Source organism: Ranitomeya imitator, chromosome 2 (assembly GCF_032444005.1).
Source record: "Ranitomeya imitator isolate aRanImi1 chromosome 2, aRanImi1.pri, whole genome shotgun sequence".
Classification (NCBI taxonomy): Eukaryota; Metazoa; Chordata; class Amphibia; order Anura; family Dendrobatidae; genus Ranitomeya; species Ranitomeya imitator.
In genome coordinates, this window is record NC_091283.1 from 234700967 (window position 1) to 234773055 (window position 72089).

Genomic DNA, 72089 nt, shown 5'->3' on the forward strand with positions numbered 1-72089 from the left:
ATCACACAAGCTTTATCCACTATCAGACAGGCTCTTTACATTGCTAGACAGCCTTCTTGCATAACCATACTGGCTTTATCCATTACCGTACAGGCTGCACACACTGCCATACAGCCGTTGTGCATCACCATGCAGGCTTTATCCTTTACTGTACCGGCTCTGCACACTGCCATACAGGCTCTATACATTGCCATAAAGCCATCATGCACGATCATACAGGCTTTATCCACTACCGTACAGGTTCTACACGCTGCCATTAAGGCTCTACACACTGCCATACAGGCTACATGTGTGGAAATCCTTACACTGCCATATAGGCTCCATGCACTGCAGTAATGGCTTTATACATTGCCATATAAGCTCAGTCCACTATACAGATACCCTGAGTTACCATTTAGGTTCTTTTAACTGATGGACAGACTCCACCCACAAGATCCATGCATTGGCATACTGACTCCATGCACTGCAATACAGATTGCACTGCCATGCAGGCTTCATGCACTGTAATTCAGGCTCCTTGTGTTGCCATGCACAGGCTTCTTGCCTACTGCAGAGGCTCCATTTGTGACAGTTCCAGCTTCATACACATGTACAGAATCGCAGCTTTGCCACACAGACTCTGTACACTGCTGTACAGTCTCTGTGCACTACCATGATTCATGGTAGTGCACAGAGACTGTACAGCAGTGTACAGAGTCTGTGTGGCAAAGCTGCGATTCTGTACGTGTTCCATGATACATGCTCCATTGCTCCATGCATTGCCGTATACACTCCCACAAAGGCTCTCTGTGTTGCCATACAGGCTTCATGTACTCCCATGCAATGCTGTGATTGGTGTTCCAGGCTCAGCAGGCTGCATCCCCCCCGCCCTCGCAATGAATTGGGACTGAAGACTCCCTCACTGCTAGACACGGTGCCGTTGCCCCTTTGTGGACACAGGGACAGGGTACACCGACCGTGCAGCTGCTGCTCGTCTTCTGCTTAGCGCTGCCGCTGGACCTGTCCTGGAGGGTGGACGAGGAATCATGGATGATCTTCTCTGAGCTCTTGCCTCTTAGGACGACGAGCTCTCACCCGACCGGAAGTGACAGGACAGATGACGGCTGGCCCGGAAGTGACTCTCTTCGTATCCATGGTGACGGCAGAGGTATGTATTGCCGCTGTGCAGCGCCAGCGAAACCCTCAGAGAGCTCTGTGGATGTGCTCCGCCAGGCTCCGAGTCCTGGCTGGGAGAGGGATTTGAATGACTGAGTGACAGTCACACACAGCAGGGATGTACTCCGGCTGCGGGGCCCCCAGGAGCGCATGTGTGTGTACAGCACTTGTAAAGTTATTACCATAAATGGGCCCCCCTGTCTCGCCAGGGCCCCGGCATTTGCCCGGGTACGCCGGGTGCTGACGCCGGCCCTGGAAGTGGTAACTGTACTGACCGGAGTCCCTAAGCTCAACACAACACTAGAAGTAGCCGTGGAATGCTCCTAACTCTCCCTAGGCATCTCGTCACAGCCTAAGAGCTAACTACCCATAAAGTCAGAAGCAGGAAAGCTATCTTGCCTCAGAGAAAATCCCCAAAGGATAGATTAGCCCCCCGCAAATAATTACTGTGAGTGGAGAGGGAAAAGACATACACAGAATGAAACCAGGATGAGCACAGGAGGCCAGTCTAGCTAAATAGATAGGACAGGATGGAATACTGTGCGGTCAGTATAAAGCACTACAAAAATCCACACAGTGTTTACAAAAAAAATCTCCACACCTGACTAAAGGTGTGGAGGGGAAATCTGCCTCCCAGAGCTTCCAGCAAGACAAAATAAATTCACACTGATAAGCTGGACAAACATAGAAAGCACAAAACTTAGCTTTGCTGAACTGGTCAGGATAACAGGGAACTCCAAAGAGATGTGAATCCAACCAGGAACCATTTACAAGTGGCACTGGCTGAAGAAAGAGCCAGGCCTAAATAGCCGAGCAGAAGAGACGACAAGTGGAGGCAGCTGATGACAGCTAACTCCAAGGAGCAGCCATACCACTAGAAACCACAAGAGGGAGCCCAAGAGCAGAACTCACAAAAGTGCCACTTACAACCACCGGAGGGAGCCCAAGAGCGGAATTCACAACACAACACCATTTTATTTTAGGGACCACATCTCATTTGAAGTCATTTTGAGGGGTCTATATGATAGAAAATACCCAAGTGTGACACCATTCTAAAAACTGCACTCCTCAAGGTGCTCAAAACCACATTCAAGAAGTTTATTAACCCTTCAGGTGTTTCACAGGAATTTTTGGAATGTTTAAATAAAAATTAACATTTAACTTTTTTTCACAAAAAATTTACTTCAGCTCCAATTTGTTTTATTTTACCAAGGGTTACAGGAGAAAATGGACCCCAACAGTTGTTGTACAATTTGTCCTGTGTACGTAGATACCCCATAAGTGGAGGTAAACCACTGTTTGGGCGCATGACAGAGCTTGGAAGCGAAGGAGCGCCATTTGACTTTTTAATGCAAAATTGACTGGAATTGAGATGGGACGCCATGTTGCGTTTGGAGAGCCACTGATGTGCCTAAACATAGAAATCCCCCACAAGTGACACCATTTTGGAAATTAGACCCCCTAAGGAACTTATCTAGATGTGTGGTGAGCACTTTGACCCACCAAGTGCTTCACAGAAGTTTATAATGCAGAACCGTAAAAATAAAAAATCATTTTTTTTTGCACAAAAATTATCTTTTCGCCCCCAATTTTTTATTTTACCAATGGTAAGAGAAGAAATTGGAACCAAAAAGTTGTTTTACAATTTGTCCTGAGTACACTGATACCCCATATGTGGGGGTAAACCACTGTTTGGGCGCATGGGAGAGCTCGGAAGGGAAGGAGCGCCGTTTGACTTTTCAATGCAAAATTGACAGGAATTGAGATGAGACGCCATGTTGCGTTTGGAGAGCCACTGATGTGCCTAAACATTGAAACCACCCACAAGTGACACCATTTTGGAAAGAAGACCCCCTAAGGAACATATCTAGATGTGTGGTGAGCACTTTGACCCACCAAGTGCTTCACAGAAGTTTATAATGCAGAGCCGTAAAAATAAAACAAAAATTTTTTCCCACAAAAATTATTTTTCAGCCCCCAGTTTTGTATTTTCCCGAGGGTAACAGGAGAAATTGGACCCCAAAAGTTGTTGTCCAATTTGTCCTGAGTGCGCTGATGCCCCATATGTGGGGGGTAACCACCGTTTGGGTGCATGGGAGGGATCGGAAGGGAAGGAGCGCCATTTGGAATGCAGACTTAGATGGAATGGCATTTGCAGAGCCCCTAATGTACCTAAACAGTAGAAACCCCCCCACAAGTGACCCCATATTGGAAACTAGACCCCCCACGAACTTATCTAGATGTGTTGTGAGAACTTTGAGCCCCCAAGTGTTTCACTACAGTTTATAACGCAGAGCCGTGAAAATAAAAAATCTTTTTTTTCCCACAAAAATTATTTTTTAGCCCCCAGTTTTGTATTTTCCCAAGGGTAACAGGAGAAATTGGACCCCAAAAGTTGTTGTCCAATTTGTCCTGAGTACGCTGGTACCCCATATGTTGGGGTAAACTTCTGTTTGGGCACACGGGAGAGCTCGGAAGGGAAGGAGCACTGTTTTACTTTTTCAACACAGAATTGGCTGGAATTGAGATCAGACGCCATGTCGCGTTTGGAGAGCCCCTGATGTGTCTAAACAGTGGAAACCCCCCAATTATAACTGAAACCATAATCCAAACACACCTCTAACCCTAATTCCAACGGTAACCCTAACCACACCTCTAACCCAGACACACCCCTAACCCTAATCCCAACCCTATTCCCAACCGCAAATGTAATCCAAACCCTAACTTTAGCCCCAACCCTAACTGTAGCCTTAACCCTAACCGTAGCCCTAACCCTAGCCCTAACCCTAGCCCTAACCCTAGCCCTAACCCTAGCCCTAACCCTAACCCTAACCCTAGCCCTAACCCTAATGGGAAAATGGAAATAAATACATTTTTTTCATTTTTTTATTTTTCCCTTACTAAGGGGTTGATGAAGGGGGGTTTGATTTACTTTTATAGCGGGTTTTTTAGCGGATTTTTATGATTGGCAGCCGTCACACACTGAAAGACGCTTTTTATTGCAAAAAATATTTTTTGCGTTACCACATTTTGAGAGCTATAATTTTTCCATATTTGAGTCCACAGAGTCATGTGAGGTCTTGTATTTTGCGGGACGAGTTGATGTTTTTATTGGTAACATTTTCGGGCACGTGACATTTTTTGATCGCTTTTTATTCCGCTTTTTGTGAGGCAGAATTACCAAAAACCAGCTATTCATGAATTTCTTTTGGGGGAGGCGTTTATACCGTTCCGCGTTTGGTAAAATTGATAAAGCAGTTTTATTCTTCGGGTCAGTACGATTACAGCTACACCTCATTTATATCATTTTTTTATGTTTTGGCGCTTTTATACGATAAAAACTATTTTATAGAAAAAATAATTATTTTTGCATCGCTTTATTCTGAGGACTATAACTTTTTTATTTTTTTGCTGATGTTGCTGTTTGGCGGCTCGTTTTTTGTGGGACAAGATGACGCTTTCAGCGGTACCATGGCTATTTATATCCGTTTTTTTGATTGCGTGTTATTCCACTTTTTGTTCGGCGGTATGATAATAAAGCGTTGTTTTTTGTCTCGTTTTTTTTTTTTTTTCTTACGGTGTTTACTGAAGGAGTTAACTAGTGGGACAGTTTTATAGGACGGGTCTTTACAGACGCGGCGATACTAAATATGTGTACTTTTATTTATTTTATTTTTTTATTTAGATAAAGTGTATTTATGGGAATAATATTTTTTTTTTTTTCATTATTTAGGATTTTTTTTTTTTTTTTTTTTTACACACTTGTAAAATTTTTTTTTTACTTTTTTACTTTGTCCCAGGGGGGAACAATACAGATCGGTGATCTGCCAGTTTGCACAGCACTCTGACAGATCACCGATCTGTCTCAGAGCGCTGCAGCGTTACCAAGTGCCTGCTCTGAGCAGGCACTTGGTAAGGCACCTCCCTCCCTGCAGGACCCGGATCCGTGGCCATCTTGGATCCGGGACTTGCTGCAGGGAGGAAGGCAGGAGACCCCCGGAGCAACGCAATCACATCGCGTTGCTGCGGGGGTCTCAGGGAAGCCCGCAGGGAGCCCCCTCCCTGCGCGATGCTTCCCTGCACCGCCGGCACTTCGCAATCATGTTTGAACGCGGTGTGCCAGGGGTTAATGTGCCGGGGGCGGTCCTTGACCGCTCCTGGCACATAGTGCCGGATGTCAGCTGTGATAAGCAGCTGACACCTGGCCGCGATCGGCCGCGCTCCCCCCGTGAGCGCGGCCGATCGCCTATGACGTACTATTCCGTCCTTAGGAAGTAGGGCCCACCCCACATGGACGGAATAGTACGTCTAATGGCAGAAAGGGGTTAATTACATCTTAACACAGTTGCTTCTGAGCTTCCTATAAAAGCAGGCTTTACCATGTTATTAGCCATAGGTAAGTGTTCACACTAGGCAGTCAGCTCAGGTACCCATCTGTTCTGAGATTACCTTGACGTTTGGTGGATGGGCTCACAACTTTTGGCCAAATCTTGTGCTAAGAATCTCACGTGTTTTTTCATAAATTCCTAAGCCATTAAGCTATTCACATTTCATGTATCACACATTTCCTTGCCTTAGCACAGTAAATTTTGAGTGCAGCCATTGATCTATTTGCTATATGACTTTTTTGGTTATGCACCAGTTCAGACTAGATTGCTGTTCAGTCAGTTTTTCTATATTTACTTTGTTATGACTATGACGTGTTCTGTAGCGGAGATACAAATTTAGGTTAAAGTTAGTTAAACTGAAGAGGTAGGAAGGACGGGGTAAACAAACCCCTTTCTGTGATGTCACAGGCTGCAGCTATAAGTTTGTTGGCCAGACTCCTGGAGTCAGTTTGTCTGTCTGGAAGCCATGTGAGTCTGACCTGAAGAGCTGTACCTAATGCACTGGGACAGATGGAAAACTCCACTAGCCTGGTTGCCTGAGCTGATATGAACTGAGAACATGTGAGTTGTACCTTTTCTTATTTAATCCCTGTTTATTTTATAATTGTCTCATATTGTAACATCTTTATATGACTTATTTTACACTGCCTGAAACTTTTGACGGAGTATAATATTTAATACTAGAGTCGTTCTTCATGCTCTAAAATGTACCCTGTCTCCTGAAGGGAATTACGCTACTGTTTTGGGTTAGCTTCGGACCCGTTTAATCGAAGCTGGTTGCAGGTTACCGTGTGCAGGCCTCTGGGTGTTGTTGTAGCGACTGCGGCGTTGATAATTATTGTTCCTGCCTGAGCGGGAGTAGTTAATTGCGTCGCTGCAGCGTGCCCAATAGCCAGTACATAGCAGGCAGCCTTTCTGGTGACTCATTACCCTAGGTGCAGTACCTAATCTGACCTGAGGAAAAGGGGGGCGCCAGAGAGTTGCAAGTTTTAAGTGGAACTGTAAGCGGGATATACATAAATCCCTGCAGTTCGTGGTATAGTGAAGAGCAGTGGGATACCTAGAATAAGTCCCTGCTGTAAACTAAGAGGTCAATAGCCTTGTGTGTGTTTTTTCATCACATTGTGGAGTGGAGGAATAACTAAGATAAGCCCCCCTGCACATGTGATAGCCGTCTGTTGGCCTAAAGTCACCCCGATCTGTGACGTGGGGGTGACGGTCACGGTGTGAATCGTGACAACATCTATATTTATATATATATATATATATATATATATATATATATATATATATATATATAATGTCCACGGCTCGGGGGAGCAGGCACTGTGGGGGACATCTATATATAATCACGGCTCGGGGGGAGCGGGCACTGTGGGGGACATCTATATATAATCACGGCTTCAGAGGGAGAGCGGGCACTGCGGCCTCCTCCTGCTGTCACCGTCACTCTACAGACAGACGGAATGGACAGCTGGTAGCTGTGCTGATGGAGACTTCTACCATCCTCCATCACAGGGACAGACGCCATTTGCCATTCAGAATCTCAGGAAAGTTGGGGAACAGACATGAAATGGACAATCTCTCTGTAACTACTTCACCTATTTTATGCTTTGTTGCAATGTGGGTTTTCACATTTTTATGAAAATATCACAACATTTCTCTTTAAGAGAATCGCATCGGGTAGAGTCCTGATGGAATATAAGAAAAAAGCCAATATAACACAGCCGGCGTCCCCCGCACACACACAGTGTCCCCCGCACACGCGGCGTCCCCCACCGCACACACCCGGCATCCCCCCCCGCACAGACACAGCGTCTCCCCCCGCACACACACACAGCGTCCCCCCGCACACACACACAGGGTCCCCCGCACACCCGGCGTCCCCCCCGCACACACACAGCATCCCCCACATACCCGGTGTCCCCCCCTCACACACAGCGTCCCCTGCACACACACACACAGCATCCCCCGCACACACACACACAGCGTCCCACGCACACACACACACAGCGTCCCCCACACACACACAGCATCCCCCGCACACACACACAGCATCCCCCGCCCACACACAGCATCCCCCGCACACACAGCGTCCCCCCCGCACACACACAGCTTCCTCCGCACACACACACAGCGTCCCCTGCACACACACACAGCGTTCCCCGCACACACAGCGTCTCCCGCACACACACACACAGCATCCCCCCCCACACACACACACTGCTGGGGCTTGCAGCTTCTCAGACTCGGGGTAGTGACTGTGACTGGGAGGAGTCTGCGGTGTGAGTGACCGCTGGGGCCTGCAGCTTCTCAGACTCGGGGTAGTGACTGTGTCTGGGAGGAGTCTACAATGTGAATAGCCGCTGGGGCCTGCAGCTTCTCAGACTCGAGATAGTGACTGTGACTGGGAGAAGTCTGCAGTGTGAGTGGCCACTGGGGCCTACAGCTTCTCAGACTCGGGGTAGTGACTGGGAGGAGTCTGCAGTGTGCGTGACCACTGGTCCTGCAGCTTCTCAGACTCAGGGTAGTGAATGTGACTGGGAGGAGTCTGCAGTGTGAGTGGCCGCTGGGGCCTGCAGCTTCTCAGACTCAGGGTAGTGACTGGGAGGAGTCTACAGTGTGAGTGGCCGCTGGGGCCTGCAGCTTCTCAGACTCTGGGTAGTGACTGTGACTGAGAGGAGTCTGCGGTGTGAGTGATCGCTGGGGCATGCAGCTTCTCAGTCTCGGGGTAGTGACTGTGACTGGGAGGAGTCTGCAGTGTGAGTGACCGCTGGGGCCTGCAGCTTCTCAGACTCCAGGTAGTGACTGTGACTGGGAGGAGTCTGCAGTGTGAGTGACCGCTGGGGCCTGCAGCTTCTCAGACTCCAGGTAGTGACTGTGACTGGGAGGAGAGTACAGTGTAAGTGGCCGCTGGGGCCTGCGGCTTCTCAGACTCTGGGTAGTGACTGTGACTGAGAGGAGTTTGCGGTGTGAGTGATCGCTGAGGCCTGCAGCTTCTCAGTCTCGGGGTAGTGACTGTGACTGGGAGGAGTCTGCAGTGTGAGTAGCTGCTGGGGCCTGCAGCTTATCAGACTTGGGGTTGTGACTGGGACGAGTCTGCAGTGTGAGTCACCGCTGGGGCCTGCAGCTTCTCAGACTCAGGGTAGTGACTGGGAGGAGTCTGCAGTGTGAGTGGCCGCGGGGACCTGCAGCTTCTCAGACTTGGGGTAGTGACTGGGAGGAGTCTGCAGTGTGAGTGGCCGCTGGGGCCTGCAGCTTCTCAGACTCGGGGTAGTGACTGTGACTGGGAGGAGTCTGCAGTGTGAGTGACCGCTGGGACCTGCAGCTTCTCAGACTCGGGGTAGTGACTGTGACTGGGAGGAGTCTGCAGTGTGAGTGGCCGCTGGGGCCTGCAGCTTCTCAGACTCTGGGTAGTGACTGTGACTAGGAGAGGTCTGCAGTGTGATTGACCGCTGGTGCCTGCAGCTTCTCAGACTCGAGGAAGTGACTGTGACTGGGAGGAGTCTGCAGTGTGAGTGGCCGCTGGGGCCTGCAGCTTATCAGACTCGGGGTAGTGACTGACTGGGAGGAGTCTGCAGTGTGAGTGGCCGCTGGGGCCTGCAGCTTCTCATACTCTGGGTAGTGACTGTGACTGAGAGGAGTCTGCAGTGTGAGTGACTGCTGGGGCCTGCAGCTTCGCAGATTCGGGGTAGTTACTGTGGCAGGGAGGAGTCAGCAGTGTGAGTGACCGCTGGGGCCTGCAGCTTCTCAGACTTCAGGTAGTGACTGTGAGGAGTCTGCAGTGTGAGTGACCGCTGGGGCCTGCAGCTTCTAAGACTTGGTGTTACGATATTCTATGAAATGTAATATGATTTTGTAGCTTTGCTGTGGGCTAAACCCCTCCCCCTTCTCTCTTTGCTTCTATGTGTGAGTGGAGCTTTTCTTCTCAATGCTCTGCCCTGCCCCCAAGCCAGAAAGGTTTATTGTGCTTGTGGCGGCACAAATCTCCCACCAGCTGAAGCTGGTCTGATCTCTCTTTTAAAACATGAGGCTCTTTGTCCTAATCTTGTAAGATTCTGGGCCACCAATTTGGGCTAGAAAAATAATAAGTACACATTGCTAAAGTCCATCGGCGGATCTATCAGCCACTGTAAGCGCTAGCCTCAAATTCCAACAGGTAAAAAACTACGGATTTCTCTGGAACCAACTATCCCGAATTTAGTATTTATAGAGAGCAAATCTTAATACAAGATGGATGAGGGGTGTGTTATGACTGCCAGATTCTCCAGCGAAGATATGACAATCATAAGAATCTTTGGAGAAAACTGTACATCTGAGGAAAGAGGAGGGCGATCTTAACTTAACCCCTTTAGTGATGTCACGAGGCTGGAGTTTAAAAGTCTTTACACTTAACCCAGCCTGGGATTCAGCAGAGTTTTAACTTAAGGAGCTGTTCTATCCAGACCTCCTGATGCACTGGGACATTTGGGGTTTCGCCTACCAGCATGGTTTTGCCTGACATGAACTGAGAACATGTGAGTTTTACCTTTCTTATTTAATCCCTGTTATTTTTATAATTACCTTTGGGCTTTGTACATATTTCAATTGTCTCATATTGTAACATCTTTATATGCCTTTTTATAAACACTGCCTTCTTTCGGAGTAAAATATATAAATTACTAGTTTTCGTTTTTCCTGCTCTAAAACATACCCTAAGTCTTCTGAAGGGAATAATACTACTGTTCTGGGTTAGCTTCGGACCCGTTTAATCAAAGCTGGTGGCAGCATACCTTGTAGGGTGCCTTTGGGAGTCATTGTAGCGATGGCGTCGTTGATAATTATTGTTCCTGCCTGAGTCGGAGTAGTTATATGGCCTGGCTGCAGCATGTCCTATAGCCAGTACATAGCAGGCAGCCTTTCTGGCGACTAATTACCCTAGGTGCAGTACCTAGTCTGACCTGAGGGTGAAGGGGGAGCTGCAAGTTTTCAAGCGGAACTGTAAAGCGGGATATATATAAATCCCTGCAGTTCATGGTATATTGAAGAGCAGTGGGATACCTAAAATAAGCCCCTGCTGTAAACTAAGAGTTCAATATCCTTGTATGTGTTTTTTCATCACATTGTCGTAGTGGAGGGAAAACTAAGATAAGCTCCCTGCACATGTGATAGCAGTCTGTTGGCCTAAAGGCACTCCGATCCGTGACGTAGGGGTGACGGTCACGGTGTGAAACGTGACATATTGGTGGCAAGGCGGTGGGATCTTAGAGCATTAGTGATTTGGTTTGAGCAATCATTCCTCTCACTAAAATCTTGCAAAGTTCTTGCGAGGACCCTGCGCAAATAAGTCTGAGAATGAACTCAGTGTTTATTAGTCCTGAGACAATTGTGTGTACTGGTAATTGTCCCTTCCCTTTCTCTTCGTTTTTCTATCCTTTCATTTGGCAACCATGGCTGTGAAAGGAGAAGCCTGGTACGCCCAGCAGAAGAAGGACACTCTTGTTGGGGTATGCACGTACCATGGCCTGAACTCCCATGGCAAGTCCAAGGCTCAAATGGTCGCTGAACTGGTGCAATTTGAAGCAGACCAAGCCAGGCCACAGAGCCCAGTGGCTGCAGAAGCCAGCACAAGCAAACATGGTGCTGCAGCAGAGGTCTAACCACAGAATGCCGGCCCTATTAGCAATCAGGGCGAATTGGACCCCCATCTGCTGGCGGCCTTGGAAGAACTCCCCACTGACGACCATGATGGACATCTGCAGCTGATTCAGCAATACCGGCAGGAGGCCCGAGCCGAGCGAGAAGCCCAGCGAGCCGAGCGGGAGGCTGAGAGAGCCGAGCGAGAGGCCCAGGCCCAGCGAGCCAAGCGCCAAGCCCAGCGAGAACCTGAACGGGAGAGCTCCGGAGGGGGGATGCCCTCCACCGCCCGGAGCCGTGAGCCCAAAAGCGCTCCGGTACCGAAGCCCTGGCCCAATCACTTTCCTGTTATGGAAAAGGACGGGGACTTGTACACTTTTCTGCGGGCCATGGAGAAAGCCTGCAGACAGTACCAGCTGCCTACAGATGAATGGGCACGGTACCTGACACCAGGGCTGAGAGGCAAAGCTCTGGAGGCATTTGCTGCCCTCCCTCAAGAACAAAATAGTGACTATGAGGCCATCAAGCAGACCCTCATAGTGAAGTAGCAGCTTACATCCGAGGTGTACTGTAGAAAGTTCCGGAACCTCCAACATGGCCCACACGACAGTTACAGCGATGTGGCACATGGACTGAGGACCCACTTTGACCAGTGGACCCAAGGACTGTCAGTGACCACCTTTGCACAGCTGCGAGACCTGATGATCAAAGACCAGTTCTTACATCTTTGCCCAACTGAGGTGCGACAGTTCATGATGGACAGAGAACCCAAAGACGTGACGAAAGCAGCGCAGATTGCCGATGCCTATGAGGCCAACCGTAGATTAGAAGTGCGGAAGCCAGTCACCACCAGCTGGAGAGGGGGTAAGCCTGCAACCAACGCCAATACCCCTGCCAGCCAACACACCAGAGGTCCTGTCCCCGTGGCCAACAGCACCAGACCTACCACCAAACCTCGCCAGTGTTTCTTCTGCAAGCGGACTGACCATAACAGTCCCTACTGCCCAGACAAGCAGAAGAACCCCCCAGCCAAGGTCCCAAGGCCTAACGCATTAGTTCTTTTGGTGGGTGGGGTGGCTGGGAGGGTGTGTGACAACGTACAGCACGTTACTGTGGGAGGCCATGTTGCTACAGGCCTCAAGGACACCGGGCTGAGCGAACCCTCATCCGACCCGAACTGACGGCCCCTGAAGAAATCATTTAGGTGAAAACCCTAACTGTCACTGGGATTGGGGGCATCAGCTGTCCCTTGCCAATGGCCCGGGTTTATATTGATTGGGGTGCCGGGAGCGGGGTGAAGGAAGTGGGGCTGACTGAAAATTTGCCCACTGAGGTTTTGTTGGGGACTGATTTGGAGAAGATGGTTGCATACTACGTTTCTGACACCCCTCCCCAATCTGCTAATAAGGGTAACATTAGCCCCTATGAGGATGATGATGATGAGAAATCGCATGTGTTACCTGACCATGCTTTATTTTGTAATGATGCATCTGATAACCATTTTTTCCCTAGGATTGATGGTGAAAATGTTGTACCTGTGCCAACTGAACCTGATAACCATTTTTCTGCAAAGGTTAATGTGTCCATAGGTACAGGCGTGCTCAGCCACGTCGCTCTGCGGAGTGCGACGGCTGAGGAATCCCTAGCAGGGGCAAGTGTCGGTGCTACAGGAAATGGGGAGAAGCATGGGAACCATGAGAAAGGTGATGCCATGAAATTGACCAGTACCACAGAGGAACAAAACTGGCCCATAAGTAGCACTGCCCCTGGAGTGTTGGGGGTGGATGGGGAGGTAGAGCCCATAGCAGCACCGGCTGATGGGTCTGTTTAAATCCCCGGGGAGGCAGCCTACATAGCTGCTGTCACCCGCAGTCAGAGTGCCCGGAACGCAGATAACTGTCTGCCTTCCGGACCCTCCTCAGTCATCATTGTGACTGAACCAGAGGTGGACCCAGAGCTGGTCCCAGAGGGGTCCTGTGGGGAAGGGACCCTGACAACGCTTCTGGCTTCCCTTAGCCAGGAGTTTCAGGCCACTCTGCGCGCAAATGCGAGCCTAGAGAGTTTGAGACAACTCGCCGAGACGCACACCTCCGTGACTGATAAGGAGAGGGTGTTCTTTCTGGGAACGAGGAAGGTTGTACCGGGAGACAGTACCCGGGGAACCGCAAAAGGAGTGGTTGATGGAAAGACAGCTGGTCATCCCGCAGCAATAACGGGGTGAGTTGTTATGGATTGCCCATGAGATCCCGCTAGCTGGACACTTGGGGATGAGCAAAACTAAGGCCCGGCTGTCTCAAAACTTCTATTGGCCTAAGATGGGGACAGATGTGTCAAACTACTGCCGCTCCGGTATCACCTGTCAAAGAGTGGGGAAGGCAGGGTCTGCTCTTAAGGCTCCCCTGATCCCTTTGCCAGTGATAGAGGAGCCTTTCCAGAGGATCGTGGTAGACATTGTGGGCCCACTGGCCGTCCCCAGCAGCTCTGGAAAGCAATACATCCTTACTGTGGTAGATTATGCTACTCGGTAACCAGAGGCAGTAGCTCTGTCGTCAACTAGGGCAGATAAGGTGGCGGATGCCCTGTTGGCTATCTTTTCATGTGTAGGATTTCCCAGGGAGATGCTTACTGATCAAGGGACCCAATTCATGTCTCACCTAATGGAGGCTCTCTGTAAGGGAATGCAGGTGAAGCACCTGGTATCGAGTGCGTATCACCCACAGACCAATAGCTTGTGTGAACGCTTCAATTGTACCCTCAAACAGATGCTACGCATGCTGGTTGAGACCCAAAGGCGTGACTGGGAGCGGTACCTCCCTCACCTGCTATTCGCTTACCGAGAGGTTCTGCAGGCCTCGACGGGGTTCTCCCCCTTCGAGCTCCTGTATGGCAGGCGAGTCCGGGGACCCCTTGGGTTGGTAAGCGAATCCTGGGAAGAGGAGCCGAACCCTTCTGAAGTGTCCATAGTGGAGTATGTCATGCGCTTCCGTGACAAGATGCAGACCTTGACGCAGTTGGTGCATGACAACATGACGCAGGCTCAGGCTGACCAGAAGCACTGGTATGACCAGAATGCTCGGGAGTGGACCTACCACGTGGGTCAAAAGGTGTGGGTGCTGGTCCCCGTGCCAACGGATAAGCTTCAAGCAGACTGGGAGGGCCCGTATGTCGTCCACCAACAACTCAACCCGGTCACCTATGTGGTCATGCTTGACCACACTTGGGGTAGGCGAAAGGCCTTTCACGTCAACATGATGAAGGCTCATCACGAATGTGAACCTTTCACCCTACTGGTCTGCAGCTTGCCCGAAGACTGGGAGGAAGACACCCTCCTGGACATGCTGGCCCAAGCCGAGGCCGGTGGGTCCATCGAGGATGTGGAGGTAAGCGCCTCACTAACCGAACCCCAGCGGTCGCAGTTGCAGACCAAGCTGGAACCCTTCCGGGCCATGTTCTCCAACCGACCTGGAAGGACAGAGTTAGCAGTCCACGAGGTGGACACCGGGAATCATGCCCCACTATGGCGAACACCTTATCGAATCTCCGACCAGGTACAGCAGGTTATGCGCCAGGAGATCCATGAGATGTTACAGCTGGGGGTGATTCGACGGTCAAAGAGTGCATGGGCCTCACCTGTAGTTCTCGTGCCAAAGAAGGATCGGACCACATGGTTCTGCGTGGACTACAGGGGGCTCAACGCCATCACAGCCTCTGATGCACACCCAATGCCGTGCATCAAGGAGCTGCAGGAGAGGTTACCTAACAATAATGGATCTGAGTCGAGGATACTGGCAGATTCCCCTGAGCCCCGAGGCGCAGGAGAAGTCCGCCTTTATCACAAACTTTGGACTGTATGAGTCCACGGTCAAGCCCTTCGGCATGAAGTATGCCCCAGCCACTTTACAGCGGATGGTCAACCTCCTGCTTTAGGGACTGGAGAAGTATGCAGTGGCATACTTGGATGACATTGCCATCTTCAGTTCCTCCTGGAAGGAGCACCTGCAGCATCTCGAGGAGGTGCTCAGGCGAATTCACTGAGCTGGACTGACTATCAAGCCGGGAAAGTTCCAGATGGGCATGAGTGAGGTCCACTACCTGGGGTACCAGGTAGGCGAAGGCACCCTAAAGCCAGAGCCTGAGAAAGTGGGAGCGATCGTGAACTGGCCCACTCCCAGGACCAAGAAACAGGTGATGTCCTTCCTGGGCACTGCAGGGTACTATAGGCGCTTCGTACAGCACTATAGTAGCCTGGCAAAACCCTTGATGGACCTCACCAGGAAGAAGCTACCCCACATCATCAACTGGACCGATGGCTGTGAGGGGGCCTTCCAGGCATTGAAAACAGCACTGTGCAACGCCCCTGTATTGAAAGCAGTTGACAGCAGTCGACCGTTTTTGGTACAGACCGACGCCAGCGAGTTTGGGTGAACCTACTGAGGTGCGCATGGAGGCATACCGAAGGGTTCTGATATTGTATGAAATGTAATATGATTTCGTAGCTTTGCTGTGGGTTAAACCCCTCCCCCCTTCTCTCTTTGCTTCAATGTGTGAGTGAAGCTTTTCTTCTCAATGCTCTGCCCTGCCCCCAAGCCAGAAAGGTTTATTGCGCTTGTGGCGGCACAAATCTCCCACCAGCTGAAACTGGTCTGATCTCTCTTTTAAAACATGAGGCTCTTTGTCCTAATCTTGTAAGATTCTGGGCCACCGATTTGGGCTAGGAAAATAATAAGTACATATTGCTAAAGTCCATCGGCGGATCTATCAGCCACTGTAAGCGCTAGCATCAAATTTCAACAGGTAAAAAAGTACGGATTTCTCTGGAACTGTGTGTCCCAACTAGCCCGAATTTAGTATCTATGGAGAGCAAATCTTAATACAAGATGGATGAGGGGTGTGTTATGACTCTGCCAGATTCTCCAGCGAAGATATGACAATCATAAGAATGGTTGGAGAAAACTGTACAGCTGAGGAAAGAGGAGGGCGATCTTAACTTAACCCCTTTAGTGATGTCACGAGGCTGGAGTTTAAAAGTCTTTACACTTAACCCAGCTTGGGATTCAGCAGAGTTTTTACTTAAGGAGCTGTTTCTATCCAGACCTCCTTATGCACTGGGACATTTGGGGTTCCGCCTACCAGCATGGTTTTGCCTGACATGAACTGAGAACATGTGAGTTTTACCTTTCTTATTTAATCCCTGTTATTTTTATAATTACCTTTGTACATATTTCAATTGTCTCATATTGTAACATCTATATATGCCTTTTTATAAACACTGCCTTCTTTTGGAGTAAAATATATAAATTACTATTTTTCGTTCTTCCTGCTCTAAAACGTACCCTAAGTCTTCTGAAGGGAATAATGCTACTGTTCTGGGTTAGCTTTGGACCAGTTAAATCGAAGCTGGTGGCAGCATACTTTGTACGGTGCCTTTGGGAGTCGTTGTAGTGACGGTGTCGTTGATAATTATTGTTCCTGCCTGAGTGGGAGTAGTTATATGGCCTCCCTGCAGTGTGCCCTATAGCCAGTACATAGCAGGCAGCCTTTCTGGCGACTAATTACCCTAGGTGCAGTACCTAGTCTGACCTGAGGGTGAAGGGGGCACCAGAGAGCTGCAAGTTTTCAAGCGGAACTGTAAAGGGATATACATAAATCCCTGCAGTTCGTGGTATATTGAAGAGCAGTGGGATACCTAAAATAAACCCCTGCTGTAAACTAAAAGGTCAATAGCCTTGTGTGTTTTTTCATCACCTTGTAGCAGTAGAGGGATAACTAAGATAAGCCCCCTGCACATGTGATAGCCGTCTGCTGGCCTAAAGGCACCCCGATCCGTGACGTAGGGGTGACGGTCACGGTGTGAATCGTGACACTCGGGTTAGTGACTGTGACTGGGAGGAGTCTGCATTGTGACTGGGAGGAGCAATGAGGAGAGAGGCAGATGTGGACTGTCAGTAAATGCAGGTGAGGACTGGAGAGATGGTGCAGACAAGCACAGGACGGGGTTGATGGGAAGAGAGACAAGGTCTTCCTAGTGTTAAAGGTAACCTGTCACCTGAATTTGGCGGGACAGGTTTTCGGTCATATGGGCGGAGTTTTCAGGTGTTTTGTTCACCCTTTCCTTACCCGCTGGCTGCATGCTGGCCGTAAAATTGGATTGAAGTTCATTCTCTGTCCTCCGTAGTACACGCCTGCGCAAGGCAAGATTGCAAGCATTAGTGTTACACCATACTTCAGCTGGAGTCAGGATGTGAGTTACCTTAGTCCCAAATATAGCTACACTGGCCTTATTCATGACCTATACTGTATATAGTGTGTATAGGAGGAGGACTCCGCAGATTGGTAACATAGTGTTAGTCAGGACAGGAACATACAGGGAGGAGGATGGATCGGTTGTTGCTGCTGATGGTAATATAAAGTGATTTTACATAGTATATTACATAGTTATTAAGGTTGAAGGAAGACTTTAAGTCCATCTAGTTCAACCCATAGCCTAACCTAACATGCCCTAACATGTTGATCCAGAGGAAGGCAAAAAAAAACCATGTGGCAAAGAGTAAGGTCCACATTGGGGAAAAAAATTCCTTCCCAACTCCACATACGGCAATCAGACTAGTTCCCTGGATCAACGCCCTATCAAGGAATCTAGTGTATATACCCTGTAACATTATGCTTTTCCAGAAAGGTATCCAGTCCCCTCTTAAATTTAAGTAATGAATCACTCATTACAACATCATACGGCAGAGAGTTCCATAGTCTCACTGCTCTTACAGTAAAGAATCCGCGTCTGTTATTATGCTTAAACCTTCTTTCCTCCAGACGTAGAGGATGCCCCCTTGTCCCTGTCTCAGGTCTATGATTAAAAAGATCATCAGAAAGGTCTTTGTACTGTCCCCTCATATATTTATACATTAAAATAAGATCACCCCTTAGTCTTCCTTTTTCCAAACTGAATAGCCCCAAGTGTAATAACCTATCTTGGTATTGCAGACCCCCAGTCCTCTAATAACCTTAGTCGCTCTTCTCTGCACCCGCTCTAGTTCAGCTCTGTCTTTCTTATACACCGGAGACCAGAACTGTGCACAGTATTCTAAGTGTGGTCGAACAAGTGACTTGTATAGAGGTAAAATTATGTTCTCCTCATGAGCATCTATGCCTCTTTTAATGCATCCCATTATTTTATTTGCCTTTGTAGCAGCTGCCTGACACTGGCCACTGAATATGAGTTTGTCATCCACCCATACACCCAGGTCTTTTTCATTGACGGTTTTGCCCAGAGTTTTAGAATTAAGCACATAATTATACATCTTATTACTTCTACCCAAGTGCATGACCTTACATTTATCCCCATTTAAAGCTCATTTGCCATTTATCAGCCCAAGCTTCTAGTTTACATAAATCATCGTGTAATATAAAATTGTCCTCCCCTGTATTGATTACCCTGCAGAGTTTAGTGTCATCTGCAAATATTGAAATCCTGCTCTGAATGCCCCCTACAAGGTCATTAATAAATATGTTAGAAGAGGGCCCAATACTGACCCCTGTGGTACCCCACTGCTAACCGCGACCCAGTCAGAGTGTGCTCCATTAATAACCTCCCTTTGTTTCCTATCCCTGAGCCAGCTCTCAACCCACTTACACATATTTTCCCCTATCCCCATTATTCTCATTTTATGTATCAACCTTTTGTGTGGCACCGTATCAAAAGCTTTTGAAAAGTCTATATACACTACATCCACTGGGTTCCCTTGGTCCAGTCCGGAACTTACCTCTTCATAGAAGCTAATCAGATTAGTCTGACATGAACGGTCCCTAGTAAACCCGTGCTGATAGTGGGTCATGAGGTTATTCCTCTTCAGATACTCCAGTATAGCATCCCTTAGAATACCCTCCAGGATTATACCCACAGTAGAGGTGAAGCTTACTGGCCTATAATTTCCAAGTTCAGTTTTTGTCCCCTTTTTGAATATTGGCACCACATTTGCTATACGCCAGTCATGTGGTACAGACCCTGTTATTATGGAGTCTTTAAAGATTAAAAATAATGGTCTATCAATGACTGTACTTAATTCCTGCAGTACTCAGGGGTGTATCCCATCCGGGCCCGGAGATTTGTCAATTTTAGTGATTTTTAGACGCCGCCGCACTTCCTGCTGGGTTAAGCAGGTGACATTTAATGGGGAATTTCTATCACTGATCATTTTGTCTGCCATGGGATTTTCTTTTGTAAATACTGATGAAAAAAAGTCATTTAGCATATTGGCTTTTTCCTCATCCTCATCCACCATTTCACCCAGACTATTTTTAAGGGGGCCAACACTATCATTTTTTAGTTTCTTACTATTTATGTAGTTAAAGAATATTTTAGGATTATTTTCACTCTCTCTGGCAATGAGTCTCTGTCTCAATCTTTGATGCCTTTATTTGCTTTTTACAGAATGTATTTAATTTTCTGTATTTATTTAATGCCTCATCACTACCTACTTCCTTTAATTCTCTAAATGCTTTCTTTTTGTCACTTATTGCGCCCCTTACAGCTCTATTTAGCCATATTGGTTTCCTCCTATTTCTGGTATGTTTATTCCCATACGGTATATACTGTGCACAGGTCCTATCCAGGATGCTAATAAACGTCTCCCATTTTCTTTGTGTATTTTTATGTCTCAGGATATCGTCCCAGTTAATTGCACCAAGATCATCTCTCATCCGTTGGAAATTTGCCCTCCTGAAGTTTAGTGTCCTTGTCACCCCTCTACTACTCATCTTATTAAAGGATACATGAAAACTTATTATTTTGTGATCGCTATTTCCTTATATTTGATATGCGGTCTGGCCTGTTGGTTAATATTAGGTCTAGCAGTGCCCCCCTTCTTGTTGGGTCCTGAACCAGTTGTGAAAGGTAATTGTCTCTCATAGTTGTCAGACCCCGATCACCTTTTCTGGAACTGCAGGTTTCCGTTCCCCAATCTATTTCAGGGTAGTTGAAGTCCCCCATAATAATGACTTCTCCTTGAGTCGCAGCTTCATCTATTTGCTTTACGAGGATATTCTCCATTGCTTCCATTATTTTTGGAGATTTATAACAAACCCCTATCAGTAATTTATTATTTTTTCCCCTCCCTTTATCTCTACCCACAGGGATTCTACATTTTCATTAGATTCACCTATATTATCACGCAGGATGGGTTTTAAGGACGATTTTACATATAGACACACCCCTCCCCCTCGCTTATCCATTCGGTCATTTCTGAACAGACTATAGCCCTTTAAGTTAACAGCCCAGTCATGGCTCTCATCCAGCCAAGTCTCAGATATCCCCACCATGTCATAATTATGCTCCAACAACATTAATTCTAATTCCTCCATTTTGTTGGCGAGGCTTCTGGCATTAGTATACATACATTTTATGTATCTCTCTGCACCTCTATTCTTTCTTAAATTATTAATTGTTCTAACCCCACCCCCCATGCCACCGCCACCCCCATCTTCCTTATATGTGCCCAGGTCTCTGTCTGCACTATCTTCCCCTCCTATAAAATGAATACCCTCCCCCCCAATTCCTAGATTAAACACTCCTCCAACCTTCTAGCCATTCTCTCCTCCAGCACAGCTGCACCCTCCCCATTGAGGTGCAGCCCGTCCCTAGCGTAGAACCTGTAGCCAACTGAGAAGTCGGCTCAGTTCTGCAGGAACCCAAACCCCTCCTTCCTACACCAATTCTTGAGCCACTTATTAACCTCCCCAATGTCCCGTTGCCTTTCTGGCATGGCACGTGGTACAGGCAGTATTTCGGAAAATACCACGTTGGAGGTCCTTGCTTTCAGCTTGCAGCCTAATTCCCTGAAATCATCTTTAAGGACCTTCCACCTACCTCTAACTTTGTCATTTGTGCCAATGTGCACCATGACCGCTGGGTCCTCACCAGCCCCTCCCAGTAATCTGTCCACCCGATCAGCGATGTGTCGGACTCGAGCACCAGGTAGGCAGCACACCGTTCGACCATCCCTGTCTTTGTGACAGATTGCCCTATCTGTTCCCCTAATAATGAGTCCCCCACTACCAGCACCTGTCTGGCCTGCCCTGCTCTCCTATTTCCCTCCTTACTGGAGCAGTCACTCCTCCGGCTTTCAGAGGACATGCCTGGCTGCAGCAGTGCTACCCCTGTACTGGCACCCCCCTCATCTGCCAACTTAGCAAACTTATTGGGGTGTGCCAGATCAGGACTAGCTTCCCTGGCACTCTTCCCTCTACCCCGCTTCCTAACTGTCACCCAGCTTGCTACTTCACTGTCCTGCAGCTCCATCCTACCATCCCCCCTCATCTATCCCATTGAGCGTCTGCTCAGTGAGCAGAAGACTCCTCTCCATATTGTCAATGGATCTCAGTGTTGTCAGCTGCACATTTAGATTCAGAATCTGGGCTTCCAAATGCACAACGTGCTCACATTTCGCACAGCAGTATGCACCCTCGACCGGCTGCTCAAGGACTGCATACATGTGGCAAGATGTGCACTGGATGGCATTAACAATAATGGAGCACATTTCCTAATGGGGATTGCACCAGACAGAAAAGTTAAATAAAAAATAAATACAAAGTATTAATAAAATACAGACAGCAATTCAGTAATTCCTCCCTTGGAAACTCCCTGAATCCAAAGTCACTGAATCACAAGTCACACACTTACCGCCGTTCACACTTACGCTCAGGTCACACTCAGCTCGTTCACACTCACTAAGCTGAAGATTTAAAGAGTTTTTTTTTCCCTCAGCAGCAATCCACCTTGCTGTTCAATGCACTTCCAAATGAAAAAAAAAAGAAAAAAAATGACGACCTGTGATCATGTTGCTTTCTGCAAGAAGGGTTTCCTCCATCGCCTTCAGCTCTCTGAAATTGGATGACCTGGCACTTGTCTCCGAACTCCAGATCCCTTGAAAGTGGGTGTGTGGTACTACACCTCCCCACCCCCTCATGCTGGTTTCAGTCTCCCCCTTTTTGGAGATTTCTGGGATTTAGCCACCAAGCCAGAGATGATTTCACTCTGCCCGGTGTGTGGACCTTCCTGTTTAGAGAGCAGGGGAGTCTGTTCCAGTTCCACAGAATATGGGCCTGCAAGGTACGGACTGGATACAGGCAGTCATGGAGCCCAGGACTGACATTGTCGCTCGGAGGGAAGGAGACCTTTGTTTCCTGAACTTGGATATTTTGGATATCAGACTTAGATGATGATCCTCGGGAAGGAAAGACATCTGCTTCCTCGATTCTAGGATCACTCCTAAGAACCTTCTTGTTGTGGAAGGTTGGAGTTTTGAATTTTCTAGGTTTGAGATCCATCCTAGGGACTGCACGATGTCCAGTGACTTCTTTACATGAATTCTGAGTACCTGGGAAGACTGAGCTATGATTAGTAGATTGTCTAAGTATGGTACGATACAGATGCCCTGCCCCCGGTTGTAGGCTACTGTCTCTGACATAATTTTTGAGAATACACTTGGTGCTGAGATGTCGAAAGGGAGCACAATGTACTGGTAGTGCTTCACCTGCTGGTTTTGAAGAATGGCAAACCTTAAATATCTCCTGTGTCATGGGTGAATGGGGACATGAAAGTAAGCATCTTTCAAGTCGATGGTTGCCATCAGAAAATTGGGTCCTATCAGCGGAATTGCTGATTTCACTGACTCCATCTTGAACCTTCTGTAGTACACATGCCGATTTTGACCCTTCAGGTTTATGATGATCCGTGCATCCCCTGAAGGTTTCTTTATGATGAAGAGGCAGGAGTAATGATCTTCTCCCCGCTCTTTTGGTGGCTCAGGGAAGATTACATTTGAACTGAGCAATTTCTGGAGACCCGATATCAAAAGGTCTTGAGCTCCCTTGGACGGTAGGGAGGTGGCTATCAGACCCCGGGGGAGGACTCAAACTCTATAAGGAGGCCCTCTTTGATGATATTGAGGACCCAGTGGCAATTGGAAATCGTCAGCCACTGATGAAAAAAATCTTGAGCCTCCCCCCCACGACATCGGAGTAATTGTTTATCTTGATTCTGCTGCTGGGCAACAAGGGTGTTTCTGCCTGTCCCCTTAGCGTAGCTCCATCTTCCCATCTTTCCCTTGCCTCTGGCTTGAGAGGTCTGAGGCATAGAGGGACGAAAAAACTTTTTCTTAGCAGGTTTCTGCTCCGAATGGTTTTCTTTTTCTAATGGTTTTCGCCTTTTCTAATATATCATCAAGGGGAGGCCCGAAGATGTACTCTCCTTTAAAGGGTATGGAGCATAGCTTAATTTTTTACGTAACTTCTCCGCTCCACATTTTAAGCCACAAGGCTCTCCTAGCAGTTTGACTGGACCATGGATCTGGCAGCTACACAAACTGATTCCACTGAGGCATCAGCTAGAAATCCAGCCGAATTTTTCAGCAACTGAAGGGAATCTAATAATTCCGCTCTTGAGGTCCCTCTTGTTATGTGACTCTCCAATAGGTCCATCTATCTACAGAGGGATCTAGCCACGCATGTAGAGGCTATATTAGAAGAGGAGGAGGTGTCCCAGGATTTTATCAGGAGACTCTCCACTTTTCTATCCATAGGGTCCTTTAGCTGAGAGGAGTCCTCGAAGGGGAGAGCAGTTTTCTTAGCTACTCTCACAACTTGAACGTCTACTTTAGTAACGTCCCAGGATACAGAATCACCCTCTAAAGGGAATCTATGTTTTAACTCCGAAGGGATGCTCAGACATTTTTTCCAGAAACTCCCTTTCTTGGGAGATCATGTTTACGATGTTCTCATGAACCGGGAACCCTATTTGCCTCTCTGCTTAAAAGCCCCCAAACATCTGATCTCGTACTGTTTGGGGAACCTGTTCCTCCTCTTGGCTTATAGTGTTACAGACCGCAGTTATTAATTCCTCCATGTACTCCATAGGGAAGTATTTCCTAGCTTCTGTGCTGTGAGATGAACATTCTTCCCATCTCCCCGAGGCCTGTAAGAGCCCTCAGAATCTGAATCAGAGTCCTCAACCTGCAGCTTCCTTTTCTTAGGGAGACATGCTCCCGGAGAAGGAGTAGGCGGGGGTGCAAAGGTAGCTAAGGAGGACTGGACCTTCTGCTTCACTATGGTATTGATTTCTTCTAGGAGCGAGGGATGTTCGGCCCTAACCACCCTGTCCGTACAATCCTGACATAACTTCTTTTCCCATCAGGATGGAAGTTAATTAGAGCAGAGGGCGCACTTACGAATTTTCCTTGTCGGGTTTTTGTGGGTAGATCTGTCTTCCTATGGAAGAGAGGGGAGAGTAATACAAGAAAACAGGAACCGGATTAGGAACCCCCCCATTTCCAGTACTTACTAGGGCAGCGCTGAGTTCTGCAGAAGCAGTGCTGAGTTCTGCAGAAGCAGTGCCAGAGGCGGAAGCACCCTCCATAGTGTAGGGGATCAGCCTTACCTGAGGGTGTCTACTGGCAGGTTTACATAAGAATATACCCTGCCCACTGCGCATCAATCATTCCCCCTCACCCTCCCTGGGTCCAGAGCAGGCGTCCGCTGACTTTCACGTACTCTGTACGCCGTTCGGAGGTCCAGAGGCCGAAGAGGGCCAAAACCTGGAAGTACATCCGTTCCAGCGGTCAAACGCAAGACCGCAAGCCTTAGCTGAGTGTCTTCTGGCAGGTTTACATAAGAATAAACCCTGCCCACTGCGCAACAATCATTCCCCCTCTCCCTCCCTGGGTCCAGAGCAGGCGTCCGCTGACTTTCACGTACGCCGTTCGGAGGTCCAGAGGCCGAAGAGGGCCAAAACCTGAAAGTACATCCGTTCCAGCGGTGGAACGCAAGACCCAGAAGTGACATGCGCCCTTTGATGTCATCACTTCCGGGTCACAGAACAGTGCGCGCGTGCGAGAGGAAGACCAGAGAGCTCAGGGAGGTCTCTGGCATGGGGGGTCCCTGTCATGTTTTAGCCTCACGGGGGCGCAGGAGGGCCCAGGGAGGGTCCCAGAATCCAGACGAGGGGAGACAGGAGCAGAACGGAGGAGGGAAGCAGAGCCCCGACCACCACTGCCCAGCTATACAAATACCAGGTAACTGCAGTCGCCAGCCACGCAGCATACCAGAACCTCTCCGTGCCCCATGGGGGACAGGACAGACACTGGCAAGTGGATGGAGGGAGGGTCTTTTAAACCTCTCTGTGCTTCCTGTCCCCCATTAGAGCATGGAGACAACATCCTATGCTGTCGTGGAAGGTGACTAGAGAAAAACGCATTACACTCGTCTGACTCTCCTGCATCAAAATCGGACGGATTTTAAAATCGCTAGTGTGACACCAGCCTGAGTGTTTATACGTCACCTCACCCTATATACTAAGATGTGGGGTATATGTGTTTTCTATTAGTCACCTTCTGACTAACCTTCAGGGGGTGAATTCTGGGTTTAGTTTTACATTTGCAATTGATAAAGTTTAGCTTTATCCTTTTGTCAGCAAACATGAGGAATGACAAGAGACAACCATTTTAAGAAGATCCAATTTTGGAATAAAGAAGTGCACACTGGCGCTTACCACTCAGAAATAGATTGTTGATAAGTCTCAGATGCAGCTGGTGAAAGTGACAGGCTCTGTGCCCGTTCCTGTAAAAAATTTGGGGCTAATAAACGAGAAACCAATTCATCGTGCAATCCTGAGATAATAGAGAAAAAAAATACTCACTGTGATTGTGTTAATATGGAGCATTTATCAGGAAACTCATAAGAATGAAATCCTTTTGGTGGTCACTGCCAATAAAAAATAGTATAGATCATATATGGAAATGGATAGAATTACCAGTAGTACTGCTGGCTAAAAACTGTTCAGTACTTACTACTTGGTGCGAATGTCCACGAGAGACTTCTTGAACCTGGTACTGGGTTCTAGCGTCAAGGGGTTCTGCTAGTAGTGAAATACTCGCATAGAGTTAAATGCTAGAGATAGAATCTACTATTTAATTGTCTAAGGGTCACTTCCGTCTTTCTGTCTGTCACGGATATTCATTGGTCGTGGCCTCTGTCTGTCATGGAATCCAAGTCGCTGATTGGTCTCGCCAGCTACCTGTCATGGCTGCCACAACCAATCAGCGACGACCACAGTCCGATTAGTCCCTCCCTTCTCCCCTGCAGTCGGTGCCCGCTCCATACTCCCCGCAGTCACCACTCACACAGGGTTAATGCCAGCGGTAACGGACGGCATTATGCCGCGGGTAACTCACTCCATCACCACCGCTATTAACCCTGTGTGACCAAGTTTTTACTATTGATGCTGCCTATGCAGCGTCAATAGTAAAAACATTTAATGTTAAAAATAATAAAAAAAATAACAAATCATTGTATACTCACCTTTCGCGACGCTCCGGTGACCTCCGGCAGGTTCCGGTGCCAAGGATGGTATGGGAGAAGGGCCTGCCATGACGTCACGGTCATGTGAACGAACTACGAGGGGCCCTCGGAAGGTGAGTATATGTTTATTTTTTAACCTGTGACATACGTGGCTGGGCAATATACTATGTGGCTGGGCTATATACTACGTGGCTGGGCAATATACTACGTGACTGGGCAATATACTACCTGACTGGGCAATATACTACGTGACTGGGCAATACACTACGTGGCTAGGCAATATACTACGTGGCTGGGCAATATACTACGTGGCTGGGCAATATACTACGTGGCTGGGCAATATACTACGTGGCTGGGCAATATACTACGTGGCTGGGCAATATACTACCTGACTGGGCAATATACTACGTGACTGGGCAATATACTACGTGGCTAGGCAATATACTACCTGGCTGGGCAATATACTACGTGACTGGGCAATATACTACGTGGCTGGGCAATATACTACGTGACTGGGCAATATAATACGTGGCTGGGCAATATACTACGTGGCTGGGCAATAAACTACATGGCTGGGCAATATACTACGTGACTGGGCAATATACTACGTGGCTGGGCAATATACTACTTGGCTGGGCAATATACTATGTGACTGGGTAATATACTACGTGGCTGGGCAATATACTACGTGGCTGGGCAATATACTACGTGGCTGGGCAATATACTACCTGACTGGGCAATATACTATGTGACTGGGCAATATACTACGTGGCTAGGCAATATACTACGTGACTGGGCAATATACTACGTGGCTAGGCAATATACTACGTGGCTGGGCAATATACTACGTGGCTGGGCAATATACTACGTGGCTGGGCAATATACTACGTGGCTGGGCAATATACTACGTGGCTGGCCAATATACTACGTGGCTGGGCAATATACTACCTGACTGGGCAATATACTACGTGGCTGGGCAATATACAACGTGACTGGGCAATATACTACCTGGGCAATAAACCACGTGGCTGGGCAATATACTACGTGACTGGGCAATATACTACGTGACTGGGCAATATACTACGTGACTGGGCAATATACTACATGGCTGGGCAATATACTACGTGGCTGGGCAATATACTACGTGGCTGGGCAATATACTACGTGGCTGGGCAATATACTACGTGACTGGGCAATATACTACCTGGGCTGGGCAATATACCACGTGGCTGGGCAATATACTACGTGACTGGGCAATATACTACCTGGGCTGGGCAATATACCACGTGGCTGGGCAATATACTACGTGACTGGGCAATATACTACGTGACTGGGCAATATACTACGTGGCTGGGCAATATGCTACGTGACTGGGTAATATACTACTTGGCTGGCCAATATACTACGTGACTGGGCAATATACTACCTGGGCTGGGCAATATACTACGTGGCTGGGCAATATACTACCTGACTGGGCAATATACTACGTGGCTGGGCAATATACAACGTGACTGGGCAATATACTACCTGGGCAATAAACCACGTGGCTGGGCAATATACTACGTGACTGGGCAATATACTACGTGACTGGGCAATATACTACGTGACTGGGCAATATACTACGTGGCTAGGCAATATACTACGTGGCTGGGCAATATACTACGTGGCTGGCCAATATACTACGTGACTGGGCAATATACTACCTGGGCTGGGCAATATACTACGTGGCTGGCCAATATACTACGTGACTGGGCAATATACTACCTGGGCTGGGCAATATGCTACGTGACTGGGTAATATACTACGTGGCTGGCCAATATACTACGTGGCTAGGCAATATACTACGTGGCTGGGCAATATACTACGTGCTAGGCAATATACTACGTGACTGGGTAATATACTTCGTGGCTGGCCAATATACTACGTGGCTGAGCAATATACTACCTGACTGGGCAATATACTACGTGGCTGGGCAATATACAACGTGACTGGGCAATATACTACCTGGGCAATAAACCACGTGGCTGGGCAATATACTACGTGACTGGGCAATATACTACGTGACTGGGCAATATACTACGTGACTGGGCAATATACTACGTGGCTAGGCAATATACTACGTGGCTGGGCAATATATTACGTGGCTGGGCAATATACTACGTGGCTGGGCAATATACTACGTGACTGGGCAATATACTACCTGGGCTGGGCAATATACCACGTGGCTGGGCAATATACTACGTGACTGGGCAATATACTACGTGACTGGGCAATATACTACATGGCTGGGCAATATGCTACGTGACTGGGTAATATACTACGTGGCTGGCCAATATACTACGTGGCTAGGCAATATACTACGTGGCTGGGCAATATACTACGTGCTACGCAATATACTACGTGACTGGGCAATATACTACGTGGCTGGCCAATATACTACGTGACTGGGCAATATACTACCTGGGCTGGGCAATATACTACGTGGCTGGGCAATATACTACGTGGCTGGGCAATATACTACGTGCTAGGCAATATACTACGTGACTGGGCAATATACTACCTGGGCTGGGCAATATACTACGTGGACATGCATATTCTAGAATACCTGATGCGTTAGAATCGGGCCACAATCTAGTTGCAATTATAATGCGCTTACTTGTAGAGCCTAATTCCTTGCGGGTGCCGGCTGGGTGCTGCTGCTAAGCGTGGTGGTGCTTGCTGGCAGTGACAGTGCGGTCTGAGGACGCACCGACTCCTTGCGTGCTCCGGCCGCAAGCAGCGCTAAGGGTTGCAGCGTGGAAAAAAACTTCTGTGACGTCACGTAGAAGCAGGACGGGTGCGCGATTGATTCAATCCTACGCCTTTAACTCTATGCGAGTATTTCTCTAATCACCGCTGTCTTATAGAATTTATTTAGTGCTTGCTATCAGTGTTTCCACTAGTTGGGCTGTCATCACCTACAATTATTACACGCTGCCTCTTCCCGTATCTTATATCGCAGTAAGGTCTTATGGGCTCATACTAATCTTACACATATAAGCACAGGTTATTCAAGCACTCAGCTGCCCGAGCGATTTCCTCTAATTACCGCTCTCATTTACCTAGTGCTTTCTATCAGTATCTCACTGGTTGGACTGCCTTCACCTTCAAGTGTCAATTGCTGCCTCTGCCTATACCGCAGTAAGCCTCAAATACTCAGAGGCTCGTATTTAGGTATAGGGAACACATCCATTAATCATATAACATATTGTTATTCCCTGAAATACTAAATACACACAATTAAAGCACACTACTAGCAGAACCCCTTGACGCTAGAACCCAGTACCAGGTTCAAGAAATCTCTCATGGACATTCGCACCTAGTAGTAAGTACTGAACATTTTTAGCCAGCAGTAATACTGGTAATTCTATCCATTTCCATATATGATCTATACTATTTTTTATTGTCAGTGACCACCAGAAAGATTTAATTCTTATGAGTTTCCTGATATATGCTCCATATTAACACAATCACAGAGTGAGTATTTTTTTTTCTTTCTTTCTCTATTATCTCAGTGGAGCGCCCCCAGACCCAGGGCCGCGGGTTACTCGGTACCGGTCCTCTCTGTCTCGGTTCTAGGGTTGTCACGGTGGCTGGACCCGGTCCGTGACCCTGCTAAGGGGAGTACAATAAAAGGGTGGTGTAAGTTTGTCAAGGATTCGTGACGCCACCTGTGGTATTCGGTCAGGGTGACCGACGCTGCTGAGGGGGTCCACTGGGGTGATGGAATGGCAGCTAGATGGTATACCTTCCCACAGGTGAAGTATATCCCCAGGGCTTCCCAGTAGTGTAGATGGCGATGGTGTGAAGTGCAGTTAATAACGAGGACACAAGGTTGCAGTCTCTTTACCTTTTTACTGATGACTTCGGGATCCGCAATCCAGAGCACTGTTAACAGGGCTGGCTGAGACCGGCCGGTCCGAGTGCACATCCAGAGTTCCCTTTGCAGGTGGAAATCAGTGCCTACCAACTAGCGCCTGTGTGTTGTAGTTCTTCCCTGCTGAGCATTCGGGATAGTCCTCACAACTTTTGTATTCGTTTGTTCTCTCTCTCCGTCCCCCAAGTTTATCTGGATAGGACGCACCCGTTTGACGGGAAGGCTCGGAGCTATTCTGGGACCCTAGAGACGCCCCTCTCCACGTTTGCCCCCTATGTCTGCTTAGGTGATTTTAGGTAGACAGCCAACCTATAATCAACTATCCTGCCGCTGTTTGAAGTAATGCTTGGAGTCAGTTACTTCCTCGGCGTTCCGGCCACCGGCTACGCCCCTCAGTAGGATGTTGCCGATGTCGGGGCACGACTCCTACTGGCTCTCCTTTGTGCTGTGATCTCGCTTCTCTTACTTCTCCACAATATCCTTCGCTTCGTGTCCTTCCTTAGGATGTCTCCGCAAGGTAGTGCAGGCGCGGCTCCTTTGCGTTCTGTCCTTCTGCTAGGTACCTGCCAGGAACCCACCCCTGACAGGTCCTCCCTGGAGCTCTCCCAGGCTGCGTTCTGACTAACTTCCTATCCAACCCCCAGTTTTACCAGAGTGTGAGGAGTGGCCTAATACATAGTGCCTTTTGCTCCCCCTGGTGGCCGGAGTGTGAAGTGTAATGTGTGACTGTGATACCTGGTCAGGTGAACTCCTTTAGTGCAATCAGACATGACATCACTCCTCTAGTGGCAGAGCGACATTACTGCAAAGACCAGGACTCTGGGGCGCTGCATCAGCATAGCGCAGTGAATTGGTATCTCGTTTATAAGATCCAATTTTGGTTAAAACAATATCAACATTCTGAATATAAAAAAGGCATCTTCCCTATGTGACATCTCTGATGTTTATTAACAGTTGATTTCCAAATAAAATATTTCCCACATTAAGAAAATGAAAAAGCCTTCTCCCCTGTATGGGTTCTCTGGTGGCTATCAAGATTCGATTTCTGGCTAAAACATTTCCCACATTCTGAACAGGAGAAAGGCTTCTCCCCTGTGTGAGCTCTCAGGTGGATATTAAGAGCCGATTTCCAATTAAAACATTTCCCACATTCTGAACAGGAAAAAGGCTTCTCCCCTGTGTGATCTTTCTGGTGGAAATCAAGAACCGATTTCCGATTAAAACATTTTCCACATTCTGAACAGGAAAAAGGCTTCTTCCCTGTGTGAGCTTTCTGGTGGATATCAAGAACCGATTTCCGATTAAAACATTTCCCACATTCTGAACAGGAAAAAGGCTTCTCCCCTGTATGGGTTCTCTGGTGACTAACAAGATTCGATTTCTGGCTAAACCATTTCCCACATTCTGAACAGGAGAAAGGCTTCTTCCCTGTGTGAGCTTTCTGGTGGATATCAAGAACTGATTTCCGATTAAAACATTTCCCACATTCTGAACAGGAAAAAGCCTTCTCCCCTGTGTGGGTTCTCTGGTGGCTATCAAGATTCGATTTCTGGCTAAACCATTTCCCACATTCTGAACAGGAGAAAGGCTTCTCCCCTGTGTGAGCTCTCAGGTGGATATTAAGAGCCGATTTGCAATTAAAACATTTCCCACATTCTGAACAGGAAAAAGGCTTCTCCCCTGTGTGATCTTTCTGGTGGAAATCAAGAACCGATTTCCGATTAAAACATTTCCCACATTCCGAACAGGAAAAAGGCTTCTCCCCTGTGTGATCTTTCTGGTGGATATCAAGAACCGATTTCCGATTAAAACATTTCCCACATTCTGAACAGGAAAAAGGCTTCTCCCCTGTATGGGTTCTCTGGTGACTAACAAGACGACATTTATGGTTAAAACATTTCCCACATTCTGAACATGAAAATGACTTCTTTGCTTTAGGAGCAGTCTGTTTTTTAATGCCTCTTTTGTGACTTTGATTTTCTTTAGTAGTCGGTAATGAATCAGAAGATGGGACCTGTGTCATAGGATCAGATGATGGATCTTTGCTGTGAATGGATGATGATGTATCTGGAGTAACAGCAATCACTTCAGTTGTATCTTGTAGGATCTCAAGATCATCAGATTTAAAAATTGAAGATGTCAACTGTCCCTCTGATCTCCTTGTACAGTCATCTGCTAAGATAAGGATATTTTGTTACAAAAAATTGTTTGAGTTTTATATTATTGAACATTTCTACTTAAACTGTCCATAAAAATGGAAAGTTATGTAAAAAAACAACTAATTATTTACCAAGACAATGACTGTTCATAGTCTAATAGAAAACCTTGTTGGATGAACCAGTAGTGTGTGGTGTTCAACTGTTTGTTCATTCTGCCTCCCAAATATCGAATAAAAAGAAACCAATCAATGTTATGTAGGTGAAAATAAAGTAAATAGGTATGAGCAGGCACCACCTCAAAATAAATTGGGATCACCTAATGCATATCAATAGTAAACATAGCAACAAGCAAGGAAAGTATATGCACACAAAACAGGGATCACTAAAAAATAAACAATTCTTTATTAGAAAACGCATACAATTTAAAAACAATTAAAATAGTCCACAACATGGACTGAAAAAATCAAGATCCAAAATAAGGAGTATAATACTCGAGAACCCTAATAAATGACAGTCCGCGTATCAAGCAATATCCCTGGAATAAATGGCATCAATGTGTAACACTTATCAACCAGAGGAATATGCTCCATTTACCTTATGTAGATGCTGTTAGCACAATAGCTGCACCATGCCACAGTGAGAGCAAAGCAATCTATACAATGTCAGCACCAAAATGTGCATAGACACTTCAGGTGTCGATACGCGTGGGTCCATGGACCCAATTAGTCGAATTATTTGTACACAGGGGAGACTGTAGGACTTGTATCACATTTCTATATACTTGTGTTTTCTTTATTATGTTCCCATGTTTTTTTATTTTACCATGCCACTGTGATTATGCGCATTTTGGTGCTGAGATTGTATAGATTGCTTTGCTCTCGCTGTGGCATTGTGCAGCTATTGTGCTGACAGCATCTATATATGGTAAATGGGGCATATTCCTCTGGTTGATAAGTGTTACACATTGATGCTCTTTATTCCAGGGATATTGCTTGATAGTCTGACTGTCATTTATTAGGCTAACGGGTTCTCGAGTATTATACTCTATTATGGATCTTGATTTTTTTCAGTCCATGTTGTGGACTATTTTAAGTGTTTTTAAATTGTATGTGTTCTATAATAAAGAATTGTTTATTTTTTTTAGCGATCCCTGTTTTGTGTGCATATACTTTCCTTGCTTGTTGCTATGTAGGCGAAAATATCAATTCTCATCTAACAAAAACAAGTCCCCACTCAGGTCCATCATCTGTCAATGGAAAAACAGAGGTTTCCACACTATTAGTGGCTCAAAGGTTGTTAAAAACCAACAGAGTTTCTATAAACCGATTGAGCAAAATCCGCTCTCACTTCTGAGTCTTGCAGTGTGCTCTAACAACATTTAGGATCCCTGTATCTTACAATATTATAGTGAGAAGAATCCACTTAATTTGCGGTGTGTGTCTCCTGGAGCACAATCTGGGCATTATGTGCTGGGTAATAAAATGGCAAATGTGTAATTTTCACTCTCCAACATCCACTGCGTGTTCATTTCCGAAAAGTGGAGTCAAAATAGTCACTCATATACATTATAACCCTGAGTGAATTAATTTATAAAATGGAATCACTTTATGGGGATTTCGACTATTCTGGTTTTCCATCATTTAGTCATATTAGGGCTTCTGCATATGGTGTGTCCAATCTCATCTGGGATCTGTTCCTGCTGTCCAGCTGGAGTAATCTGCTCCCTACTTCAGCCAATTGGAAAGTACCACACCCTACTAAAGCTCAAAGCATGAACCACAACAGGAGGAAAAAAAAGGGAAGAAGAAACCTCCACTATTCTAGAAAAAACACCACAGAAAAACAGACAAAGGTGCTTACCTGTCTAGGCCTCAAATCATGGTGCAGCGGGCCCAAGTAAAGATGGCGACTGCACAAGTGCGGTAATAGAAAATGAGACAGCCAGCCTACAATCAGGGATTGGCCGCTTGGCACACCAGTGCAAATAAATAATCTGCAGCAGTGTTCGCACAGAGTATGCACAGCAACTGGATCCTAGCCTATTAGTAACGCCCTGTGGTTTTGTAAGTTGTGGCCTCTGTTCACACAGGACACATTACAGTTAGCACTGGGCAGCCCGCCACAGGGTGTTACTAATAGGTTATGATCCAGTTACTGTGCATACTCTGTGTGAGCACTGCTGCAGATTATTTATTTGCACTGGTGTGCCACACCTGTGTAGTCACCATCTTTACTTGGGCCAAGTGCACCATCTGTCTGTCTGTTTGTTTCTCGGTCACGGAAATCGCGTGTCACTGATTGATCGTGGCTGGCTGGGCGCGACCAATCAGCGACAGGCACAGTCCGGCCGCAAATTGGCCCCTCCCTAATCCTCTCCAGTCAGTGCCCCCTCCATACTCCCCTCCAGTCAGCTGCCATTACCCCTGTAAGTGTGACCAACTTTTTACTATTGATGCTGCCTATGCAGCATCAATAGTAAAAACATATAATGTTAAAATATTATATTATATTAATTATAATATTATATTCTCACCTTCCGGCGTCCGCGGCAGCCTTTCCCGTTCCTCGCGACGCTCTGGTCCCAAGAATGCATTGCGACAATGACCCCAGATCGCGAGACTGCTACATCATAGCGGGTTATTGCCGCAAAGGCATTACTGGGAACAGAGGGTCTCCCGCATCGCTGATTGGTCGCAGCGACATTGGGGCGGTATATTCTCCATGGGCTGGGCTATGTACTACATGGCTATGCTATATACTACGTGTCTGTGCTATATACTATGTGGGCTGTGCTATATAATACGTCTGCTGTGCTATATACTACGTCTGCTGTGTTTTATGCTATGTGGGCTGTCAGACTCTTTCGCCCGGGCCCTCAAAAACCTGGAGTTGGCACTGGCTTCACTAATTGGTCGCCCCCCGCTGGCAGCGAACAATCAGCAACAGACGCAGTCCGGCCACAAATTCGAGCGGGATTTCAACCACGCTTCGCTAATTGGTCGCGCCCGGCCAGCCGAATCCTGTGTATTCATTGCATTATTCTGAAATCTTCATAAATAAACTACATACATATTCTAGAATACCCGATGCGTTAGAATCGGGCCACCATCTAGTCAGTAATAAATGAGCAGCTAGTAGTGAAACCTCTCTGGGATAATTAGAGCACGGGGCTCGGTGACATCACAATCTAAACTATCGGAAGCTCCAATATTTTCTGTCAGATGAGTTTCAAGAAGAAATATTACACATTTAAAGAGAACTGTGTATAATAGTGCAGAGTGGAGATGTCTTAAAGGGAACCTGTCAGCAGGATTGTGCTCAGTGACTACAGACACTGTCAGGTCGGTGCCGTTATACTGATTACACCGATACCTGGGGATGAAATCCGTCTTGTGGTTGTTGTTTAATCTGTATTTGTAGTTTTCAGTTAATGAGATTCTCGTGCTCTGGGGCGGGGCTGTGGGCGGGGCTTTATGTGGCGCTCTGATTACATATTCATCTGTATTGGTCTATGACTGGTCGCTGATCCCTCACTGGCCTGCCCCCATTTTTACCTAATGCATATAATAGTGTTGATATTATTGTTGATAATGCCTATAATATTGTGGCTATTGGGAGGATTAGAAAAAAAAATTACATCCAGCAAAATGTCACCGGCGATGGCAGCACCTGCTCAGTCTATAAGTAAGAGATAGATGCTACTGGACAGGCGCCGCTGGTGACATTTTGATGGATGTAATTTTTTTTCCTAAGCCTCATAATAAAACTACAAATACAGATTAAACAACAACCACAAGACGGATTTCATCCCCAGGTATCAATGTAATCAGTATAACGGCACCGACCTGACAGTGTCTGTAGTCACTGAGCACAATCCTGCTGACAGGTTCCCTTTAAGTCTGGATCTTAGGCATTTGGAAGAGGCGATGGAGAGGGTTTTTTTAAGACTATCAGGGAGTTACAGGGTATGTGCACACGTTGCGGATTTTGCTGCGGATTTTTCCGCAGCGGATTTGGAAAATCCGCAGTGCAAAACCACTGCGGATTTTCACGCGGTTTCTTCTGCAGATTCCTCTGCAGGTTTTCAACTGCACTTTCCTATTGGTGCAGGTTGAAAACCGCTGCGGAATCCGCAGAAAGAAGTGACATGCTACTTCTTTTTTTCCGCAGCGTTTCCGCGCGGAATATTCCGCAGCATGTGCACTGCGGTTTTTGTTTTCCATAGGTTAACATTGTACTGTACACCGCATGGAAAACTGCTGCGGATCCGCAGCGTCAAATCCGCTGCGGATCCGCAGCAAAAACCGCATCGTGTGCACAAAGCCACAGACTCATAAGTGAGGCAGGCCAATCCCACCACAATCAAACTATCATACAGAATGAACAGGTGAAAAAAAGACATTTTTTATTCTATATTACATCCCCAACAACAACGTATCTATGATGGGAGAACTCCAACAGTAAACCAGAGTAGCATTCATTTATGGTGGACCATTAGAGCTACTATGAATCCTGACCAGAAGATTAGAGAAAATAATATTGCTCCTCATTTCAGGAGAGATTGTGCAGTAATCTGAATTTCTGAGGATCAAAAACAATGTAATTTATGAGGTGGAGTGAATCCATGAAACCAGGGCTGGAGCCAACACATCTCCTGCAGGCAGGGTTGTAAGTTCTATAGAAAAGGGCTTTCAATGCCCAAAGCCATTTGAACAGTTTTGGGTGGGGGAGAATGTTGTGGTCTAGAGGCAAAATGATGATCATGGTAATACGGCCGGACTACACCACCGATAAAGCAGCCACAGCCGGTGATGAGAAGAATCTGTGACTTCTCTGCATTTAGTGGTTAGTACTCACCTGGGTAGCCATATGTGGGAATCTCCTCTTTACACCACTCATCCCCCCTCACATATGTCTCTGTAGTATTAATGTGGGTCAGATCTTCACCCTGAAACAAATATTATAAAAGTCACCGACAGATGGAGAAGTCACATCTATGATCAGCTCTAATCCTGCCATCTCCACCGTTCTCATTACACAAGTATAAAACATATAATACTGGTGGATAAAACAAGACTGAGCACAAGACCTTCACCGGCGTCTACACATCATAGGGGAGATCTCCTGATACCTTCTCTCCATCTACCTGATGGTCCTGAGGAGCATTGGGATCTTCTTGGTTATAGTCCTGTGGAAGAAGAGGACGGGGACATCTCTCTGGTGTTGTCCTCTTACTGGATAGATCTGGAGGAAACACATACAGGGAGTGAATTCATTCTTTACATACAGATAATTATAGGCCGTGTGTATTTAGTCCTGTCTATTACCTGGAGATGTGAGGGGCTGGGGAACCTCCATTATGACGTTCTTGTACAGATCTCTGTGTCCTTTTAAATACTCCCACTCCTCCATGGAGAAATAGACAGCGACATCCTGACACCTTATAGGAACCTGACACATACAATGATACCATCATCCCCCGATCCCTTCATAGTGTTACTGTATAATGTCCCAGCATTCCCAGCAGTGTCACCTCTCCAGTCAGCAGCTCAATCATCTTGTAGGTGAGTTCTAGGATCTTTTGGTCATTGATGTCCTCATGGATCAGGGGGTGAGGTGGAGGCCACGTGATTGGGCTCAGGGGTCTTCCCCATCCCTCAGACACAGGGTCCTGACAGCGATCACTAGAGGTCTTCTTCACCACTGTGTAATCCTGGTAATGGAGAGACACATTAATAAATCTCACTACAGACATTTCCAGAGTCCTCACCTCTCCAGTTCTGTCCATCTGTTATTCCCATAGATAAGAATGATGTAATGTGACTTCATCAGAATCTCTCACCTCTCCAGTAAGACGGAAGAGGATCTCTAGGGTGAGGTGTAATATCCTCTCCGCCATCTTGTCTGTGTCAATATCCATCTTTGATGGGTAAATCAGGAAAATGTTCTTTTGTAGAAGATCTTCACTGAGAGGATCCGATATTGTAGAGACCTGAATGAGAAGATGAGCCGATGTAACATCATAAGAATCCTGTAATAATACAATTACTGGAGATAATAAGGGAAACATATGAGGAGATTTATTATTTTACAGTATTTAGTTTCCTTCTTTACATCTACTAATAAATCCTATATATTTAGGCCACAGACAACAAGCAGTTTCTTCCTCGGAGTCGGCAGCTGAATACGTTTCTCATAGACTCATCTTCCATAACGCTAATTCTCGTCTCATTTACCGACCCTGGAATCGGCATTAGCAATACTGCAGGAGATATTCATTACACGGGACATGAGAAATAACTACTTCATGATGAGGACGACATCATCATCTTCTACTACGGCTCTAGAGACATATTTGGCCAGAGTCGGTCACTGACTCCATCACCACCGGCTGTCTATATGAAGATTTCCCGTCTTCCCCGCACTGTAATCTTCTATCACGTTAGACCTCAGGTCAGATTCACATGCAGATGTTTGTTTATAGCCTAGGAAGTGGGTAATACCCATGGAGCTTCCATGGCTAGCAATATCAGCTCACAACTGTATACTTAGCCTTTAGTGGTTATTAAAATGGGGGACCTCCCCAAAAATTGATGTGGGGTCCCCCTATAATTAATAATCAGCAAAGGTTATGCAGACAGTTGCGGGTTGATATTAATAGCCTAGGAAGGACCATTGATACGGTGGCCCCAGGCTAAAAAAAATCAGCTCTCAGCCACCCAGAAAAGGCACATCTCTAAGATGCACCAATTCTGGCACGTAGCATCTCTCTTCCCACTTGACCGTTAATGGATATCGCTGAAATTGTGATGATGGGAAGGAGAAGGTAACCAATACCACACCCCACCGAGCCCTGTCAATTCATAGGCATCATAGCAACCGAGTGGGCTACCTTTATGGATGATACTCTCCTGCCTATTCAACTATCTTATGGGAAATCTCATAGATCCTGGGTTCATTAGTATCTGCACCAAGAATGAGGCTAAGTGAGTATTTATTGTCAGTGGTCGGAGGTAGTCAGTGAGGTGGATGGTACCATATTGTGCATGTAGGGGGCAGTGCTGTGGGAACATTAAAAAGTGGGGGGATGGCAGTACTGTGGGGACATTATACTGTGTGTGAGGGGGATGCCAGTCCTGTGGAAACATTATCCTGTGTCTGTGGGAACAAAATACTGTGTGGTGGGATGATGGTACTGTGGGACCTTTATACTGTGTGTGGGGGTATGGCGGTACCATGAGAACATTATACTGTGTGTGGTGGGATGGAGGTACTGTAGGAACTTTATACTGTGTGGGGGGGGTAAGGCGGTACTATGAGATTATACTGTGTGTGGTGGGATGAAGGTACTGTAGGAACTTTATACTGTGTGTGGTAGTATGGCGGTACTGTGAGAAGATTATACTGTGTGTGATGGGATGATGGTACTGGGGAACTTTACTGTGTGGGGGGTATAGCGGCGTCTACACATCATAGGGGAGATCTCCTGACACCTTCTCTCCATCTACCTGATGATCCTGAGGAGCACTGGGATCTTCTTGGTTACAGTCCTGTGGAAGAAGAGGACGGGGACATCTCTCTGGTGTTGTCCTCTTACTGGATAGATCTGGAGGAAACACATACAGGGAGTGAATTCATTCTTTACATACAGATAATTATAGGCCGTGTGTATTTAGTCCTGTCTATTACCTGGAGATGTGAGGGGCTGGGGAACCTCCATTATGACGTTCTTGTAGAGATCTCTGTGTCCTTCTAAATACTCCCACTCCTCCATGGAGAAATAGACAGCGACATCATGACACCTTTTAGGAACCTGACACATACAATGATACCGTCATCCCCCGATCCCTTCATAGTGTTACTGTATAATGTCCCAGCATTCCCAGCAGTGTCACCTCTCCAGTCAGCAGCTCAATCATCTGGTAGGTGAGTTCTAGGATCTTCTGGTCATTGATGTCCCCATGGATCAGGTGGTGAGGTGGAGGCCCCGTGATCGGGCTCAGGGGTCTTCCACATACCTCAGACACAGGGTCCTGACAGCGATCACTAGAGGTCTTCTTCACCACTGTGTAATCCTGGTAATGGAGAGACACATTAATGAATCTCACTACAGACATTTCCAGAGTCCTCACCTCTCCAGTTCTGTCCATCTGTTATTGCCATAGATAAGAATGATGTAATGTGACGTCATCAGAATCTCTCACCTCTCCAGTAAGCCGGAAGAGGATCTCTAGGGTGAGGTGTAAGATCCTCTCCGCCATCTTGTCTCTGTCCATATCCATCTTTGATGGGTAAATCAGGAAAGTTTTCTTTTGTAGAAGATCTTCACTGAGAGGATCCGATATTGTAGAGACCTGAAAGAGAAGATGAGCCGATGTAACATCATAAGAATCCTGTAATAATACAATTATTGGAGATAATAAGGGAAACATATGAGGAGATTTATTATTTTACAGTATTTAGTTTCCTTCTTTCCATCTACTAATAAATCCTATATATTTAGGCCACAGACAACAAGCAGATTCCTCGTCGGAGTCTGCAGCTGAAAACGTTCCTCATGGACTCATCTTCCATAACGCTAATTCTCGTCTCATTTACCGACCCTGGAATCAGCATTAGCAATACTGCAGGAGATATTCATTACACGCGACTAGGGTTGAGCGACTTTTACTTTTTTAGGGTCGAGTCGGGTTTCGCGAAACCCGACTATCTCAAAAGTCGAGTCGAGTGAAATCGGCCGATTATCGCGAAAAGTCGGGGATCGACCGAAACACGAAACCCAATGCAAGTCAATGGGGGAGCATAGTCGGCAGTGAGTGGAGGCCAGGAAAACACCTACTGTGCCCATTTTAATGGCAAAAACATCCATTCTTGTTACTGAAGCTTGTCAATCTTAATTTACCTTATAATAATAGTTAGGCATTGGAAATTGGGGGTCATTTGGCTAAAGTTGTGGGGGGTAGGGCTGGTTCAAGTATTTAGTGGACCCAGGAAACGTGAACCACATCACGGCAGTGGAGCAGGGAGAGGTAAGTATTTCAACTTTGCAAGTGATGTGATCCTGAGCAAGCAGGCACTCGTTCTCATTGGCACTGGCACAGGGCCCCTCAAAGTACGGCGGTGTGTTTGCACGGCGGGGGCGCCTCCCACCGGCAGCGACACTTTTGCGTACTATGAGGGACCCTGTGCCAGTGATGTCGCCAATGAGTATGCCACCCCACCTGATGAAGGAACCTGCACTTTCATCTGCACCTTCCTCTTTGTCCCCGTGTAAGGTGGTATGGTATGCGGGAAGGGGAACCTGACTTTCAGCAGGGTCACATTCTGGCTGTGTAGCGTGCAAGGGGAATGTAGCGGTCTGGGTCAGTGTACCAGCAGACTCATCCAGCACTGGCTGGGCAATGGGCAGGATGAGGAGGAAACACAGATATAGGCCCAAATAATAAAGTGGGCTAAATGCAGTTCAAAATTGGTAACAGGACTAACCAGGCGGCATTGCTTTGTTCAGTGGAGGACAACTGTAATGAGAGGCTGACACAGTGAGTAGGCCCAAATCAGTAAGTAGGCTAAATGCAGTTCAAAATTGGTAACAGTAGTAAACAGGCGGCACTGCTTTGTTCAGTGGAGAACAGCAAGGAGCGGCAGACACAGTTAGTAGGGCCAACAAAACTAGTAGGCCAAATGCAGTGTTATATTAAAAACAATTTAACGAGAGCCTGAAGATAGAAGCTCAGGAAAGGCAACCAGGAGAACACCTTGGAGCGGCAGACACTGTTAGTAGGCCCCAACCAAACTAGTAGCCCCACTGCAGTTGTTAGATTAAAAACTATTTAACGAGAGCCTGAAGATCGAAGCTCAAGAAAGGCAACCTGGAGAACACCTTGGAGCAGCAGACACTGTTAGTAGGCCCCAACCAAACAAGTAGCCCCACTGCAGTTTTAAAATTCCGATAGGCTGAAAACCTGACAATTGCAGCTCAGTTTTTTTTTAAGAGGACAGCTGTATTGAGTGGCACAGACAGACACTGCTAGTAGGCCTTACACCACAAAGTTGGCTCGATGCAGGTTTAAAAAAGGTTACATGGGTACACGGTCAGCATTGGTGTGGTCAGCGGAGGACAATTGGAAGGAGGGACCGCAGACAGACTTACTAGGCCTAAAATAAAAAAGTAGGCTCTATGCACTTTTAAATAGGTTCCAGGGGTACACAGGCAGCATTGGTGTGGTCAGCGGAGGACTATTGGAAGGAGGGACCGCAGACAGACTTAGTAGGCCTAAAATAAAAAAAAAATAGGCTCAATGCAGTTTCAATTATCTTGCAGGGGTACACAAGCAGCATTTGTGTGGTCAGTGGAGGACTATTGGAAGGAGGGACCGCAGACAGACTTAGTAGGCCTAAAATAAAAAAAAAGTAGGCTCTATGCACTTTTAAATAGGTTCCAGGGGTACACAGGCAGCATTGGTGTGGTCACTGGAGGACAATTGGAAGGATTGTCTGACACAGTTAGTACTCCAAAATAATACCTAGATGTTAATGTCTCGCAAAAAAAAAAAAAAAAAGGGTGGCATACTTAGGTACAGGGGTGGGCTCCCCTGCTGACTTTCAGACATTGTTATTTGGTGCAAAGTATTTACTGGTGTAAATGTAGGACAGGGCCACTGAATATTTTAACCCCTTCATGACCCAGCCTATTTTGACCTTAATGACCTGGCCGTTTTTTGCAATTCTGACCAGTGTCCCTTTATGAGGTAATAACTCAGGAACGTTTCAACGGATCCTAGCGGTTCTGAGCGGTTTTTTCGTGACATTGGGCTTCATGTTAGTGGTAAATTTAGGTCAATAAATTCTGCGTTTATTTGTGACAAAAACGGAAATTTGGCAAAAATTTTGAAAATTTCGCAATTTTCACATTTTGAATTTTTATTCTGTTAAACCAGAGAGTTATGTGACACAAAATAGTTAATAAATAACATTTCCCACATGTATACTTTACATCAGCACAATTTTGGAAACAAAATTTTTTTTTGCTAGGAAGTTATAAGGGTTAAAATTTGACCAGCGATTTCTCATTTTTACAACGAAATTTACAAAACCATTTTTTTTAGGGACCACCTCACATTTGAAGTCAGTTTGAGGGGTCTATATGGCTGAAAATACCCAAAAGTGACACCATTCTAAAAAATGCACCCATCAAGGTGCTCAAAACCACATTCAAGAAGTTTATTAACCCTTCAGGTGCTTCACAGCAGCAGAAGCAACATGGAAGGAAAAAATGAACATTTAACTTTTTAGTCACAAAAATTATCTTTTAGCAACAATTTTTTTATTTTCTCAATGGTAAAAGGAGAAACTGAACCACGAAAGTTGTTGTCCAATTTGTCCTCAGTACGCTGATACCTCATATGTGGGGGTAAACCACTGTTTGGGCGCACGGCAGGGCTTGGAAGGGAAGGAGCGCCATTTGACTTTTTGAATGAAAAATTGGCTCCACTCTTTAGCGGACACCATGTCACGTTTGGAGAGCCCCCGTGTGCCTAAAAATTGGAGCTCCCCCACAAGTGACCCCATTTTGGACTCCCCAAAGGAACTTATCTAGATGCATAGTGAGCACTTTGAACCCGCAGGTGCTTCACAAATTGATCCGTAAAAATGAAAAAGTACTTTTTTTTCACAAAAAAATTCTTTTAGCCTCAATTTTTTCATTTTCACATGGGCAACAGGATAAAATGGATCCTAAAATTTGTTGGGCAATTTCTCCTGAGTACACCGATACCTCACATGTGGGGGTAAACCACTGTTTGGGCACATGGTAAGGCTCGGAAGGGAAGGAGCGCCATTTGACTTTTTGAATGAAAAATTATCTCCATCGTTAGCGGACACCATGTCCCGTTTGGAGAGCCCCTGTGTGCCTAAACATTGGAACTCCCCCACAAGTGACCCCATTTTGGAAACTAGACCCCACAAGGAACTTATCTAGATATGTGGTGAGCACTTTGAACCCCCAAGTGCTTCACAGACGTTTACAACGCAGAGCCGTGAAAATAAAAAATCATTTTTCTTTCCTCAAAAATGATGTTTTAGCAAGCATTTTTTTATTTTCACAAGGGTAACAGGAGAAATTGGACCCCAGTAATTGTTGCGCAGTTTGTCCTGAGTATGCTAGTACCCCATATGTGGGGGTATACCACTGTTTGGGCGCACGTCGGGGCTCGGAAGTGAGGGAGCACTATTTGACTTTTTGAATACAAGATTGGCTGGAATCAATGGTGGCACCATGTTGCTTTTGCAGACCCCTGATGTGCCGTAACAGTGGAAACCCCTCAATTCTACCTCTAACCCTAATCCCAACTGTAGCCATAACCCTAACCCCAACACACCCCTAACCCTAATCCCAACTGTAGCCATAACCCTAACCACAACCCTAACCACAACCCTAATTCCAACCCTAAGGCTATGTGCCCATGTTGCGGATTCGTGTGAGATTTTTCAGCACCATTTTTGAAAAATCCGCGGGTAAAAGGCACTGCGTTTTACCTGCGGATTTACCGTGGATTTCCAGTGTTTTTTGTGCGGATTTCACCTGCGGATTCCTATTGAGAAACAGGTGTAAAATGCTGTGGAATCCGCACAAAGAATTGACATGCTGCGGAAAATACAACGCAGCGTTTCCGCGCGGTATTTTCCGCACCATGGGCACAGCGGATTTGGTTTTCCATAGGTTTACATGGTACTGTAAACCTGATGGAACACTGCTGCGAATCCGCAGCGGCCAATCCGCTGCGGATCCACAGCCAAATCCGCACCGTGTGCACATAGCCTAATTCTAAAGGTATGTGCACACGCTGCGGAAAATGCTATGGATCCGCAGCAGTTTCCCATGAGTTTACAGTTCAATGTAAACCTATGGGAAACAAAAATCGCTGTACACATGCTGCAGAAAAACTGCACGGAAACGCAGCGGTTTACATTCCGCAGCATGTCACTTCTTTCTGCGGATTCCGCAGCGGTTTTACAACTGCTCCAAAAGAAAATCGCAGTGAAATGCGCAGAAAAACCGCGGTAAATCTGCCATAAATCCGCAGCGGTGTAGCACTGCGGATTTATGAAATCTGCAGCGGAAAAATCCGCAGAGGACCAGAATACGTGTGCACATACCGAAACCCTAACCCTATTCTAACCTTAGTGGGAAAAAAAAAATCTTTATTTTTTTATTGTCCCTACCTATAGGGGTGACAAAGGGGGGGGGGGGGTCATTTTACTATTTTTTTTATTGTGATCACTGTGATAGGTTATATCTCAGTGATGAAAATGCACTTTGGAACGAATCTGCCGGCCGGCAGATTCGGCAGGCGCACTGCGCATGCGTCCGCCATTTTGGAAGATGGCGGCGCCCATGGAGAAGACGGACGGACCCCAGGAGGATCGGTAAGTATGATGGGGGGGGGATCGGAGCATGGGGGGGTGGATCGGAGCACGGGGGGTGGATCGGAGCATGGGGGGGTGGATCGGAGCACGGGGGGGTGGATCGGAACACGGGGGGGTGGACCCCCCCACCGCCAGAGACACTTCATTGTACTATGAGGGACCCAGTGCCAGTGCAGTCGACCTAAAGTGGGCACACCCACCTCTTCAGCCAAACGGCACTCTCACGGGTGCTTGCGCCAAGTGGCGAGACGACGGCCCCGTGGGGGGGGGGGGAGTCAGCCCATTTAGGGAGGTGTAAACATGTCGTATGCTGGACATACAGCAGCTGCAAATTAAGAGATTGGAACAGTCAGTAAGACCAGTCCAAAAGAAAGACCTTTTTACAGGAAAGCTAGGTGTCCACCGGGAAAGGTGGGGCAAGGCAAAATAATTAGAAATCCATGAGTGGTTCATTTTAATGAAGGTTAGATCATCAACATTTTGGGTAGCCAGACGAGTCCTTTTTTCGGTCAGTATTGAACCTGCATCACTGAATACTCTTTCTGATAGCACACTAGCTGCTGGGCAAGCGAGCTCCTGCAATGCAAACTCGGACAATTCAGGCCAGGTGTCAATTTTGGATGCCCAGTAATCAAATGGGAATGACGGGTGAGAGAGAACATCGATAGGGAAGGAAAAATAGTTAGTAACCATACTGGACAAATGTTGTCTCCCGTCACTTTGAATTGATGCTGCAGTACCTGTCCTGTCTGCGGTCAATGCAAAATAACTCCACAACCTGGTCAGAAAACCCCTCCGTCCAACGCCACTTCTGATTTGTGCACCTCTAACTCCTCTGCCCTGTTGCCCCCTGCAGCTCGTGTGAGAACCATCACCGGCGCTGTGTGCTGGGAATGCCTGAATCAAATGGTCAACAAGAGTTGCTTGTTTGGTTGCCAATATTTGTTCAAGGTTCTCATGTGGCATGATATTTTGCAGTTTCCCCTTATAGCGTGGATCCAGGAGGCAGGCCAACCAGTAATCATTTTTATAATGCGGGGGTCCCTTTTTAGGATACGCAAGGCATAATTCGCCATGTGGGCCAATGTTCCAGTTGTCAATTCACTGCTTGTGCTGGGTTGAGGAGCACTTTCGGGCAAATCAACGTCACTTGTCTCCCTCAAAAACCTTGAAACAGTTTTTATTGCCCCCTGAGAAGCTTCCTCATCCAAAAAATACTCATCCCCATCATCCTCCTCCTCTTCGCCCGCCACCTCGTCCAGTAGACTTTCCTGACCAGACAATGGCTGACTGTCACCAAGGCTTCGCTCGTCCTCGGCTGCAGACGCCTGCTCCTTTATGTGCGTCAAACTTTGCATCAGCAGACGCATTAGGGGGATGCTCATGCTTATTATGGCGTTGTCTGCACTAACCAGCCGTGTGCATTTCTCAAAACACTGAAGGACTTGACACAGGTCTTGTAGCTTCGACCACTGCACACCTGACAACTCCATGTCTGCCATCCAACTGCCTGCCCGTGTATGTGTATCCTCCCACAAATACATAACAGCACGCCTCTGTTCGCACAGTCTCTGAAGCATGTGCAGTGTGGAGTTCCACCTTGTTGCAATGTCGATGATTAGGCGATGCTGGGGAAGGTTCAAAGATCGCTGATGGTTCTTCATACGGCTGGAGTGTCAGGACGAACGGCGGATGTGTGAGCAAAGTCTGCGCACCTTCAGGAGCAGGTCGGGTAACCCCGGATAACTTTTCAGGAAGCACTGCACCACCAGGTTTAAGGTGTGAGCCAGGCAAGGAATGTGTTTCAGTTGGGAAAGGGCTATGGCAGCCAAAAAATTCCTTCCGTTATCACTCACTACCTTGCCTGCCTCAAGGTGTACACTGCCCAGCCATGACTGAGTTTCTTGCTGCAAGAACTCGGACAGAACTTCTGCGGTGTGTTGTCACCCAAACACTTCATTGCCAATATAGCCTGCTGACGCTTGCCACTAGCTGTTCCATAATGGGACACCTCGTGTGCAACAGTGGCAGCTGCGGATGGAGTGGTCTTGCGACTGCGGTCTGTGGACGAGCTCTCGCTTCTGCTGGAGGACGAGGAGGAGGGGGGGCGAACGCCTACAGCCAACTGTTTCCTAGACCATGGGCTAGGCAGAACTGTCACAATATTGCGTCCCCTGTGGACCCTGCATCCACCACATTAACCCAGTGTGCCGTGATGGACACGTAACGCCCCTGGCCATGCCTACTGGTCCATGCATCTGTTGTCAGGTGCACCTTTCTACTCACAGATTGCCTGAGTGCATGGACAATGCAGTCTTTTACATGCTGGTGGAGGGCTGGGATGGCTTTTCTCAAAAAGAAGTGTCGACTGGGTAGCTCGTAGCGTGATACAGCGTAGTCCATCAGGGCTTTGAAAGCTTCGCTTTCAACTAACCGGTAGGGCATCATCTCTAACGAGATTAGTCTAGCAATGTGGGCGTTCAAACCCTGTGTACGCGGATGAGAGGATGAGTACTTCCTTTTCCTAACGAGAGTCTCTTGTAGGGTGAGCTGGACTGGATAGCTGCATATGGTGGAACTAGCAAGGGTGCCGGCGGACATGGCAGACAAAGAGGGTTGGTGATGGTATTTTTGCTGTTGCCCTACATACAGTGTTTCCTACCAAGAACCTGGTGATTCCCTGACTGCTTTGGCCTTGCGACGAAACCTCCACATTTGCTGCAGGTGGTGTGGTAACCGGTGGGCTTACAGTGAGGGAAGGGATGCAGCGTTGCTGACTAGCTTCTTTGTGAGAGGGTGCAACAACGTTAAGGGATGTTTGGTAGTTAGTCCAGGCTTGCAAGTGCATGGTGGTTAAATGTCTACGCATGCAACTTGTATTTAGATTTTTAACATTCTGACCTCTGCTGAAGGTCCTTGAGCATTTCTTACAGATGACTTTGCACTGATCATTTGGAACTTGTTTAAAAAAGTGCCAGACTGCACTCTTCCTACTATCGGATACCTTTTCAGGCATTGCACACTGAGCTACTTTAACCGGATGGCCACGCTGTCCTACAACAGTTTTAGGTTTTGACACACATTTTTGGCCAGATACGGGCCTGCCAGATGGAAGCTGTTGCGATGTTGATGCCTGCTGCGGCTCCTCCTTCTCCTCTTCAGAGCTACTGCCGGCTGCACCCTGTTCCCCCAATGGCTGCCAATCAGGGTCAACAACTGGGTCATCTATGACCTCCTCTTATATGTCCTGTGCACCTTCCTCTGTGTCACCGTGTAAGCCAGTGCTATAGCGTTCGTGACGGGGCTCCATAGTCTCATAAGGGTCAGATTCTGGATCAGTACACTGTGAGGGCAATGTTGTGATCTGAGTCAAACGAACAGCATAATAATCTGGCTGTGGCTGTGCATCTGTGCACTCCATGTCCGATTCATCTTGTAATGGGCATGGCCTGTTAACAATTTCCCTTTCTAACCCAGGCACGGTATGTGTAAAGAGCTCCATGGAGTAACCCGTTGTGTCGCCTGACGCATCCTTCTCTGTTGTTCTGGGTGAAGAACACAAGGAAGCGACTTATCCCTGACCGGGAACATCCACTGACGACGCGCTGCTTTTACATTTTGCACTTTCCGAAGAGGAGGCAAAAGAGCTAGAAGCAGAGTCAGCAAGGAAAGCCAAAACTTGTTCCTGCTGCTCCGGCTTTAAAAGCGGTTTTCCTACTCCCAGAAAAGGGAGCGTTCGAGGCCTTGTGTAGCCAGACGACGCTGGCTCAACAACTCGAGACTTAGGTGCTATATTGCTTTTCCCACGATCACCTGATGCTCCACCAACACTACCATCATTACTAGCTGGCAATGACCGCCCACGGCCACGACCTCTTCCACCAGACTTCCTCATTCTTGGAAAAATGTAACCAAACTAACAAACGGTATTTGGTACTGTAAAACCAGTTAGAAGGTGGACGCAAACTTGTTGTGAATTTAAATCTCCCTTTATAGGTGTGTGAGACTGCAGGGAAAATCAGGCCCACTGTATTACAGTACACAGCTTCAGTGGCAGACAGTGGCTGACAGATATGCCACTAACAGGACTGACGCAGATGCACACACTGGAAATAAAAATCTCCCCCTTTTTCTTTTTTTTTATATGGAAGACTAGAGAATAAATCTGGCCCACTGTATTACAGTATAGTTTCTGTGGCAGAAAATGAATGACAGCTACAGCTACCACAGACAGGACTGGCGCAGATGCACAGATTTGCCAATATTAATCTCCCCCTTTTTTTTTTTATATGGGAGACTAGTGAATAAATCTGGCCCACTGTATTACAGTATATTTTCTGTGGCAGAAAATGACTGACAGATACCACAGACTGGACTGGCACAGATGCAGAGATTTGCCAATATTAAGCTCCCCCTTTTTTTTTTATATGGAAGACTAGTGAATAAATCTGGCCCACTGTATTACAGTATAGTTTCTGTGGCAGAAAATGACTGACAGATACAACAGACTGGACTGGCACAGATGCACTGATTGGCAATATAAATCTCCCTTTTTAGGTGTGGGAAAGTGCAGAAAAATACAGGCCCACTGTTTCACACTACACAGTTTCAGGGGCAGAAAGTGGATTAAAGATATATATATATATATATATATATATATATATATATATATATACATATATATATACAGTGGGGCAAAAAGGTATTTAGTCAGTCAGCAATAGTGCAATTTCCACCACTTAAAAAGATGAGAGGCGTCTGTAATTTACATCATAGGTAGACCTCAACTATGGGAGACAAACTGAGAAAAAAAAATACAGAAAATCACATTGTCTGTTTTTTTAACATTTTATTTGCATATTATTGTGGAAAATAAGTATTTGGTCAGAAACAAAATTTCATCTCAATACTTTGTAATATATCCTTTGTTGGCAATGACAGAGGTCAAACGTTTTCTGTAAGTCTTCACAAGGTTGCCACACACTGTTGTTGGTATGTTGGCCCATTCCTCCATGCAGATCTCCTCTAGAGCAGTGATGTTTTTGGCTTTTCGCTTGGCAACACGGACTTTCAACTCCCTCCAAAGGTTTTCTATAGGGTTGAGATCTGGAGACTGGCTAGGCCACTCCAGGACCTTGAAATGCTTCTTACGAAGCCACTCCTTCGTTGCCCTGGCGGTGTGCTTTGGATCATTGTCATGTTGAAAGACCCAGCCACGTTTCATCTTCAATGCCCTTGCTGATGGAAGGAGGTTTGCACTCAAAATCTCACGATACATGGCCCCATTCATTCTTTCATGTACCCGGATCAGTCGTCCTGGCCCCTTTGCAGAGAAACAGCCCCAAAGCATGATGTTTCCACCACCATGCTTTACAGTAGGTATGGTGTTTGATGGATGCAACTCAGTATTCTTTTTCCTCCAAACACGACAAGTTGTGTTTCTACCAAACAGTTCCAGTTTGGTTTCATCAGACCATAGGACATTCTCCCAAAACTCCTCTGGATCATCCAAATGCTCTCTAGCAAACTTCAGATGGGCCCGGACATGTACTGGCTTAAGCAGTGGGACACGTCTGGCACTGCAGGATCTGAGTCCATGGTGGCGTAGTGTGTTACTTATGGTAGGCCTTGTTACATTGGTCCCAGCTCTCTGCAGTTCATTCACTAGGTCCCCCCGCGTGGTTCTGGGATTTTTGCTCACCGTTCTTGTGATCATTCTGACCCCACGGGGTGGGATTTTGCATGGAGCCCCAGATCGAGGGAGATTATCAGTGGTTTTGTATGTCTTCCATTTTCTAATTATTACTCCCACTGTTGATTTCTTCACTCCAAGCTGGTTGGCTATTGCAGATTCAGTCTTCCCAGCCTGGTGCAGGGCTACAATTTTGTTTCTGGTGTCCTTTGACAGCTATTTGGTCTTCACCATAGTGGAGTTTGGAGTCAGACTGTTTGAGGGTGTGCACAGGTGTCTTTTTATACTGATAACAAGTTTAAACAGGTGCCATTACTACAGGTAATGAGTGGGGGAAAGAGGAGACTCTTAAAGAAGAAGTTACAGGTCTGTGAGAGCCAGAAATCTTGATTGTTTGTTTCTGACCAAATACTTATTTTCCACCATAATATGCAAATAAAATGTTAAAAAAACAGGCAATGTGATTTTCTGGATTTTTTTTTCTCAGTTTGTCTCCCATAGTTGAGGTCTACCTATGATGTAAATTACAGACGCCTCTCATCTTTTTAAGTGGTGGAACTTGCACTATTGCTGACTGACTAAATACTTTTTTGCCCCACTGTATATATATATATATATATATATATATATATATATATATATATATATATATATATATATATATATATATATATATATATATATATATATATGGGACTGTACTACAATTACTATCTCCCTACAGTAATCTCAGAAAAGTAGGGAAGGCAGCAATAAAAAGGACTGCTGCACAAAAAAGTGTGGACAAACACACAAGATAGCTGTGCAGAAAGGAAGGAGCAACAGGATTTGTGCTTTGAAAAAAGCAGTTGGTTTGCACCGCGGCGTACAAACAGCAATGCAGCTATCAGGGAGCCTTATAAGCTACAGAGCTGATGCACAGAAATCTAGCCTCCACTGTCCCTGCAAGGAAAAGGTGGTGTTGGACAGTGGAAATCGCTACAGCACAAGCGGTTTGGGGGTTTATATTCCCTGCCTAACGCTATCCCTGCTTCTGACGAAGTGGCAGCAACCTCTCCCTATGCTCAGATCAGCAGAAGTAAGATGGCGGTCGGCGTGCACGCCCCTTTATAGCCCCTGTGATGCCGCAGAAAGCAAGCCAATCACTGCCATGCCCTTCTCTAAGATGGTGGGGACCGAGACCTATGTCATCACACTGCCCACACTCTGCGTCCTCCTTCATTGGCTGAGAAATGGCGCTGAATGCGTCATATGAAACGCGACTTTGGCGCGAAGGTCGCCGACCGCGTGGCCGACCCCACACAGGGATCGGGTCAGGTTTCATGAAACCCGACTTTGCCAAAAGTCGGCGACTTATGAAAATGACCGATCCGTGTCGCTCAATTCTAATGGTGACTGGTTCTTGCTCTAGGTGGTTGCTGTGTTTCATTCTCAGATATTGCAGCCACATTGCACTGCTGTTGTGTTTTTTACACTTTGGATGGTTGTTTGGAGAACAGGGCATTTATCTTCTTGGCCTCAGCTTCTCTAATGTATCTGCCTTGTCTTGCAGCGAGTGCTGTGAGCCTTTGTTTAGCAGTCTCTAGAGTTAGGCTAGGTTCCCATTGCGTTAATGGGATCGCGCTAACGGACAGCGTTGCACGGCGAAATTAACGCCGTGCAACGCGTCCGTTAGCGCGCCCATTCACGGCAATGGGAACGCGCATCACTAGCGCGTGCCATGTTCGGCACGCGCTAGCGATGCGCCGGTGTTTTGTGGCGCGCCGCGGACGCTGTTTGCAGCGTCCGCGGCGCGCCCAAGGTCCGTTCCCCGCTCTCCCCAAAACGCGGCCCCTTAAAAAACATTGCGTTAGCGCAATCCGCTAGCGCTAAATGGATTGCCCTAACGCAATGTGACCCTAGCCTTAGGGTCTGGCATTTGTACTTGTCCAGCTTGGTTTTATTCTTGATATTTACACACTTTTGTATTTCTGATAGTTTGCTGACTTCCCTTCGTGGCACCTTGATCTTTGTCTAGTCTTCTTTTGCAAGGGGAGCACGTACTTCTGTTGTTCTTTCTGGTTGTATAGCTGTTATGACCTGGTGGTGAGGACAATAATGGACCTGGTGGTTAAGAGCACACGGAATGACCTGATAGTTACTAACAATACAGGACAAGCTCTGAGACGTGGGAACTCTGCTGACCGCAATCCCTAATCCTATCACACACACTAGAAATAGCCGTGGATTGCTCCTAACGCTCCCTATGCAACTCGACACAGCCTAAGGAACTAGCTAGCCCTAAAGATAGAAAAATAAAGCCTACCTTGCCTCAGAGAAATTCCCCAAAGGAACAGGCAGCCCCCCACATATAATGACTGTGAGTTAAGATGAAAATTACAAACACAGAGATGAAATAGATTTAGCAAAGTGAGGCCCGACTTACTGAACAGACAGAGGATAGGAAAGGTAACTTTGCGGTCAGCACAAAAAACTATAAAAAGACCACGCAGAGGGCGCAAAAAGACCCTCCGCACCGACTCACGGCGCGGAGGCGCTCCCTCTGCGTCCCAGAGCTTCCAGCAAGCAAGACAAAAATCAAAATAGCAAGCTGGACAGGAAAAATAGCAAACAGAGAAAAACAAGCAGGAACTTAGCTTCTGCTGGGAAGACAGGTCACAAGAACGATCCAGGAGCGAACTAGACCAATACTGGAACATTGACAGGTGGCATGGAGCAATGATCTAGGTGGAGTTAAATAGAGCAGCAAGCTAACGAATTAACCTCGTCACCTGTGGAAGGAACCTCAGAAGCCGCAGCCCCACTCACAACCACCAGAGGAAGCCCATGGACAGAACCAGCCGAAGTACCATTCATGACCACAGGAGGGAGCTTAACAACAGAATTCACAACATATAGCCAAGCATTTCTATTATTGCTGAGGCAGTAGCATAGATCAGGTTATTAGTTTGAGTTATGGTGGTGGAAGGTATTGATGCAAGAGTTGCTCTATTAGCATCCTCTAGCATACTATCTGGTGGTGTTTCTTTGCTGAGCCTTGGCAGTCGACAATTGGTATTGATGGTATTTAGTTTATATAAGATCTTCTGTCAGACCAGTTGCAGTGCTCTCTAGTTGCAGGGTTGGATCAGAATCTTCAGGGGGTTGCACATGTTGTTTTTCCAGGAGTTCATGTGGGGTGGATCTGCAGTGCAGTTGACCTATCTCAAGTTGTGATAATAGCTTTCTCTTTATGATATTGAAACGTTGTGTGACTAGTTTTCCAGATCCAGGTTCTCTTGCCTTGTCCATGTATGGTTTGGTCCAGTAGCCCAGGTATCATCAGATTGTCCTGGTTCCTCGACATCTGACGCGGACCTTGTTAATCCAGACAAATCCAAGCAGGCATGACTCTCTTTGCTCGTGATACTCATGTTTATTGAGGTAGGCACCACAGTGTTATGGACCATTACTGGTATGTTATGTCCGACAGGGCAGAGCCAGGATTTGAACCCCAGTCTCCCACATTGGTGGCTGTGATTTTACTAAACGCGGCACATGTATTGCCAGCTTCTATTAATTATATCTTTTATCCAATGTTGCCGACTTTTTCCCATCTTAAGAAAAATGTTCGTGTTACCGATCATGAATCCAAATATAGAATATTCGTGACAAATTTATGTTTAGCGGTCGTTTTCTGAACATATTCGCTCATCTCTAATTATGGCCACCACAACCTGCTACACAAAATAAAACCCCCAATAAGTATGGAGGCATTTACCGTCCACCACAACCCCAGTATAATGGCCCCTACCAGCCACACATTCAGTATGAGAGTCCCAACAGCTCTTCTCTTAATGATGCCTCCACAATTCCTGATATTTGAAATAAAAACACACACTACTCAGCCAACCCGGTTCCTGAGGAGCGCTGCTCTGGTCTGTGCGGTGAGTACTGAGGCTCCGCACTACAGGTGTGATGTAGTGACGTCATTGTGCCTGCAGTGCACGGAGTCTCAGACCCAGAAGTGAAGGCTGAATGGTGGATCAGGAGCTTTCCACTCCCTGATTCACTAATCTATTCAGCGGTATCACCGTCATGGGAATGTGGATATCGCTGAAATTGTGATGATGGGAAGGAGAGGGTGACCAATACCACACCCCACCGAGCCCTGTCAATTCATAGGCATCATAGCAACCGAGTGGGCTACCTTTATGGATGATACACTCCTGCCTATCCAACTATCGTATGGTAAATATCTCATAGATCCTGGGTTCATTAGTATCTGCACCAAGAATGAGGCTAAGTGAGTATTTATTAATTGTCGGTGGCCAGAGGCAGTCAGTGAGGTGGATGGTACCATATTGTGCATGTAGGGGGCAGTAAATTATACAGTCTGTGAGGGGGATGCCAGTCCTGTGGAAACATTATCCTGTGTTTGCAGGAAGCCACAAGTGTGGGAACATTATACTGTGTGTGGGGGTATGGCGGTACTATGAGAACATTATACTGTGTGTGGGGGTATGGCAGTACTATGAGAACATTATACTGTGTGTGGGGGTATGGCGGTACTGTGAAAATACCTTTTTTATGAGAGATGCCAGTACTGTAGGAACATGATACTGTGTGATCGGAATCATATATATTGCATAAGGTGTCTAAAAAGTGAAGGGGTGCCAAGCAAAGGAAAGCATACCTCCCAACCGTCCCGGATCCAGCAGGACTGTCCTGATTTTGACAGTCAGCCCCGCGATCCCGGGCGGGACATTAATCGTCCCGCACTGGTTGGGAGGTGTGTAATATCACCCGGTCAGTTGAGAGCTCCCTGAGTCCCTGCACCCGCAGAACAGCACACCACATACCGTAATCATAATGGCTGCTCTGTGCACACAGGACCTGTGATGAGGTCACAGGAGGGAGGAGTCAGGGGTCACATGATAGATTGGGAGGACCTCTGTGTACAGGACTCTGCTGGTTGCCATGGCCCTGGACGAGGGTAAGTGTATGTGTGAGGTCAGGAGGTGTTTACAGTGTGGATGTAGCAGAGTCGTGTGTGTATGAGGTGTATGGATCGGAGCAGCGTGTGTACGAGGTGTATGGAGCGGAGCTGTGTGTGTACGAGATGTATGGAGCGGAGCCGTGTGTGTACGAGGTGTATGGAGCGGAGCCGTGTGTGTACAAGGTGTATGGAGCGGAGCCGTGTGTGTACGAGGTGTATGGAGCGGAGCCGTGTGTGTACGAGGTGTATGGAGCGGAGCCGTGTGTGTACGAGGTGTATGGAGCAGAGCCGTGTGTGTACGAGATGTATGGAGCGGAGCCGTGTGTGTACGAGATGTATGGAGCGGAGCCGTGTGTGTACGAGGTGTATGGAGCGGAGCCGTGTGTGTACAAGATGTATGGAGCGCAGCCGCGTGTGTAGGAGTAGCTATGTGTGTCCATTATACGGTACGAAGTATCATGTGCGGCCAATATACAGTATGGAGCATCATGTGCGGGGAAGAATCTGAGGTACCAGCTCATGGTAAAGTGCCCGAGGCAGCTGGGTGTGGGGCAGAACCCTGCTTACAGGGCATAATGGGGGCATTACACTGTGTGGGGCCAAGAAAGGGGCCCTGTATCGTTTGTGCCAACTGCCATGGGAATGTACAACAATAACATTAGGGTTAAACCACCAAGGTGAATGTCTACTTATTTCTCTACATTTCAGTTCACTCGTTGTGTATGTCCTATTCTAATGTATAATGTATAATGTTCTTCTGTCAACTCCACTGTCATGTCAACTATGTAATTCCTTTATGATTTTTATGATTTGAGTCGTGCTGCTGTGATACCATAATTTCCCACGGGATCAATAAAGTGTATCGTATCGTATCGTACTAGGAGAACAAGCCGCTCCCTCACTTCCTGTCCTCCATAGTTGGCTCGTATGTATCTATTACAGGAAACAGAACAACAACGTTATGATTCTTATAAAGTGGCAACAACAACCCCAAAAGAGTCTCCGTGCAGAAGGGGTTAATGTCCCCGCGCTCAGTAATGGGGAATCTCCACATACCTCCACCTGCAGAGCCGCACTCCACATATATGGCTGCTCTGTGCGCACAGGACCTGTGATGACGTCACGCCCATGTGACCGGAGGGGGCGGCGCTTCTTCCTCCATAGAGCAGACAGGAGGAAGCTGTGGATGTCAGGGCGGATTTGGGGTATTTTTGGGTCATTCTCCAAAGTCACAGATCAGGTAAGTGGGAGTCTGCCTGGAGAGAATGGGGTGATGCTTGCATGGGGCTGCATGCAGGAGAGGGTGTCTGCCTGGGGAGAAGGGGAGATGTTGCTTGCCTGGGACTGCGTGCTGGAGGGGCCTGCCTGGGGAAGGGTGACTGCATGCTGGGGGTCTCTGTGGGAAGGGGGTCATGTTCCTTGCTAGCGGGGCTGGAGTCTCTGTTGGGAAGGGGGTCATGTTGCATGCGTGGGGGATCTGTGTGCAGGGGGGTCTACCTGCAGAGTGGGGCTGATGTTATTTGCATGGGTCTGCATGGTGTGGGGGGGCTGATGTCACGTACTGTGCAGGTCAGTGTGTGATGTCACTTGCGGTGGGGGGTGTGTAGGGATGTATAGTGCTACATGTGAGGGGGCGAACAGGGGAGGGGATGAATGATGATGGAGATCTGAGGGATTGATATTACTTAACATGAGAATATCTGCCTGATGGTGAGTCGGTCCTGTTTTTTTTGTTTGTTTTTCTTACATAAAACTTTCTCATTAATATTATTGGGCGCACATGACGTCAGGTTGATGACTGACCTATGACCTCTGGGAGCGAAACTGCGTGATAATGTCTCCAGATCCCGGGCTTTATTCTGTGCTGTCAGTATTAGCCCGGTGGCCACTGGTGTCAGCCACTACTTGTATCCACTTTTCTGCATGATTTTTTCTGTTTTATTCTCGGTATTGTGGCTTTTCCCCATCCTGTGTCCCCGGAGTAGTGACCTCCCTGCAGATGTCATCTCATCACTGGACTTCTCTTCACCAAGTGGCATGGCGGTGCCCCCACAATCCATGTGAGGACACTGTGGGCGTCTGATAATGTCAGATAGATGAGTAGAATTACTTAAAAAACAAAAAAACAAAACCTCCATTTTCTCGATTTTATTCTGTCTCCCGCGCTCCTCTTAATTGTTTTGATTTCTAAAACTCTTTATTATTCAGTTGTATGTATGCATATATTTATATCTCTCTTTTTTATTTCTAACTATTTGACTTGTAATAAACTTGTTTGACAGCTATGAGTTGAATCTTCATTTCTATAATTCTTAATCGCGGGGTGACATTAGTGGAGGGTAACGCAGTTGGATCTGTATCAGGCTGAGTTCACACATTGCAGGTTATGGGGGAAACTATCTGTAGGGACGTCCTCACCAGTAGACCGGACCCGCACTGCCATGTAGCCCATACAGCCGGACTACCTGTATGTTTTTTTTTTTTTTTTTTTAAGTCCATAATTGTTTTTTCATTAAAAGACATAAGCTGGTTTTCTCTGAGGGTCTGACTTCTGCTGCCACCACTGATGGGACTGGCTGTGACATTTTCCAGAGGAATAATGTATCTCTGGAATGTTAGGCAATATTCACATTTTTATTTTTCTGTACTAATGGTTTACAAAATTCTGACGACCTGTGACAGAGCTGGAAAGAATGTGTCGTATGGATTTTTCGTTCTCCTCAGACCTCCTGGATCAGACCTAAATCTCAGGAAAATAAAACCTCACCCTCCTCATCTATGAGCTGCTACAATATTTCTGTCCACAACTGTTTCCCCCTCCCACAGTGATAGTTCTGCGTCACTTGTCTTATTTATGGCCAGTTCTGTATAATATGTGACTCTTCACATTGTGTCTCACTTTTGTTAGCATAAAAATCAGGTGAGGGCAATCCTGTAAATGTCGGCCTGCCCTCGGAGCAATGTTCTTCTATCAGGCCGGGCAGATCTGTATTCAGCTGCAATGTGACTGAGATCAGATGGGTGTGAGCAGAAAACATTGGACGCCATACGGCCCATCAGTGCGACATTTATAAAGATGCAATTCTGTAATATGGAAACTGGAAATGGTCCTGTAAGATTAATAAAAACTGGGCTAGTACACCAATGAGAAGTGAGAACAAATCACCCGTTCTCGGACGGCAGCACTTTATGTATCCACTGCTGTAAGCCTCCTCCTATACCGAGCCTGATAATGATTGCAGCCGGCGTCTCCTCCGGTCTTTGTTACACTTCTCCTTTAAAAGGGTATCAACCACTAATGATTCTCAAATTTTAAAATTTAATTATTTTTTTTTTAATAGAAAAATTTAGACAATTACCGTATACTGTTTATTTCCCACCCTTGTGCAGCATGCTGTAATAACCTGATGCATGCTGCCAGTAATGAAGCATGGTTCAGTCTGCCCTTATTCAGCCTCTTCTCTACTGGGAATTATTGTTGGGGGAGTGACATGAGGAGAGCATCAAATGAAGGTCGTGGTGGAGGTGACATAGTTGATCTGGCCCGTTACGTGTCTACATGAAACACGTTCCTCTGGTGCATGCAGTCCATGGGATGTTGTGCACCATATCCTACGGTAGGCGCGAGCACCGCTGGATGGATAGTGAGGCAAGAACATGTGCAGACGGTGTTAGATTGGATGGCTGAGAGCACCTGCAGTTCCTTCCACTGGGTCCACTGCTGAAAGCGCAGAGTTTTCACCTGAGGACCGTGGGCATCTTTCTACCACCTTACCCCCTTGCAAATCAGCCAAGCAGTATCAGCCCAAAGTCATGAAGCAGTCTCCTCTGATTTTTTTTTTTTATTTTTTTTTTTTAACATTTTCTCAACCTGAGCACCACCTGCATCTGAGTTCCAAGTACGAGCTGCAGTAGAGTAGACACCTTAAAAAACATGACAGATGTGAGCTTTCCTCCTGCTCCCTCTTCTGCTGCGGTCTTGACCTCTTCATCCAGCTCACGAACAACAGCCTACCCGCAAAGACAAGATGTGACAGAACCACCACCAGCAGTGTCACCGAGCATCTCCACCCTGTCCCATGGAAGTGTTCATCTCTCCATCACCCAAACCCCATAGAGAAAGAGGAAATACCCCACTACCCGCCCACAGGCCCTGGTCCTGAATAACAGCATTTACCAATTCCTGGCCTTTGAAACACTGCCATTCCAGCTGATGGAGAAAAACCATTTAAAAAAAAATGATGGTGGTGGCTGTTGCGAAGTACGTGGTTCTCATCCACCACTAATGTTTCAAGTTGGCCATCCCTGCCCAGCACACACATGTTGCAACCAAAATCAGGTGTGCACTGTGAAACGCCATCAGTGGCAAGGTCCAGATAACTACCGATACGTAGACCAGTAAGTATGGGCAGGGACGTTACATCTCCCAATCTGCACACTGGATAAATGTGGCAGCTGGGACAGAGGAGGAAGGCGTTCTAGCGCATGTCCTACATCTATTGTTGGACATTGTTCTGCACATGTGGCCTACTCCGCTTACTCCATCACCTAGCAGTAAGACTAGCACCTGCAACTTCAACACAGCCAGGGGGAAAAGACAGTAGGCTGTTCTCAAACTCATCATTTTGGGGGACAAGTTCCATACTGCGCAAGAGCTGTGGACAAGGCAAAAACGAGACTGATGAGTGGTTGGTACCGCTGGACCTAAATGCAGGCCTGGTGGTGTGCGATAACGGGCAAAATCTGGTAGCAGCTCTAGGCCTAGCTGGTTTGACCACATCCCTTGCCTGGCACATGTGTCAACTTTAGTGGTGCAAATCTTTCTTAAAAATTACCCATATGTGAGAGGTAGTCTGTGCACGATTATGGCGTTCACACCCTGCAGCTGCTCGACGGTCTGCGCTGCAGCATCACTTCTGCCTTCTCGCTCAGCGCCTCATATGTGACATATCAACAAGGTGGAACTCAAAAGTTGAATACGCTGTAGAGGCTGTGCGAGCAGAAGCAATACTGGAGTTTTACCTGCAGCACGCACGGGCGAGTCGCTCTGTGGAACAACACTCACGGTTATCACTGGAGCATGGCAGGGAGGACATAGACCATACATCTCCCACAGAGGACAGTTTGTCTTTGCCTCTGGGCAGCCTGGCATGAGTTCTTTATATAGCATCATTAATTCCATGGTGCTGTACATGAGAAAGGGGTTACATACCGGGTCATAGATATCATTTACAATGACAGACCGGTACAGAGGGGAGAGGACCCTGTCCTTGCGGACTTACATTCTATGGGATAATGGGGAAGAGACAGAAGGTCGGGGGTGCAGGAGCTCCGGTGTTGGTGAGGCGGCAGAATGGTTATTGCAGGCTGTAAGCTTTCCTGAAGAGATGGGTTTTCAGGTTCCGTCTGAAGGATCCGAGGGTGGTGGATAATCGGACGTGTTGAGGCGTGGAATTCCAGAGGACGGGGGATATTGGGGAGAAATCTTGAAGGCGGTTGTGCGAGGAACGAATAAGTCTGGAGGAGAGTAGGAGGTCTTGGGAGGATCGGAGATTACGTGAGGGAAGATATTGGGAGAATAGTTCAGAGATATAGGGAGGGGACAGGCTGTGGATGGCTTTGTAGATCAGTGTTAGTAGTTTGAACTGGATTCGTTGGGGAATTGGGAGCCAGTGGAGGGATTTGCAAAGGGGAGGAGAGAGGTGGATTAGCCGAGCAGCAGAGTTGAGGTCAGACTGGAGTGGTGCAAGAGAGCGGGGAGGCCACAGAGGAGGATGTTGCAGTAGTCGAGGCGAGAGATGATGAGGGCATGCACAAGCGTTTTAGTAGATTGAGGGCAGATGAAGAGACGGATTCTGGCAATATGTTTGAGTTGGAGGCGACATGAGGTGGCAAGAGTTTGGACGTGCGGTTTGATGGACAGGGCAGAGTCGAGAGATAACGCGAGGCAGTGGATTTCAGGTGTGGGAGAGAGCGTGATGCCGCTTACCATAATAGCATAATAGATAGATCAGGTAAGGGGATACACGAGATGGAGGAAAGATGAAGAGTTCGGTATTGTCTACATTGAGTTTTAGGAAGCGAGAGGTGAAGAAGGAGGATATGGCTGATAGACACTTCGGGATTCTGGACAGCAGAGAGGTGACATCTGGGCGAGAGAGGTAGATCTGAGTGTCATCAGCATACAGGTGGTACTGGAAGCTATGGGACTTTGAGTTGTCCTAGGTCAAGGGTATAGATGGGGAAAAAAGTAGGGGCCCCAGGACAGAGCCTTGAGGGACTCCAACAGAGAGAGGATGGGATCAGCCAATACAGTCTGCTGTGCCTGCGCAACAACCGCAGAGTTGCCCAGATCATACCCCTACTGATTACTGGGTGGCCACCCTGCTGGATCCCTGCTGCAAAGACAAAGTACCATTATTACTTCCGTCACTGGAGCGGGATGGCAAAATGTGTGAATACAAGCACATGCTGGTAGGGGCACTACTGACGGCATTCCCACCTGACAGAAGAAAAACAAGGCAGTGGAGGAAGAAGTCGCCAACGCAGCTGGGGCACCACCTTGGAAGGGAGGGTTAGCATGGCTAAAATGTGAAAAAAGATTCATCAGCATGCCACAGCATCACCATCTGATACGGTCTATACAACCAGGTGCCAGCTTTATAACCACATGGTGAAAGAGTACATGTCAATGTCCACACGTCTGCATGTACTAAGTGATGGGTCTGCCCATTTAACTTCTTGGTTTCCAAACAGGACACATGGCCTAGGCTTGTACTTTTTGACTTGGAAGTGCTGGCATGCCCCGTGGCAAGTGTAATGTTGGAACGTGTGTTTATCACAGCAGGGGATATAATCACACATAGGTGCATCCACCTGTCCAAAGCCAACGTGGGCACTCTTGCATTCATTAAAAGAAACCAGGAGTGGAGTCCACAGGACTTGTCTGTACCTTTGGCTGCCCAGACAAATGTACCATCTGCACCCAAACATTGTTATATTTTATTTGCCATTTGTTTTATTTTGGGGCCTTACCAAAAAGGAAGAGAAATAAAATCCACAAAAATAATGTTGGATACCATCAGGCCTGCCTCTTCCACCTACATTGCAATGTCCACCTACTGCTAGTCCACCTACACCACCTCCTCCTCCTCCACTAGGACATCCGACTACTGTATCTACATTGCTCTTTTTTATTTTATTTTATACTATGTTCTTTTAAGTGCTGTCCCTAAAAAAAAAAAAAATTAATAAGAACCCCCCCCCAAAAAGAAACAAAACTGTTGGATACCTCGTCCCCTGCCTCTTCCACCTTCATCGCCACATTCGCCTCAAGCTCATCCACCTACTACACCTCCTCCTACATTTGGACCTATGCCTCTTTTTTCAAGATTATTATTATTGCTTTTTATTCTCTGTTATATTAAGTGATCTTACTATCCACATTTGTTTTCAGGGCTGTTGTCCTGCTTATCCCCTTTTTGTTCCATTTTTCACCTTTACCGCTTACTACCCCCATTTTACAGCACGAAAGTTCGAGACCACATTGGCTGTGAGCTTGTCTCATTATGCTGGGAAGGGTACAATAAAGATTTACCTTTTCAGCCTATTAATCAGTCAACAGCTGTCTGCTTTTTCTTTGCTGGTTATTAAAAAAATGGGTGGACTCACCCAAAAATCAATTGGGGCCCCCTCCATTTTTAATAACCAGCTAAGGCAAAACAGACAGCTAAGGGCTGATATGAAAAAGCTGTGAATCCATGGATATTGGCCCCTACCAACACTAATAAGACTAGTCCTCAGCCGCACGACAAATGGAGCATCTATTAGAAGCGCTAATTCTTGAGCATCGAAACAAAGAGAGAGGGGAGCGCACATGAATGGTATCAGCCGAGAAAGGAATGCAGAAAGGTCAAAGACCTACTCACCGCAGACAGTTATGCTGGACAAGCATAACAATGTGGAAAAGCTCAGAAGGATTCCTTATCCTATACGACAGATGAATAGCAGCTCCCAGACCTCAACACGGAAGGCGCAGGGTGATGATGGACGGTTGAAGTCCGGAGATGTGCCGGCGTGCAGGAGACTCCGAGTACTGTGTCCCACGTGATCAGTGACCTGCCGGTCACGTGGTGAAAGGTCCTGGAGCAATGAAGGGCGATTTGGCTTGTCAACTGCAGCTCCCACCGCAATCCCTCAAAGAGGGAGCAGCAATACAAATAAAAGGATATAGCTGTCTAGATGGAGCGCTGATGACAGAGGCCACCGAAGCACAGATTTAGAGGTTTAAAATCTTTAATCACAAAGCGTTTCAACTGCCAATCGCTTTCTTCTTCAGGTGACAATAAATAATAAAAATTTTTATTTACTGCCACCTGAAGAAGACAGCGATTGGCTGTTGAAACGCTTTGTGATTAAAGATTTTAAACCTCTAAATCTGTGCTTCGGTGGCCTCTGTCATCAGCGCTCCATCTAGACAGCTATATCCTTTTATTTGTAATTCTTGAGCATCGACTCAGCTCTTCCTAATTGCTTTTGTGCAGTGGCAATTGGGGTAATACATACAGCTCTGGCAAAAATTAAGAAACAACCACATCAAAACCCTGTCGTGGGCAGCCCATTCTCCAGACCTGAACACCATTGGAAACCTCTGGAATGTCATCAACAGGATGATGGATAGTCACAAGCCATCAAACAAGGAAGAACTGCTTACATCTTTGCGCCAGAAGCAGCGTGAAAGACTGGTGGAAAGCATGCCAAGATGCATGAAAGCTGTGATTAAAAATCATGGTTATTCCACAAAATATTAATTTCTGAATAGTGATGGGCGAGCACTAAAATACTCATTGCTCAGGTCGAGCAAATTGAAATACTCGGGTACTCGACAAAAACAATGAACCCAATGTAAGTCTATGGGAGACCTGAGTATTTTTACCGCTATCCCCCCGGGGTCCTTTTAAGGTCTAAAAACATCTGAAAATGATGGAAACACTGCTCAAATGACACAGGAACATCATGGGGATCGCTCCTGGAAGCATTCCTGACTCCTAGTTCACAGCTTTAATCATTTTTTCCGAGATTCATGCCATTTTGTCCCGGTGCCACAAAAGACACATTAAAACGAAACCAAAACGGGTTTTGCTGGGAAATATGTCAAGGTACATCCTTTGCAGGTTAGTGACTTGCCTGTAAGGCCAAATATTTCACCCCAGACTGAAAATTTCCTCCCCCACTTGGGCTTAGTTCAGACGCAGCGTTTTTGAAGTGTTTTTCAACTTTAACATTGCTTTCAACCACTACAAATGCATTCACTGGGAAATGTCATTGTAACATTTAACAACTCTAGCTGACCATGTGGTGTGTGACACATACGCAGACCCATCTTGTTTAATTTATGAAGGAGGGACTCTTAAAGTCACAGAGCCTATTTTTACTGGTGCATCAGGCGGCATTAATCTTCTTAAAGGGCCATTATGAAACAGTGGGTCTCCTAAGCTGTTGTAGCCTAAGCTGTGAGTGGATGGGCTGCCAAGAATTACGACGCACCACAATACCCCTGTCATAAGATGTCCAGGGGGGAATTCCTGAAAAAGTGTGCATTGAATTCAAGGCCTGCCCTGCTACCAATTCATATGCACCCCAATAAGCCTTTGAACCCACATAGTGGATGGGCCCAGGAAAATCCACTTCACAATATGCATTTTGTACTCCATACTCCTTTGTTTTACACATTGGCAGGAAGGCCAGCCCTGCTGCATAGTCAGTCATAAGCATCCCATTAGGCCTTGGAACCCACATACTGGATGTGCCCATGAAAATCCACTCGTATTTTTTATGGTATGATGGTTCCCTCTTTGCAGAATTATTTACAGGAGAATTTGGCAATTGTGGTTGCCATGTTTTAACACTAAGGTTCAGATACGGCTTTAAAAACGTCTAATCATTGCAATACAACGCAATTTCATTGCAAACTACAAAATTCAAAGGATATTAAGATTGAATAGTGTGAGTGTGTACATTTTTGTATATGTTAACAATAACATACAAAGGTTAATAATTACATATAAGGATTACATAAATATACTGATTACGTATATATGAAGATTAACTTCATACAGTCTACTTAGATCATCACCAAGAGGCTTTAAAATATTATCCATCTGGAATATCTGAGAAGCAACACCAAGACAGAGAACCCCTGGGAGATTACCTACACTGCATGGGCGTCCCCAATTATGCAGGTATCAGCACACTGTACATGTACAGGTACCCCAGTTTTGGCATCTGTCTTAGTCCTGTTTCTCTGGTCTTATATAGTGATTTACACTATGTAGTAACTCCAGTTTCACCCAGCCCTTCAAGTGGCCAGCTTTCAAGGTTGTATGAAACTGAGATATCATGGAGTCATCAGACGAGGGGCCATAAACCACTAGAAAATAAAAGCCACAAGGATTTAGATCAAACCCCCACAGGCTGAGTTTCAGTAAACCTTAATGTTTTACAATGACAAACAGCAAACATATAGAGGCTTCGAACTATTTCTGAAGTGAGAAAGCAAACATTTATCAAGATTGTGTCACTATGAGCATTGTCTGTCACATCTGTAAATGTTTTACAAGACATGCAGCTATGTAATTGAATGCATTCGGTATACAGTATTTCAATCTTGTTTACAAATCACCATTTGTATATTTGCCATTTGTACATTTGAGGCAGCCAAAGTTATGGCTCTCAAGGAGAGAAACTAATATAGTGGACAAAGAAATATTTGTAATAAACCTCTGAGCCAAACTAACATCATTGCATTAACAAATTTATATGAAGAGTATTGTGTCCAATTTGAGCAACCAGGCAACACAAAAAGGAGCTTTTCCAGTAAGCTCTTTAAGGTACACAAATGTGAAGTGTTTGCCATCAAGGATGTGGTTTCACCAATGGGGGGTACCTTTTTTAAAAATATACTATTGCCATCACAGCCACCCTTGCCCAAACTTCACGGGCCTATAACAATACAAAGCATGTTCACCCAGGTCATGTCGTCGGAGATAAGGAAGAGACATTGCAGGAGACAGAGTTAAGAATTAGGGCCAATGTAGTGGTGTGGGTCTCTGAGACTTGTAATGCAGTGCATGATCTGCCAAACAATTCCCCAATGGGGGTACCTTTTTTAAAAATACACTAGTGCCACCGATCACTCAGGCTACAGAATGGAGGATCCATTGGAGGAGCACTCTGGATGCCAGAGACAAGGAAAAAACTGGGGGAACGAACTACACTAGTGATGAGCGAGCATACTCGGTAATGGTCGTTACTCGCCCGAGCATCACTGTACTCAGAGAGCACCGAGCATTTCCAGGTTTGCTCGGTGGGAGTTCGGGTCCCCGCCCTGCATGTTTGGCACTCTTTAAAGAGCCAATAAACATGCAGGGATTGTCTGCCATGCACTGTAATGCCGTAGCCATGTTGGTTGTGGCATTACAGTGATTGGCTGGCCGCACAGCATCATCAGGTCTATAAGAGACCTGGAGCCGCCCTGCTCGTCACATTCAGCTCCGAATTCAGACAGTGTAGGGATTCTGCCGAGATAGGGTCAGATGTGGGGGGGTTTCAGTTAGTGTGGGTCTACCATCATAGAGTCCACATGTTCTGTCTTCATACAAGTTGATACGGTGTGTGATCCGACATACGGCATAAACCACTTCTGTCTCCCAAATAAGCAGACTGTTCTCTAGTCTAACTTGTTTATTGGTAAACAGGTATTGTAAACGCGGTAAAAGTATAAGAATACAAATGACACAAATAAGTATTGGGCCAAATAATAGCACAGCTGACACTTTACAACTAACAGAGAAAGTATACAGTATGATGCAACTTGTGTATATAACTACATACATTAAGTCTCTGATAATACATTTCCTATGTTCTGGCTGCTATACAGTAAATCACATTCTGCACAACACTATATTACAAGAACAGAGGTAACAATCTTACCGGATAAACTTAACCAGGATGGCAAGTAAGTAGATGGTTCCAGCACAGCACATGAACACGTGTGTCCCAGAACTACACAGAAAATAATGGAGTTTCCCTGTCCCAGCATACCTTGGTACAGTCCCACAATGCAACACTCTAATTGTTACTAAAGCACACATTATAAATTTAACCACCACTAGATGGTGCTATAACACAGCAAACCAAAACTATAGTACTAAACTTTAATGCATAATACGAGCCACACTGTCCTTCCTAGAATGGACAGAACACCACAAATCCAGCTAAACCAACAGTCCTTCTAAGGACTAATTCCGGAGTATATAGATTGCAGTGCTAGGTAGGCAGAGGAGTGTATGTGGCTCTATACATATCAGTACAAGGCCTGCAGGCACTGTATGTGGGTATATAGATATCACTGCATACATCAAGAGGGTCCATTCCATTACTGTCTGCTGCTGCCTATTACATATATACCTAGCCCCAGGTGTCAGTGGCAGGAATACATTTTTTTTGCATCTTAATCCTGATTATTTTATTCCAGAGACCCTTTTTTTCTCCATTTTCTTGTTGACACTGCAGACTACAGCCAGATCCTTTTCATAGTTCAGCGTAAAAATCCGGCTATTTTACACAGGTTTGCCCGTCCCAGCGATCACATCTGAGTGCGCAGACAATTCTGCCATTTTTTGTGGTACTGTAACATTTTTTGGAATGTCTTATCCAATTTCTTGACACCATTTTGCTGCCCAAAAAATATTTAGCAACAGGGCAGATATTTTACACTGAATTTTGTACGCCACACGGATCGCATATCATTGCGCTCATGATTGTGCCATTTCAGGGCTCCATAGATTTTTTTGTTGTGCCATTGCAACTTATTGACACAATTTTCCTGGCGAAAGAAAAAATGCAGGCCTGATATTTGAAAATGGGCTATCTCCGTTACACACCTCCTCTATCTGTGGGCTACAAATTGTGGCATTTGAGGCCTCCATTCACCTTTTTTGCTGTGTGTGTTACAACACTAAACATTTACATTTTATGATTGGAGTATTAACCCCTTAATCCCAAATAATGTACTATCCCATCGAGGTGACCTGGGACTTAATTCCCAGCGATGGGATAGTACTTCATGAGCGATCAGCCACACTCACGGGGGAGTGCGGCCGATCATCGCGGGTGTCAGCTGATTATTACAGCTGACATCTGGCACTATGTGCCTGGAGTGGTCACGGACCGCTCGCGGCACATTAACCCCCGGAACACTGCAATCAAGTATGATCGCAGCATTTTGGCGGCATAGGGAAGCATCGCGCAGGGAGGGGACTCCCTGCATGCTTCCCTGAGACCCTCAGAACAACGCGATGTGATCACGTTGCTCCGAGGGTCTCCTACCTTCTCCCTGCAGGCTCCAAATCCAAAATGGCTGCGGGGCTCCTTCCGGGTCCTGCAGGGAGGTGGCTTGCAAGCTTGTTTGGGGCTATAAAGGGGCGTTCCCGCCGACCGCCATGTTACTGCTGCTGATCTGAGCATAGGGAGAGGTTGCTGCCGCTTCGTCAGAAGCAGGGATAGCGTTAGGCAGGGTCCATTAACCCCCAAACCGCTTGTGCTGTAGCGATTTCCACTGTCCAACACCACCTTTTTTTTGCAGGGACAGTGGAAGCTACATTTTTTTTCCTCAGCGCTGTAGCTCATTGGGCTGCCCTAGAAGGCTCCCTGATAGCTGCATTGCTGTGTGTACGCCGCTGTGCAAACCAACTGCTTTTTTCAAAGCACAAATCCTGCTGTTCCTTCCTTTCTGCACAGCTATCTTGTTTGTTTGTCCACACTTTTGATGTAATTCGTGCAGCAGTCCACTCCTTGTTATTGCTGCCTGCCATACCTGGCTGAGATTACTGCAGGGAGATAGTAATTGTAGGACAGTCCCTGTTTTTTTTTTTTTTTTTTAAATTCTCCCTGAAAAAAAATAAATAGTGGGAGATTAATCTTGGCATTTGTGCTTGAGTGCTAGTCGTGTGTGCCATCTCTCTACAATTGTGGGGCACAGAAAGCCTAGTGTCTATAATCCTTTATTTTTTTATTTATTTATTTTTTATTCTCCCTAATAAAAAAAAATAGTGGGAGATTAAGATTGGCATTTCTGCTAGAGTGCCAGTCCTGTGTGTGCCATCTCTCTCCAATTTTGGGGCACAGAAAGCCTAGTGTGTAATACTGGCCCTGATTTCTTGTCAATTCTCCCTAACAAAAAAAATAATGGGAGATTAAGATTGGCATTTCTGCTAGAGTGCCAGTCCTGTGTGTGCCATCTCTCTCCAATTTTGGGGCACAGAAAGCCTAGTGTGTAATACTGGCCCTGATTTCTTGGCAATTCTCCCTAACAAAAAAAAGTAGTGGGAGATTAAGATTGGCATTTCTGCTAGAGTGCCAGTCCTGTGTGTGCCATCTCTCTCCAATTTTGGGGCACAGAAAGCCTAGTGTCTGTTTTTTTTATTTTTGTTTTTAAATTCTCCCTGAAAAAAAAAATATAGTGGGAGATTGATATTGGCCTTTGTGCTTCTGTGCCCGTCCTGTCTGTGCCATCTCTCTCAAATTGTGGGCCACAGAAAGCCTAGTGTCTGTTTTTTTTTATTTTGGTTTTTAAATTCTCCCTGAAAAAAAAAAAAATAGTGGGAGATTAATATTGGCCTTTGTGCTTCTGTGCCCGTCCTGTCTGTGCCATCTCTCTCAAATTGTGGACCACATAAAGCCTAGTGTCTGTTTTTTTTATTTTGGTTTTTAAATTCTCCCTGAAAAAAAAATAAATAGTGGGAGATTAATATTGGCCTTTGTGCTTCTGTGCCCGTCCTGTCTGTGCCATCTCTCTCAAATTGTGGGCCACAGAAAGCCTAGTGTCTGTTTTTTTTATTTTGGTTTTTAAGTTCTCCCTGAAAAAAAAAATAGTGGGAGATTAATATTGGCCTTTGTGCTTCTGTGCCCGTCTTGTCTGTGCCATCTCTCTCAAATTGTGGGCCACAGAAAGCCTAGTGTCTGTTTTTTTTATTTTGGTTTTTAAATTCTCCCTGAAAAAAAACATAAATAGTGGGAGATTAATATTGGCCTTTGTGCTTCTGTGCCCGTCCTGTCTGTGCCATCTCTCTCAAATTGTGGGCCACAGAAAGCCTAGTGTCTGTTTTTTTTATTTTGGTTTTTAAATTCTCCCTGAAAAAAAAAAAATAGTGGGAGATTAATATTGGCCTTTGTGCTTCTGTGCCCGTCCTGTCTGTGCCATCTCTCTCAAATTGTGGGCCACAGAAAGCCTAGTGTCTGTTTCTTTATTTTGGTATTTAAATTCTCCCTGAAAAAAAAAATAGTGGGAGATTAATATTGGCCTTTGTGCTTCTGTGCCAGTCCTGTCTGTGCCATCTCTCTCAAATTGTGG

General features: G+C 46.5%; 1 protein-coding gene across 2 annotated transcripts; it reads right to left on the bottom strand.

Moving 5' to 3' along the window:
* Positions 1-30383: 30383 nt before the first annotated feature.
* On the bottom strand, positions 30384-57906 carry LOC138662808 (zinc finger protein 250-like). 2 transcript variants are annotated; one of them, XM_069748767.1, is made up of 11 exons: positions 57734-57906; positions 40787-40936; positions 40478-40657; positions 40272-40395; positions 40091-40188; positions 38425-38574; positions 38116-38295; positions 37910-38033; positions 37729-37826; positions 37440-37530; positions 30384-32595 (listed from the first exon to the last, which is right to left on the bottom strand). In XM_069748767.1, exons 1-11 carry the CDS (start codon positions 57758-57760, stop codon positions 31406-31408), a joined length of 2412 nt encoding a protein of 803 aa, XP_069604868.1. In that variant the 5' UTR covers positions 57761-57906; the 3' UTR covers positions 30384-31405. The 2 variants fall into 2 exon arrangements, with proteins under 2 accessions (XP_069604868.1, XP_069604867.1); XM_069748766.1 differs by having other exon boundaries at positions 31321-32598.
* Between the last annotated feature and the right edge of the window lie 14183 nt (positions 57907-72089).

Excerpts from the sequence above, each read along its gene's own strand:
- LOC138662808 (XM_069748766.1), bottom strand. The coding sequence starts at position 57,760 with ATGTGGAGTGCGGCTCTGCAGGTGGAG. Across the intron at positions 40,937-57,733 it reads GTGCGGCTCTGCAGGTGGAG|GTCTCTACAATATCGGATCC; the intron begins GTATGTGGAGAT and ends CTTCTCTTTCAG. Across the intron at positions 40,658-40,786 it reads TCTTCCGGCTTACTGGAGAG|GATTACACAGTGGTGAAGAA; the intron begins GTGAGAGATTCT and ends CTCCATTACCAG.